Source organism: Spinacia oleracea, chromosome 6 (genome assembly GCF_020520425.1).
Source record: "Spinacia oleracea cultivar Varoflay chromosome 6, BTI_SOV_V1, whole genome shotgun sequence".
NCBI lineage: Eukaryota > Viridiplantae > Streptophyta > Magnoliopsida > Caryophyllales > Amaranthaceae > Spinacia > Spinacia oleracea.
In genome coordinates, this window is record NC_079492.1 from 91,014,729 (window position 1) to 91,086,817 (window position 72,089).

Here is a 72,089-nt window from a genome sequence, read left to right on the forward strand (position 1 = left end):
ATTTTGGAAGCACTCATGCCACGTCACCAGCGCCTAGCGCTGGTTTCGCGTGCTGCGCTGGCAATGGCTGGCGTTTTCCAGCCATTTTTCCTATAAATACCCCCTAATTTCCAGCATTTAGGGAGGCAGATTCAATATACAACATCGGAATACAAAAATTACGCCTCAAATTCAAGTCCAAAAATCCTTCAAAAACACATACAAACTTCAAGTTCAAAGCAATTGGGAGCTCTAAAAGGAATTCTTGCCTAAACCTAAATAGGTAATTCCGAATCCCACCATATTCAATCATGTTTCTTTGATTATCCTATTTCAAAAATGATTAGCAAGTTGGCATTTTTACTACTAAAAATGTCACTTGCAACAATCATACATCTTTTCAAAATCCAAACTTTTCAAAATACAAAAATGCAAACTTTCAAGATTCAAGGACGTTCAAAGTTGTTTGCAATCACTTCTTTGAACTAGAATCACTTTCAAGTATGGAGTAATCAAAGATGATACCTTTTTAGCTTCTAAAGGTTTAATATTTTGAAATTCAAGACTCCATTTTTCAATATACAAGTTCAAGTTTTCAAATTTCAAGATCCCACAATGTTTAGGGTTGCTCATGACTACTTCCCTAAACTAGGATCCTTTCAAAATAAGAGCACATCAAAGATCTAACCTTTTCAACATTAAAAGGCCCGATCTTTGAGATTCAAGTCTCTTAAGTTTCAATATTTCAAGTACAAGTTCAATATTTCAAGTTCAAGTTCAATTATTTCAAGTTCAATATTTCAAGATTCAAACTTTCAAGTTCAAGTTCTATGTGCAAAATCTAGGATACTTTGGGATGAGCAACTTCTCCCAAGTTGAGATTTTTGGCTTTGAATTCGTGTCGGGCGCACTTCTTTTTAAGGAGCCGCTTGGCGTTCGAATCTCATGTGCCCAAGTACAAATTTCAATATCGCAATTTCAATTATGCACCTTTCAATATTGCAATTTCAATTATGCACCTTTCAATACCGCAATTTCAATATCGCACTTTCAATTCCGCAATTTCAATATCGCACTTTCAATTCCGCATTTCAATTCCGCTTCTTTACTTGCCTAGTCCTTCTAGGCAATGTGGACCTACTCCCTAGTCCGTTTCTAGGGGGACTTGTATTTACTAATTCCGCACTTATTTACAATTGTGATGTTGCTTTATTTGCTTTATTGCTTTCATCACCGCACATGCTAAATACAACAAAATGCAAGATTACATCACGCTTAACAAAGATAATTTCTTAGACAAACCGATCTTAGGTTTCCTTAAATTACCTTTAAAGCAAAGTGACCACCATACAATTAGAGATTCTATTTGCTCTAAAATCAAACCCACATAGTCTAAACTATGGTATTTTCGAAAATGCTATGTCACGTACTCGAATAATTTCTAAAGCTCGCGGAATAAGCATCTCGTTGCCGTGCCCGGATCTCACCCATCCGTTTCGAAGATTCAAGTCTTATCCTAATAGAGTCATTATATTTCGAAAATGAGAGCATATTTCGAGCAACCAGCCACTTATCTGCCGAAGTACTGGATGCCAGCATTGGCGCCAGGCGCAACCCCTGCGCCCAACGCCGCTGCCCCTGCGCCCAACGCCGCTGCCTGCATCCAGGACAGTGGCTCACAGTGGCTTGTCGCCCACTTTTGCTCAACTTTTCGTGTTGGGAGTTAGTCTATTTTTGAATCTGGAAGGACGCTCCCAAACCTCGTGAACGAATGTCGAAAAACGAGCTTTACAAATACAAATTCGAGTACGATTTCAAATTTCAATTTCTAGGCATTTCATGCATTTTTCGAAAATCATATTATGCACAATGAATTTCTACCTTGCCCAAACGGATGTGTTCTACATTCGGGCTAGCCCTGGGGGCACCGAAATGGTGACTCTCCATACGGTTCCCGACCAAAGTGTGTGACCATTTCCGCGCCTACCGAAACTTGGCATTTGCTTGACATTCCCGATGTCAAGTATGGAGGCCGTCTGCCGACACACACATCCCTTAGGCGGATGTGCAAGTTGTCGTCGGATCCGTCTCTTAGTCAAGTACCTTTTTGACCCCCTAAGCCGACCACTTGCATCATACAAAACTTAGACCGGCCTTAGGTTGAGAACTTGGCATGTCGCATTCATATTCATGATTAGTGTGACAACGTGCTACTTGTGCATTGTGTGGGCGTCTTTGCACGCGTGAATGGCTAACCTCGAGTTCTAGCTTGCCAAAACCAATTAGCCTCCAACTAGGAAACCAAACCCCTAGGAGCATCATTCAAACCTCATGCATCTAAATCGCCGATTTAAGGTCGTTTAGGAGTGCCACTCCATTTGATTCAAAACCCTCAAACACGCCTCACGCACAAATGCCAAATTCAAAATTCAATCCAACGGCGTCATAATGCCGGATTTTCCATTTCAAACCTCAAATTTCAAATTCAAGTTCAAATCCAACGACGTCATAATGCCGGATTTTCCATTTCAAACCTCAAATTCAAATTCAAGTTCAAATCCAATGGCTCATAATGCCGGATTTTCCATTTCAAACCTCAAAATTCAAATTCAAGTTCAAATCCAACGGCGTCATAATGCCGGATTTTCCATTTCAAACCTCAAAATTCAAATTCAAGTTCAAATCCAACGGCGTCATAATGCCGGATTTTCCATTTCAAACCTCAAGTTTCAAATTCAAACTCAAATCCAACGGCGTCATAATGCCGGATTTTCTAGTCAAATTTCGAGTTTCAAGTCCAAATTTTCTAATCCAAACCTCAATTTTCAAATCCAAATCCAACGGCGTCATAATGCCGGATTTTCCAATTCAAATTTCAAGTTTTGAGTTTCAAGTCAAGATTCAATCCAACGGCGCCATAATGCCGGATTTTCTAGTCAAAACTCCTATTTCAAGTTCAAAACTCAAATCCAACGGCGTCATAATGCCGGATTTTCTAGTCAAAATTTCAAATTCCAAGTTCCAAACTCAAATCCAACGGCGTCATGCCGGATTTTCTAGTTCAAACATTCAAGTCTTCAAACCTCAAACTCAAGTTGCCAATTCCAATTTCGAAACCTTAAGTTCAAATGTCTAAACTCATGACCGGCGTAATCCCAACCTTTTCGACTCAATCTTTCAAACCTCAAATCCCATCTTTCGAGTTTCAAATCCTATACTCCAAGTTTCAAGTTCAAAATTCATACCATCGTAAAGCCAACTTTTCCATTCCATATTTCAAACCTCAAGTTCGAAGTTCAAAATTCCAAACTTTCAAATCTCAAGTCCTATATTCGAAGCTTCCGATTCCAAATCCATGATGGCATAATCTCCCTCATTCAATCTCATTTTCAAACACTTCAAAATTCCAAGTCCACGGCGACATAATGCCGAACTTTCAAATTCTCAAATTCAATGTCTCAAATTCATGGCGGCATAATGCCGGATTTTCCATATTCAAAGCCTCACATTCTATATACAAAAGTGCGTCTTTTCCATTTCAAAGTTCAAACTTCGAATCAAATTCAAACTTCGAACTCATTTTCGAGCTACAAATCCTTGCTTTCCATTACTCTCAAATTCAAAATCCCAAAAATTTCCAATGGGTTGAAAATCCCTTGAAATAATACAAGTCCAATTTTCAAATGGGTTGAAAATCCCTGAAATAATACAAGATCAAAACCCTCTTTTCCAATGGGTTGAAAATCCCCTGAAATAATACAAACCCCATTTCCAAATACTTCCAATGGGTTGAAATTCCCCTGAAATAATACAAGTCCAACTTTGCAATGGGTTGAAAATCCCTTGAAATAGTACAAGTTCAAATTTCGCATCCTATTCTTGGGTTGAAACTCCCCTAAAATATTCCAAGTCCTATCAATGGGTTGAAATTCCCCTAAAATATTGACGGGTTGAAATTCCCTTTAAATAATACAAAATCAATTCCCTTTCAATTGGGTTGAAATTCCCTTCAAATATTCCAAATCCGACAGGTTGAAATTCCCCTAAAATATTGACGGGTTGAAATTCACTTGAAATAATACAAAACTCAATCTCCTAGTACAAGTCCAATTTCGAAATGCTCAATGGGTTGAAATTCCCCTAAAATAGTCCAAGGTCCAATAGGTCGAAATATTCTTTCGATATTCCAAGTTCTAGTACAAAGAGTCAGCTTCCACAAAAGAATGAAGGCTCCTCTCAAACACTTCCAACGGGTTGCAAATCCCGAATACGAGTACAAAAGTTCAAAATCCTGAATCTTCGGAGTGGCACTTAGAGTCAAGTCTAGGTCTCTTTCGTTGCATGCATATCATATCATGTGTCGGGAAGTCCAAGTTCTAAATCATGTGGTGTGTCCTAAATAGGAGTCCGAGGATCCTGTGGGTTCGCCGAAGAGGAAAGAGGTTGAAAAGAACTCCATCAGCCCTAGCCTCCCTCATAGCCGGCATCGAACGAGAAGCCAGTTCATCTCCTGCAAATCAAACTTCCAGTCCCTTTCAAGAATCAGTCGAAATGTCTGCTTCCGATCAACTCACTCAACTCCTAGCAGCTTTCACCAGCCTCACCGCCAATGTGGAAAACATAAGAAACCGACTGGGTGTTGTGGAACAGGGTGCGCCTACTGATGACTTATCCAAGAAGATCGAGAGTCTGGTCAGTAAGGTCACTAATCAAGAGAACTATTTTGACACCTCAATGGAAGACAACCTCAAGGGGAGGGCGAATCTGCCAGACAAATTCTCCGCCAATGATATTCCAAAGTTCAAGTCCACCGACAATCCTAAATACCACCTCAAGAACTTCAGAGCTACAATGGCCATCAAGGGGTCGAACTCGAGCTATACCCTGTGGTATTCCCCATGTCTCTGGAACCAGTCTGCCAGAAATGGTACTATTCACTCAAGGAACATCAAACATGTACATGAGAAGCAGTTGCTCGAGCATTCATGGAGCAGTATCAGCCCAACATTCAACTTCAAACTACTCTAAGGGGGTTCTCAGGCAAGGGCCTCAGGAAGGCTTCACTACTTACCTCAACCGGTGGAGAGAAATGGCATCCCAGATGGTGACTCGACCCTCCGAGAGAGAACTGGTCAAGATCTTTATTGCTGGTCTTCTTCCGAAATACAATACTCACATGAAGTACCTAGGCTTGGAAAGCTTCAAGAGAACCTACGACATCGGGGTCGACATAGAAGATAACCTGATGAAAACACTAGCAGCCCGGCTCCACAAGCTGAAAAGTGGAAGGGCAAGAGACCTGAAGCAACACACAAAGTTCATGAGGTCAACGCCCTAGAGGCTCCTCAAGGTCCAAAGTCAAACAATTTCAAGAACAATGCTAACCAGCGCAACTATCAAGGCAGAGCACAAAGGGTCTTTACAAACCTCGGGATGTCCTACAGCGAGGCATTCGATCGGATGGTTGAAAAACAAGTCATAACACCAATCGGTCCAACACCCGATCCCCCAGTCGACAAAAGGTCCAAGAGTTGGGATCCGGAAGCCCATTGCAAGTACCATAAAGGGAAGGGTCATGACATCGAAGAATGCTACAAGCTACAGCACTTGATCCAGAACATGGTCGACAACAAGACCTTACCCCTACCTCCCGGAGCCAAACAAACTCCCTCGGTCCAAGCCATCTCCTATGACTGTGAGGATGAAGAAGAGGAATTTCCATGCAATTTAATCTCTACAATATACAAGCCAGGTTACGAATTAATGGTCCCAAGCTTTTGCCATCTCCTTCCAAGTGCTCAAAACAGGGTGATCCCCGAACCTAGGGTAACCACCGATATTCAAGAGAACATATGCCCTCTCGCCACCTTGAAGGCTTTGGGGTTCTCCGAGTACGATCTCATGCTGAGTGCTCAACAAACTGTCAAACTCCGGGATGTCACATACAAGGTCCTGGGAGTCCTCGAACTAGTTTTCTCCTTCGACACTTATCATAGCAATGCTGAATTCCTAGTCGTCGATGTGTCTGCCAACTTTGACCTACTATTCGGAGAACCTTGGTTCGAGGAAATATTGGATGGCCCTGCCTGCCTCACCCTCAAAGGTTCCAGCTTCCGAGAAACTTCCATCAAACAAAAGCCGGCTGTACGCCAGGAAAAAGATGAGTGCGTTTAAGAATACTACTACAGATGGGCAACCTCCGCTCGTACAATCAAGCCCGAGCTGCTAGAGGAAAAAATGGTAAGAATGTTCCTTCTCGGGCTCAACACTTCATGCAAGGGCAGCTACGCCTCATTTCCTTACACCACGTGGGACCAGGTCTGGGATCAAGCCTTGAAGATCTGTGCATGTAGCCCCGTCTACGATGATTATGACGATGACGTGGATATCTGGGAATACCCCGAGAACTATCTTTTTTATTAGTGTCTTTGTCTAAGTCCAGAGTATGTCTTTCAATTTTCGAGTCTAGCAATGAGTCTAAGAGTCTAGAGCTAGAGTCTTGCATCAATCAAGAGCCTCTAAAGGCTGAGCTTCAAGTCAAAACAGTCGATGTAATGATTGCTGATTTCAATAACACTTCAATTTCTACTTACTCTTCGAGTTCTAATTCAAAACACAATCCTAATCCAAACAACTTTGCTTCACAAGAAACTGACTTTGAAATTCTAAAAGCTATCGAAAATCATGAAAACAGGACGCCCAGAATTGAGGAAATAGAAAAAATCAACCTTTCTAATAACAGTTATTCAAAGCTAGTTCAGATTGGTTTAACTCTATCTCAAGCAGAGCGGCATGATCTTATCAAACTACTTTCAGAGTACATAGACGTCTTCGCATGGTCCTATCATGATATGCCAGGGGTTGATCCAAACATTGGTCAGCATACAATTCCCCTTATTCCAAGTTCAAAGCCCATCAAGCAGAAACTCCGTCGCATAAAACCGGACGTTTCCCTCAAAATTCAAGAAGAGGTCTCCAAGTAGCTAGAGGCCGGGTTTATTCGAGAAGCAAAGTATCCAGAATGGATTGCAAATGTCATCCCAGTTCCAAAGAAAGATGGCAAAGTACGAATGTGTGTGGACTACAGAGATCTTAACAGGGCCAGCCCTAAAGACGGTTTTCCATTACCCCACATCGACATCCTGGTCGACAACACCGCAAATCATGCCTTACTCTCTTTTATGGACGGGTATGCAGACTACAATCAGATTCCCATGGCAGAGGAGTGTCAGGTTATGATACATATGAATAAACATAAATCATGCGGAAAAACCATAAAGCCAGGAAACATATTATTTACACATAATCATTTAGCATAATTCAGATGCATACACTTTGTAGCGTGCCCTCCCTAGCTGCGCCCGAACCGAACAAGAACAAGTCTTTAAGACTCCAAGTGTCGTCCCTCCGTAGATAGTCCACAGCACGCCCGGATCCGCCTTAAGATTGACCAACTAGAATCGCCCTTAAGGTACTATTTATTTTCGGCTAATAGGGCAAGAATATGGCTGATTTTTCTACTTAAAAATATTAGCTTTTTATTGTTTGAATACTTGAAATTATCTGTATAAATTATGAGCCCCTTAACTCATATTTATAGGCCTTGGAATAAGTAATCGAATCCTACTAGGATACGAATTAATTAAATTAGAATCCTAGTAGAACTCTTATTTAATTAATTTATCTTTTAGGATTAGGAATTTAATCATTAAACAAATCCTATACACTTTAGGTTTCGTATGTGAACACAAACTCTACACGAGCATGACCCGCAAGCGTGCAGTCCATGCCCGCGCACAGCCCACACGGCCGCTCGGCCCACGTGAGCTACAAGCCCACGCGAGCGCAGCAGCACTGCTCGCAGCCCACTGCTCGCAGCTGCGCGCGCTACCACGCCCTGCTGGGCCTGGCCTTGCGCTTGTCCTGGCGTGGCCTTGGCTGTTCGTGTGGCGCGCTGGCTTGCTGGACGTGGGCCTGGCTTTGTGTTGGGCCTTCGTCTAGCAAGCTCGTCTGATGCTAATTCGTACGATGCGCTTCCGATTAATTTCCTGATTCCGGAATTTATTTCCCATACGAACAATATTTAATATTTCCGATTCCGGAATTAATTTCCGTTTCGAACAAATATTTAATATTTCCGTTTCCGGAATTATTTTCCGATTCCGATAATATTTCCGATTCTGACAATATTTCCGTTTCCGGCAATATTTCCGATTCCGGCAATATTTCCATTTCCGATAATATTTTCCGATACATACCATGTTTCCGTTTCCAGCAACATCTACGACTTGCATAATATTTATATTTCCGATACGATCCATATTTCCGTTTCCTGCAATATCATCGTTTTCGGAGTATTCATTTCTTGCCTTTGACGATCTCAGCTCCCACTGGAACCAAGATCCGTCGATTCCGAATATCCATATATGGAGTATTTAATGCCGTTAAATACTTGATCCGTTTACGTACTATTTGTGTGACCCTACGGGTTCAGTCAAGAGTAAGCTGTGGATTAATATAATTAATTCCACTTGAACTGAAGCGGCCTCTAGCTAGGCATTCAGCTCACTTGATCTCACTTGAAATATTAATTCAAAACAAAGTCAAGAGTAAGCTGTGGATTAATATATTTAATTCAGCTCACTTGATCTCACTGAATCATTAACTTGTTAATTAATACTGAACCGCATTTATTAGACTTAATATTATATGCATACTTGGACCAAGGGCATTATTTCCTTCAGTCTCCCACTTGTCCTTAGGGACAAGTGTGCATTTCCTAATTCATTTGTCGCTCGATGCTTTCTCTTGAACATAAGGTAAGAGTTGTCATCGTTATTATGTCCAGAGGTGTTTCTCGGTTTCAGAGTTCAACTGATCAAATAAACAGATAATCATAGCCTATGATTCATCCGAGCACGGCCATGCATTTTACAGTTTCTAGCTCTCCGAGTGGCCTTGTACAACCTTTAAGAATCTCATCCCGATTTATGGGAGGACAATCCCAATCTTGCGATCTTGAGATTAGACTTCGTTTGATAGGTGATTACCTGAGCGTTGCCTTTACAGCCTCCTTTTACGGTGCGACGGTTGGTCAACGTCAAAGTAACCAGTTCTTAAACAAGTAATCTCAAATCACTCAGGTATTGAGGATTTAGTGTCTAATAATTTTAATGAAATTTATTTATGACAGATTATCATCTCTTACAATAAAGTTTCATAGGTCTGTCCGATACTAGTCTTCCTAAAGTAAGTATCTATGCAAATGATTGCGACATTGCCATGTCCACATAGTTCAAGAAACAGAACTACTAGTCATCTTGCATTCTAGTCGTCTAACGTTTTCTATGCGTCCATCTTCATAGAAAACTCCGACCAGGGACCATTTTCAACTTTTGACATTCAAGTTCACTTGATAGACATTTCTTAGTCACAGGACTGGTCCTGACAGTCTATCTTGAATATTTCATCAAATTGAAGGGACTCATCATTTAATAAACCACAAATTAAATGGAAAATGAATTCTATTCATTTATTGTGAATGATTAACCAATAATGTTTTACAAAGTATTAAACTCTAAAACTTTAAAACATTAAACAAGGACATCAAAGCCATTCTCCAATATGCTTGATTCCCATAGCTGCAGTGTGCGAGGAGTGCTTCGCCTGCGGCAGAGGTTTAGTCAATGGATCTGATATGTTGTCATCAGTTCCAATCTTGCTTATCTCGACTTCTTTTCTTTCAACGAACTCTCGTAGAAGGTGAAATCTACGAAGTACATGCTTGACTCTTTGGTGGTGTCTAGGCTCCTTTGCCTGTGCAATAGCTCCGTTATTATCACAATACTGGGCTATTGGTCCTTTAATGGAGGGGACTACACCAAGTTCTCCTATGAACTTCCTTAGCCATATAGCTTCCTTTGCTGCTTCATGTGCAGCAATGTACTCCGCTTCAGTTGTAGAATCCGCAATAGTGCTTTGCTTAGCACTTTTCCAGCTTACTGCTCCTCCGTTGAGGCAAAAGACAAACCCAGACTGTGATCTGAAATCATCTTTGTCGGTTTGGAAACTTGCGTCCGTATAGCCTTTAACAATTAATTCATCATCTCCACCATAGACCAGGAAGTCATCTTTGTGCCTTTTCAGGTACTTCAGAATATTCTTGGCAGCAGTCCAATGTGCCTCTCCTGGGTCTGACTGGTATCTGCTCGTAGCACTGAGTGCGTACGTAACATCCGGGCGTGTACATATCATAGCATACATTATTGAACCAATCAATGATGCATATGGAATCCCATTCATTCGTCTACGCTCATCAAGTGTTTTTGGGCACTGAGTCTTGCTTAGAGTCATTCCATGAGACATGGGTAGGTAGCCTCGCTTGGAGTCTGCCATCTTGAACCTATCAAGCACCTTATTGATATAAGTGCTTTGACTAAGTCCAATCATCCTTTTAGATCTATCTCTGTAAATCTTGATGCCCAATATGTATTGTGCTTCTCCTAGATCCTTCATCGAAAAACATTTCCCAAGTCAAATCTTGACAGAGTTCAACATAGGAATGTCATTTCCGATAAGCAATATGTCGTCGACATATATACTAGAAAAGCAATTTTCCTCCCACTGACCTTCTTGTATACACAAGATTCGTCTGCATTCTTGATGAAACCAAAGTCACCGACTCCTTCATCAAAACGTATATTCCAGCTCCTGGATGCCTGCTTCAATCCGTAGATTGATTTCTTTAGCTTGCATACCTTTTTAGCATTCTTTGGATCCTCAAAACCCTCAGGCTGTGTCATAAACACAGTTTTTGTTAAAACGCCGTTTAAGAAAGCGGTTTTGACATCCATCTGCCATATTTCGTAATCGTAATATGCAGCGATTGCTAACATTATCCGAATAGACTTTAGCATTGCAAATGGTGAAAAGGTTTCATCGTAATCCACACCGTGGACTTGCCTATAACCTTTTGCAACCAATCTAGCTTTGAAAACTTCAAGTTTCCCATCCTTGTCCTTTTTCAGTTTGAAAACCCATTTGCTTCCAATGGCTTGGTAGCCATCTGGCAAATCGACCAAATCCCAAACTTGGTTTTCAGACATGGAGTCTAATTCAGATTGCATGGCTTCTTTCCATTGCTTGGAGCTAGGGCTCGTCATAGCTTATTTGTAAGTCGCAGGTTCATCACTTTCAAGTAATAGAACATCATAGCTCTCGTTTGTCAAAATACCTAAGTACATTTCCGGTTGAGATCTATATCTCTGCGATCTACGCGGGGTTACATCTCTAGATTGTCCATGATTCTCACCAGAAACTTCTAAAGATCTCTGAGTTTCAACCTGAATGTCATCTTGAGCATTCTCTAGAGTTTGTTGTTCGACTCGAATTTCTTCGAGGTCTACTTTTCTCCCACTTGTCATTTTGGAAATGTGATTCTTTTCCAAAAAGATACCATCTTGAGCAACAAACACCTTGTTCTCAGATGTATTGTAGAAGTAATACCCCTTTGTTTCCTTTGGATAGCCCACAAGGATACATTTGTCAGATTTTGGATGAAGTTTGTCTGAAATTAATCGTTTGACGTATACTTCACATCCCCAAATCTTAAGAAAAGACACTTTTGGAGGCTTTCCAAACCATAACTCATATGGAGTCTTTTCAACGGCTTTAGACGGAGCTCTATTTATAGTGAGTGCGGCTGTATTTAGTGCATGTCCCCAAAATTCTATTGGAAGTTCGGCTTGACCCATCATTGATCTAACCATGTCTAGCAAGGTTCTGTTCCTCCGTTCCGACACATCGTTCCATTGTGGTGTTCCAGGAGGGGTCAATTCTGATAGAATTCCACATTCTTTCAGATGGTCATCAAATTCATAGCTCAGATATTCACCACCTCTATCAGACTGCAGTGCCTTAATCTTCTTGCCTAATTGATTCTCTACTTCACTCTGAAATTCCTTGAATTTGTCAAAGGATTCAGACTTATGCTTCATTAGGTAGACATAACCATATCTACTGAAGTCATCAGTGAAAGTGATAAAGTAGCTGAAACCACCCCTAGCATTTGTACTCATTGGTCCACATACATCTGTATGGATTAAACCCAATAGTTCAGTTGCTCTTTCTCCAACTTTAGAGAAAGGTTGCTTTGTCATTTTGCCAAGTAAATATGATTCGCACTTACCATAATCCTCTAAGTCAAATGGTTCTAGAATTCCTTCCTTTTGAAGTCTTTCCATGCGTTTCAAGTTAATATGGCCTAATCGACAATGCCACAAATAGGTGAGATCTGAATCATCCTTTTTGGCCTTTTTGGTATTTATGTTATAAACTTGTTTGTCGTGATCTAATAAAGAAAGTCCATTGACTAATCTAGAAGATCCATAAAACATCTCTTTAAAATAAAACGAACAACTATTGTCTTTTATTAAAAAGGAAAATCCCTTAGCATCTAAGCAAGAAACATAAATGATGTTTTTAGTAAGACTTGGAACATGGAAACACTCTTCCAGTTCCAAAACTAGCCCAGAGGGCAACGACAAATAATAAGTTCCTACAGCTAATGCAGCAATCCGTGCTCCATTTCCCACTCGTAGGTCGACTTCACCCTTACTTAACTTTCTACTTCTTCTTAGTCCCTGTGAATTGGAACATAAGTGTGAGCCACAACCTGTATCTAATACCCAAGAAGTTGAATTAGCAAGTATACAGTCTATAACGAAAATACCTGAAGATGGAACGACTGTTCCGTTCTTCTGAACTTCCTTTAGCTTTGGACATTCTCTTTTGTAATGGCCTATTCCATCACAATAAAGACAGCTTGATGTGGACTTTGAAGGAAATAATGCCCTTGGTCCAAGTATGCATTCTATGTTAAGTCTAATAAATGCGGTTCAGTATTAATTAACAAGTTAATAATTCAGTGAGATCAAGTGAGCTGAATGCCTAGCTAAAGGCCGCTTCAGTTCAAGTGGAATTAATGATATTAATCCACAGCTTACTCTTGACTTAACCCGTAGGGTCACACAAATAGTACGTAAACGGATCAAGTATTTAATGGCATTAAATACTCCATCTATGGATATTCGGAATCGACGGATCTTGGTTTCAGTGGGAGCTGAGATCGTCACAGGCAAGAAATGAATGCTCCGGAAACGATGATATTGCCGGAAACGGAAATATGGATCGTATCGGAAATATAAATATTATCCAAGTCGTAGATGTTGCCGGAAACGGAAACATGGTACATATCGGAAAATATTATCGGAAATGGAAATATTGCCGGAATCGGAAATATTGCCGGAAACGGAAATATTGTCAGAGTCGGAAAAATTATCGGAATCGGAAAATAATTCCGGAAACGGAAATATTAAATATTTGTTCGAAACGGAAATTAATTCCGGAATCGGAAATATTAAATATTGTTCGTATCGGAAATGAATTCCGGAATCGGGAAATTAATCGGAAGCGTATCGTACGAATTAGCATCGGACGAGGCCTGCCAGACGAAGGCCCAGCACGAAGCCAGGCCATCGCCCAGCAAGCCAGCGCGCCACAACGCACCAGCCAAGGCTGCGCCAGGCCCACCACAAGGCAGGCCCAGCGCGCGCCAACGCTGCGGCAGCGTGTGGGCCTCGTGGCAATGGGCTGCGAGCTCGCGTCCTGCGCGCGCGCGTGGCGCCCCTCGTGGGCTGTTGTGCGTACGTGTGTGTGTTTGTGTGCTATACGAATCCTAAAGCTATCAGGTTTCGACATATGATTAAATTCCTAAACCTAAAAGGATGAATTAATTAAATAAGAATTCTATTAGGATTCTAGTTTAATTAATTCGTATTCTAATAGGATTACAATTCCCTTTCCATACCTCTATAAATAAAGGCCTAGGGTCATTATTTTTATATAGAGTATTCAAGTATTCAAAGTGATTTTTGAGAGCAAAAATTCAGTCACATAATTGCCTACAATAGCCGAAAATTCTAAGTACCTTAAGGGCGATCCTAGTTGGTCAAGCTTAAGGCGGATCCGGACGTGCTGTGGACTATCTACGGAGGGACGACACTTGGAGTCCTAAAGACTTGTTCTTGTTCGGTTCGGGCGCAGCTAGGGAGGGCACGCAACAAAGTGTATGCATCTAAACTATGCTTAATAATTATGTGTAAATAATATGCTTTCCTGGCTTTATAGTTTTTCCGCATGATTTATGTTTTGTCATATGAATCATAACCTAACAGTGGTATCACGAGCCTCTTATTAGTTTCATAATCTAAATTGCATGAACATGGTTAAACATTACAAATTTGCAAGAATTAAAAGGGGTGATTAATTTTCGTAATTGTTAATTAATTGCAAATTGCGTTTATTTAATTATACGTACGTAGTTTTTCGACAGTTTCTTCGTTACTCATCCAAATCGAGTGATTTTTGTGTCAATTCCGCATGTAAAAGGCATTCTAAAATTTTGACGAATTCTCAAATTCGAAGCCGTTACTATGACTTTTCGGAGGTTTTAGTTTTTCGAATGCAAAATTTCGTAAATTTAAGATGTTAAATTAAATATTTGCGATTCTTGTTGATAAATCTTGAATTTTTGATTGACCTACTGTATATGTTTAACAAGTTTGAATGCCTAGCCTTGTTAATTATGCAATCTAATTTGTAATTATGATTAATTTGTTGAAAATTGGAATAATTTAGAATTAATTTGATTTTCATAATTAGTTATAATTTAATTAGAAACCTATGATTAAAAACCACCATAAAAATTGTAAATTTATGTTAAATTTTAAATTTTTATGACCTAGACTTGAATCCATGTTAATCGGAAATCAATTAAATAATAAATTTTCGATTTTTCGCCCTAAAATTATGAAATTAATATTATTTATTAATTTGTCATTAATTTTGAATATAAATTTTTAATTTTTTTATGCGACTCGCTCATATAACTTGCACGCACAAAGGAATGGACGCTACGTGTTACCCTTAAGGGGTGTTGTATAGTGCGGGCATGCGACGACGAGCAAGGGAGCTCGTCGCCCAAGCGGTACGAATGCAGCGAGCAAGGGCATGGTGCACGAGCACAAGGCAGCAGCCCTGCCTTGTGTCGTGGGCTGTGAGCAATGGGCGTGTGGGCAGGGGCGAAAGCAAGGCACGAGCAGTCGCGTGTGGGCAGCAAGCGTGCTGCGCCACAGCGCGCACTGCCTCGCGCAAGCATGCGGAGCCTCGCGCACAGCGAGCGCAAGCTCGCGTGCCACGAGCGCTACGCACAGCGTCGATGGCTCGCGCGCAGCGAGCGCCAGCTCGCATACTGCTGCTTCGTGCGATGAGCGCAAGCTCGCGTGCGGGAAAGGCAGGCGCGCAGCGAGCGATGGCTCGCATAAATTGAGCGCTGGAGCGCGCAGCGAGCGATGGCTCGCGTACATCGAGCGCTGGCGCGCGCAGCGAGCACCAGCTCGCGTGTTCGATTGATGCCTTGCGATGGTGAGCAGCAGCGATGCGACGCAGCGCATGGGCTGCGCGCGCATGGCCAGCGATGGTTGTGTGCGTGTGGCCCATGGGCGTGCGTTGCGTGGGGTTTTTGCGTTGCGATTAGATCGTTTTGAAATTTTAATTTGAAATTTTCAGTTTACGTAATTTTAATTAATTTTAAAATTAATGATTTAAATTATTTTCTTGGATTTTAATTTTGAATATTGTAATTATAATAAATTTTATTTATTCTAATTATTTTACTAAAATTAAAATCATGAATTAATTTAAATACGACTGAAATTAAATTAAACTTTTTGGATTCAATTATAAATTTATATGAGCTTTAAATTTTAATTAAATTTGTATGTTTCCGGTTAGACAAGAAATACATTTTTATGTTTAAAATTAGTAAAGCATATGAATTTATTGGTTTAAGTGGGAGCCCTTTTTTAGTCATATACTCTTGCTTAGGTCTACAAATCCTTAAGGTTAAAACAACTTGATTAGAATTAATAAGGACTGAATAATTGGTAGATTATTGGTGCCCTTGATTAATTGCTGCAAATGTTTATGTGATGCATAATGTGTTTTACTAACCAGCTATGTGGGCCATTCATGATAATGAATGGGTGAATCGTATATATTGTATATGTACTGTTTTGCAGGTTATGAAGTGACTAGTATGGCCCAAATAGGATAGAAAGTATGGTCTGCGTACCATTAATTTGAATGTAATTGGTCTAAAGTACCAAAGTTGTTTTTCAATTCAAATATGGTCTGCGTACCATCAAATAGTTGTAATTAGTTTTAATTATAGCTTATCCTATTTGAAGAAAATGGTTCCTCCCATGGAGATTTTCAAGACGGACTTTGAAGTTAAAGCTTCAAGATGAAGTCGGGCCATACTAGATCACATTTATCTTATGCATGTTTTAAGTTATTTATTGCTTTTAACTATGTCTTAAAATGCATGAGATCAAAGCTTGATTATGTTGCATGATTAAGGATTTTAGTTCACTTAAAATCTAACCAACATAGTAAGAGCCTTAAGTTCCAAACTTAAAAATTGAGTTAAAAGGTGCCATGCCAAAATATACACTTGCTTGGATATCCTTTACATCAATCTAGTAATAGTTTTCGCTCAGCGAGGTGTTACTTATTGGTCCTAAAGGGGCAAGGTACTCAAATAATTGTGAGTACATGTTAGTTTTGGTGAAACTCAACGATATAAGTACGGAGTCCTTTTATGTCGTGGCAAAATCGATAGGTTTACCTAATACGTTCTTAGACGTGCCTATCAACCAAGAATAGTTTCTAGACTATTAGCAAAAGGCTTTTGCTTACCTAAGATGTTTTAGGATTAAGTCGACAAACTGTGCTTAGTTCTTCATTGATTTTAGGATCTTGGAATCATTTTATTCGCACCTGCCGGAACAATAAATTCGAATAAAATGCTAATAACTTGTTTTAATTGCATGATTGCTTTAATTTTCAAGTTATTATTCATGATAAATGTTTAGACTTTGCATGCTTCAATGTATGTTTTAATTATTGTTTATAATTAAATATCTTGCACTGCAATAAATCCTTTTAGAAAGGTAACAGTAAATTTCCTCGATTGGTAGTGAATCCAAGAACGATTCACGGAAATGAGAGAAAATGAGCAATTTAAAATGTACGTTTCTTATAGCGACTTTTATGGTTGTTTTCGAACATCAAAGTCGAACGGCAAACCAATTGGTGCTTGTGAATTCAAAATACACTGTAGTTTTGAGATCATAAAGCATTGAGTTTAATACGCTCAGCTTTACCAATGGTTAACAACCTAAAATCTTTTTTCCATTTAATTCTCGAATGAGTCTAGTCCCTAGACATTCGAAAAGATCGATGCTTAGAGAACTTTAGAAGCTTCTGGTAAGATCATCTAGTTGAAACAAAATATTCAACATAAATGGTAAAGAACCTTGTTGGTGACATTGGACATGTCTAACAAAGTATAAAAGTCAACACTAAAGAATTCAATTCTTAAGACTATAAGAAAGGGTACAAGAAATAGGAAAACAAGGAACAAATGAAAGGAGTTTACGATTCCGTTTCTACCTATAAGTTTATGTTTAAAGAAAAGTGACCTAGCAATCAAACTTCCTTGGTATCATATACCGCTTGAGGTTCTTACTTCGGTAATAACTCAAACAATGGAAGCTAGGCTACACTAATGACCTACAAGTGGGAAATGAAGCATGGCACTGCTACCTTAGTTGTAGGGTCATCTAGTTTGTTTTAAGTCCTTTCAAGGCTGGAACTAAATGACTATTTTGTTCCATAATCAGCATACCTAAATTTCTGCTTCAAACACAGAAAGACTCACATTCAGAAGAACAAAAACAATGTTTGTTTGTTTGTTTATTTGAATGAAATGGTCATTTACGGGATGAGTCAATATGCTTGATTAAAACAAACAACTCTTTAACAATAAAACTTTACTAGGTTCAAATCAATCTCTTGATTTGAGTTCCACTAACCTTTAGCATTGTTGCTTAGACCATATCAACAAGTTAACATTCAAAAGCTCTATTTTGATGGACTTTTGAAAGTTGATTGATTTCTAGATCAATTTAAGACAACCAGTCTTACTTGTTGAAAGTAACAAAAGATATGAACTATTGTTAGAACGCCTAGACAATAGAGTTCAAAGCTAAAGAAAGATTTTATGACTTTATTATTTCACATGGATTTAAGTGAATATAGGTTTATTTACTCAAATGTGATATAAGTTGAATCTGTTTGGCTAGTTCAAAGATTCAGAAGTATAAAATCCACTTAGCAAGAAATCATAAAGATCTAGGTTAGATCATGTTGATGATTACTTGAGACCAAATATGATCATCAATGATTGTGTGTTGTAATTTCACAATCTAGCTCCATAAGATATGGCATATCTACGTTGGAATGATCGAAGTCAATTAGTACTTGATTCGATCAATGATGAATCATAAAGACTTTTCCTATAATTTCTAAAACAAAATGCTCAACTACCACCAAACTAAACCAAATTCGTCAAAGCTATTGAAAAGTAATTTCAGAATATCTTTTCATAATACATCTAAAGAGTTCCTAAACTCAGTGGGAGCTTAGTGTTTGTTATTCAACAAACTAAGGCCCAAGTATAGATATATGTTTCATTGTGATTTATTCAAATGAGACACAAGGGTATTGTTTCTACCACGAATTTTTGAGAACATAATGTTTGTTTGCTCGAAATAAAAAATAGACCTCGAAAGTCTTCGAGGCGAACAACAAACATAAACGGACAATCTGGAGGCTTTTCGAAGTTCTTTAGAAAATCCGAACACGTATTCTTTAAGGACTTTAGAAGTGGCTTTTAAAGAATAGACATCTCTTAGAAGACTTTACAAGTGCTTCAAGGAGAACAGAATATTCAAAGGACTTTCAAGTGGCTATTGATATTCTATTTGTTTGATGTTCTATACCCAAAGTAGGCATAGAGTTCAAGTCACTGGAACTATGATATTCTTCTATTGGATAGTGAAGAAACATGGAGTTCAGATCACTGAAGCTATGCGATTCTTCTATTAGATAGTAAAGAAACCTACAACTTGCAGTCAAACTATTATCATGTAGATTAATGAGTTTGTGACCTGTAAGAAAACTATGACGAAACCCAGATTCCCTAAAATGGTTAGAGGCCATATATAGACTCAAATGTTTTAAATGGTTAGAGGCCATAAAACATACTCAATGTTTAGATGACAAAATTGAAATTTTGTTAATTTGCAAGAATAGTTTCACACCTATTGGTTGCAAGTTTGTTTTAAGGATAAAAACCATCAAACATGAAATTATGTTCACACACAAAGCTAGATTAGTTGCTAAAGGTTACCAGCAAATTCACGGCGTTGATTGTGTTGAAACCTCATGCATAATCGTAATGCTCAAGTCTATAAATCAAGCAATGATCGCATATTGGTACATATGGCAATTGGATGACAAAACAATTCCTCAATAAAATGTTGGAATAAACTATGTACATGGTATGTCATAGGATTTGTGGATCCAAATAAATGCTTGAAAAGGAATGCTAACTTATGAAATCTAAGTACAGATTTAAGCAAGCAATTGGGAATTGGAACTGTACTTTAGTGAAGCTAATAAGCATTTTAGTTTCATAAAATATACATGATTCTTATAGATATATAAGAAGTTTAGTGGGAGTATGTAAAACTTATTTGGTCCTATGTGTATCACACATATCTCTCTATTGTGAAATAACATTCAAATGCTAATGACTTAGGTTTGAAATTATTCATCAATGATGGACCAAGGCGAAACTTAGTACATACTGGGTATTAAGATCTATTTACAAAGATCTTATATTATTGTTTTGGATTAAGTAATGGTATTTACTAAATCAAACACGAAATACTCCATTGGAGATATTCGACCCATGTGAATAAATCTAAGTAAAGAATGTTTGAACTATGTATAAGGATTTACTAAGTTAAACATCAAAGGATCTAAGTAAGATTCTTAACCTATATTATATGTCAAAGAATCTAGCTAGATTTAGTATCTACTAAAACTAGATGAGCTAAACTTACATGAATAGAATTCAATTTGGAATTATTCTGCAAAAGAATTTATCATGTATGATATAATATGAGGATCGCCAAAAATGTATCGTATGACTTTAGGCATGACAAACATATACCAATCTCTATTGATCTAAGTAAAGATCAACTAGATTGAGATCAAGAATACTTATGGTACTTGAAAAGGTACATAGGAATAGTTCTTGATTCAAGGAAATAAAGATATGCTAAATATTGATGCTACACGCATAAACACTGGCAAAGGATCAAGCAAAGACCCTTTGGAGTTAACCATTGACAAGGACGAGCTAAAGAGCATCGTGTTTCAAAATGGCAACATGGATTGGAGACCATGAGTTGTTGCGTGGGAAATTAAAATATTAATGTTCTAAGACACATGCAGCTGGAAAGTCTTCCACATATCTGTGAACTGCTTGGATAAGCAAATCCAAACAAAGCATCACTAGCAACCTAAACAGTTGAAGTAAAAGTACTTATTGCCTAAGAAGCAATAAAACAAAGTTGTTTATATTAATGAGTTCTTCATTGAACTTGGGTGAATCACATGTCTGCTAACTTGATGGTTCTTCATTGCAAAATGCGTAGAACCACTATCGAAGTAAGAAAGACTAGATCACATAATAAACAAACTCAAAAGATCTTATCATCATATCTCGAAAAACATTCTATGAAAAGGATATTAAGATTGGCAAAGCATGATAACTAAACATATGCAACAAGTGAGAAGCGACACTTACATTGTAGCACTGGAAATCAAGCATAGCTTTGAAATTCCATGAACTGTTTTAGAAGATGGGTTTGAGGCCCATGGTTGTAAAACAATGGGGTTGAACATTTATCATATATGAAATGTATTTTCATATTCCATTTAATCTTGGTTTAGTATTAAATGATGAGTCCCTTCAATTTGACGATATATTCAAGATAGACTGTCAGGACCAGTCCTGTGACTAAGAAATGTCTATCAAGTGAACTTGAATGTCAAAAGTTGAAAATGGTCCCTGGTCGGAGTTTTCTATAAAATTGGACGCATAGAAAACGTTAGACGATTAGAATGCAAGATGACTAGTAGTTCTGTTTCTTGAACTATGTGGACATGGCAATGTCATAATCATTTGCATAGATACTTACTTTGGGAAGACTAGTATCGGACAAGACCTATGAAACTTTACTGTAAGAGATGAAAATCTGTCATAAGTAAATTTCATTAAAATTATTAGACACTAAATCCTCAATACCTGAGTGATTTGAGATTACTTGTTTGAGAACTGGTTGCTTTGACGTTGACCAACCGTCGCACCGTAAAAGGAGGCTATAAAGGCAACGCTCAGGTAATCACCTATCAAACGAAGTCTAATCTCAAGATCGCAAGATTGGGATTGTCCTCCCATAAATCGGGATGAGATGCTTAAAAGTTGTACAAGGCCACTTGGAGAGCTAGAAACTGTGAAATGCATGGCCGTGCTCGGATGAATCATAGGCTATGATTATCTGTCTATTTAATCAGTTGAACTCTGAAACCGAGGAACACCTCTGGACATAATAAGGATGACATGCAACTCTTACCTTATGTTCAAGAGCAAGCATCGAGCGACAAAGGAATTAGGAAATGCACACTTGTCCCTAAGGACAAGTGGGAGACTGAAGGAAATAATGCCCTTGGTCCAAGTATGCATTCTATGTTAAGTCTAATAAATGCGGTTCAGTATTAATTAACAAGTTAATAATTCAGTGAGATCAAGTGAGCTGAATGCCTAGCTAGAGGCCGCTTCAGTTCAAGTGGAATTAATGATATTAATCCACAGCTTACTCTTGACTGAACCCGTAGGGTCACACAAATAGTACGTAAACGGATCAAGTATTTAATGGCATTAAATACTCCATCTATGGATATTCGGAATCGACGGATCTTGGTTTCAGTGGGAGCTGATATCGTCACAGGCAAGAAATGAATGCTCCGGAAACGATGATATTGCCGGAAACGGAAATATGGATCGTATCGGAAATATAAATATTATCCAAGTCGTAGATGTTGCCGTAAACGGAAACATGGTACATATCGGAAAATATTATCGGAAATGGAAATATTGCCGGAATCGGAAATATTGCCGGAAACGGAAATATTCTCAGAATCGGAAAAATTATCGGAATCGGAAAATAATTCCGGAAACGGAAATATTAAATATTTGTTCGAAACGGAAATTAATTCCGGAATCGGAAATATTAAATATTGTTCGTATCGGAAATGAATTCCGGAATCGGGAAATTAATCGGAAGCGTATCATACGAATTAGCATCGGACGAGGCCTGCCAGACGAAGGCCCAGCACGAAGCCGGGCCATCGCCCAGCAAGCCAGCGCGCCACAACGCACCAGCCAAGGCTGCGCCAGGCCCACCGCAAGGCAGGCCCAGCGCGCGCCAACACTGCGGCAGCGTGTGGGCCTCGTGGCAATGGGCTGCGAGCTCGCGGGCTGCGCGCGCGCGCATGGCGCCCCTCGTGGGCTGCTGTGCGTACGTGTGTGTGTTTGTGTGCTATACGAATCCTAAAGATATCAGGTTTCGACATATGATTAAATTCCTAAACCTAAAAGGATGAATTAATTAAATAAGAATTCTATTAGGATTCTAGTTTAATTAATTCGTATCCTAATAGGATTACAATTCCCTTTCCATACCTCTATAAATAAAGTCCTAGGGTCATTATTTTTATATAGAGTATTCAAGTATTCAAAGTGATTTTTGAGAGCAAAAATTCAGTCACATAATTGCCTACAATAGCCGAAAATTCTAAGTACCTTAAGGGCGATCCTAGTTGGTCAAGCTTAAGGCGGATCCGGACGTGCTGTGGACTATCTACGGAGGGACGACACTTGGAGTCCTAAAGACTTGTTCTTGTTCGGTTTGGGCGCAGCTAGGGAGGGCACGCAACAAAGTGTATGCATCTAAACTATGCTAAATGATTATGTGTAAATAATATGCTTTCCTGGCTTTATGGTTTTTCCGCATGATTTATGTTTTGTCATATGAATCATAACCTAACAGACTTGTCCTGCTTTGATTTAGCATTGCCCTTGGACTTTCCACTTTTCTTGAACGGTCTCCCTTTAGCCTTGAGTAAATCTTTGGCTTCACAGTCCAGTATTATCTCAGCCTTTCTGACAAGGTGAACAAATTCTGCAACTGTTTCTTCTCTTGGTTCACTTAGGTATAGTTGCTTGAAGCGACCAAACCCACTGTGCAGTGAATTGAGCAAGATAGAGACTGCCATCCTTTCGCTTATTGGTGTTCCTAGAAGACTTAGGCGATCGAAATATGAAAGCATAAGATCCACATGGAACCTTAGTGGGACGCCTACCCTTTGTTTAGTGCGAAGGAGCTGAACATGTGTTTCTTGGACCTCCATCCTATAACACCTGTTGGGAGAACTAACCTTTAGACCAGACATTGATTCAATCAACTCATGGACGTTCAGGTCCCTGTCCTCCGTGCTTCCACGACAAATATCCCTCAGATTCTTGATGAGCGTAAAATGTTTATAAGCTACAAACCTTCTAGCCCATTCATCAGGGATATTGTTCAGCATGAGACTCATAACCTTTTTTAGATCTGCATCCCAGGCGGAAAATCTTTCAGGGGTCATGTCTCTGGCATAGTAGCTTGGCATGGGATGTAACAGTACATACTCAAGTCCATTGAGTCTGACTATTTCAACTAGCTTAGCTTCCCATTCAAGAAAATTTGTTAGGTTCAGCTTTACCATAAACTCAGAACCCATGATGATGTTTTGATTGTTGTTTGCCATAGTAAAACTACAATTGAAAATGAATAAACAAATAAATAATCATTCACAGTTTCTCTTAATAAACTTAAATTCTAGCATACATGCATAATTCAATGTTTATTAAGAATTTTATTCAAGTTATGTGTTCCGGCAGGTGTGAATAAAATTATTCCAAGATCCTAAAATCCATTGAAGAATTAAGCACATTATGTATTTAGACTCAATTCTAAAATCTTTTAGGTAAGAAAAAGCCTTTTGCTAATAGTCTAGAAATTACTCTTGGTTGATAGGTACGTCTAAGAACTTATTAGGTAAACCTATCGATTTTGCCACGACATAAAAGGACTCCTTACTTATATCGTTGAGTTTCACCAAAACTAACATGTACTCACAATTATTTGTGTACCTTACCCCTTTAGTATCGATAAGTAACACCTCGCTATGGCGGAAAACTATTACTAAGATCGATGTAAAGGATATCCAAGTAAGTGTTATTTTGGCATGGCACATTTTAACTTAATTTTTAAGTTTGGAACTTAAGGCTCTTACTATGTTGGTTAGATTTTAAGTGAACTAAAATCCTTAATCATGCAACATAATCAAGCTTTGATCTCATGCATATTTAAAACATATTTAAAAGTAATAAATAACTTAAAGCATGCATAAGATAAATGTGATCTAGTATGGCCCGACTTCTTGAAGCTTCAACTTCAAAGTCCGTCTTGAAAATGGATTGGAAACTCCGTCTTGAATTTCACCGTGGGAGGCGCCATTTTCTTCAAATAGGATAAGCTATAATTAAACTAATTACAACTATTTGATGGTACGCAGACCATATTTGAATTGAAAAATAAATTTGGTGCTTTAGACCAATTACATTCAAATTAATAGTACGCAGACCATATTTTCTATCCTATTTGGGCCATACTAGTCACTTCATAACCTGTAAAACAGTACATATAAAATATATACCATTCATCCATTCATTATCATGAATGGCCCACATAATTGGTTAGTTAAAACACATTGTATGCATCACATAAATATTTGCAGCAATTAATTAAGGGCACCAATAATCTACCAATTATTCAGTCCTTATTAATTCTAATCAAGTTGTTTAACCTTAAAGTATTTATAGACCTAATCAAGAGTTTATGACTAAAAATGCTCCCACTTAAACCAATAAATTCATATGCTTTACTAATTTTAAACATAAAAATGTATTTCTAGTCTAACCGGAAACATACAAATTTAATTAAAATTTAAAGCTCATATAAATTTATAATTGAATCCATTTTATTTAATTTATTTTCAGTTCATTTAAATTAATTCAAGGTTTAATTTTAGTAAAATAATTAGTATAAATTAAAATTTATAATAATTATAATATTCAAAATTAAATCCGAGAAAACAATTTAAATTATTAATTTTAAAATTAATTAAAATTATTTCCGAACTGAAATTCCTAAATTAAAATTTAAGACGAACCAATCGGGTCAACACAAGGCCATGGGCTTGCGCTCATACCTCGTCAATTCCAACAAGCAACAAACCCCTTGTCACTCGATTGATCGTACCGCAAAGCCCAAGCAACAACGCACCAATGCGTCAGGCCCAGCGAGCCACGCTTGCGCGCAGCCCACTCGCCCAACGCCTTGGCGCGCTGCTGGGCAACGCTTGCTGGACAGGACAACCAATGCTGCCCGTGTGCACGTTGTGCTGCCCTTGTCGCTGCCTTGGCTACTGCCTTGGCGTGCTGCTGAGCGAGGCAACACATGTGTGGCGCAGCATCCATCGCTGCCCACGCGTGCTTGCCTTGCTCGCTGCACTTGCTTGCCCGTTGCCCCATCGCCCACACGCGTAGCACAAGCCCCTTAGGCGCACAGCCTTTCGCATGCCACGCTCGTTGCTCGCTGCATTCGTACCGCACGGGCGACGAGCTCCCTTGCTCGTCGTCTCGTGCCCGCACTATACAACACCCCTTAAGGGTAACACGTAGCTTCCATTGCTTTGTGCGTGCAACATTTATGGGAGTTTTCATAAACATTTAAAATTTTTAATTTAAAATTAATGACAAATTAATAAAACATATTAATTTCTTAATTTTAGGGCGAAAAATCGAAAATTTATTGATCAATTAATTTCCGATTAACATGGATTCAAATCTAGGTCATAAAAATTAAAAATTTAACATAAATTAACAATTTTTATGGTGGATTTTAATCATGGATACCTAATTAAATTATTAATTAATTATGAAAAACAAATCAATTCTAAATTATTCGAATTTCAACAAATTAATCATAATTACAAATTAGGTTGTATAATTAACAAGTCTAGGCATTCATAATTGTTAAACATATACAGTAGGTCAATCAAAAACTCAAGATTTATCAACAAGAATCGCAAATACTTAATTTAACATCTTAAATTTACAAACTTTTGCGTTCGAAAAACTAAAACCTCCAAAAAGTTATAGTTAGGCTTCGAATTTGGGAATTCTGGATTCGGCCGAAAAATATTGTTTTTGTCAAAATTTTAGAATGCCTTTTACATGCAGAATTGACACAAAAATCACTCGATTTGGATGAGTAACGAAGAAACTGCCGAAAAACTGCGTACATATAATTAAATAAACGCAATTTGCAATTAATTACGAAAATTAATCACCCCTTTAATTCTTTGCAAATTTGTAAAATTTAACCATGTTCATGCAATTTAGATTATGAAAATAATAAGAGGCTCGTGATACCAGTGTTAGGTTATGATACATATGAATAAACATAAATCATGCGGAAAAACCATAAAGCCAGGAAACATATTATTTACACATAATCATTTAGCATAATTCAGATGCATACACTTTGTAGCGTGCCCTCCCTAGCTGCGCCCGAACCGAACAAGAACAAGTCTTTAGGACTCCAAGTGTCGTCCCTCCGTAGATAGTCCACAGCACGTCCGGATCCGCCTTAAGATTGACAAACTAGAATCGCCCTTAAGGTACTATATATTTTCGGCTAATAGGGCAAGAATATGGCTGATTTTTCTACTTAAAAATCTTAGCTTTTTATTGTTTCAATACTTGAAATTATCTGTATAAATTATGAGCCCCTTAACTCATATTTATAGGCCATGGAATAAGTAATCGAATCCTACTAGGATACGAATTAATTAAATTAGAATCCTAGTAGAACTCTTATTTAATTAATTTATCTTTTAGAATTAAGAATTTAATCATTAAACAAATCCTATACACTTTAGGTTTCGTATGTGAACACAAACTCTACACGAGCATGACCCGCAAGCGTGTAGGCTATGCCCGCGCACAGCCCACACGGCCGCTCGGCCCACGTGAGCTACAAGCCCACGCGATCGCAGCAGCACTGCTCGCAGCCCACTGCTCGCAGCTGCGCGCGTTGCTACGACCTGCTGAGCCTGGCCTTGCGCTGGGCCTGGCGTGGCCTTGGCTGTTCGTGTGGCGCGCTGGCTTGCTGGACGTGGGCCTGGCTTCGTGCTGGGCCTTCGTCTAGCATGCTTGTCCGATGCTAATTCGTACGATGCGCTTCCGATTAATTTCCTGATTCCGGAATTTATTTCCGATACGGACAATATTTAATATTTCCGATTCCGGAATTAATTTCCGTTTCGAACAAATATTTAATATTTCCGTTTCCGGAATTATTTTCCGATTCCGATAATATTTCCGATTCTGACAATATTTTCGTTTCCGGCAATATTTCCGATTCCGGCAATATTTCCATTTCCGATAATATTTTCCGATACGTACCATGTTTCCGTTTCCGGCAACATCTACGACTTGGATAATATTTATATTTCCGATACGATCCATATTTCCGTTTCCGGCAATATCATCGTTTCCGGAATATTCATTTCTTGCCTTTGACGATCTCAGCTCCCACTGGAACCAAGATCCGTCGATTCCGAATATCCATAGATGGAGTATTTAATGCCGTTAAATACTTGATCCGTTTACGTACTATTTGTGTGACCCTACGGGTTCAGTCAAGAGTAAGCTGTGGATTAATATAATTAATTCCACTTGAACTGAAGCGGCCTCTAGCTAGGCATTCAGCTCACTTGATCTCACTGAATTATTAACTTGTTAATTAATACTGAACCGCATTTATTAGAGTTAATATTATATGCATACTTGGACCAAGGGCATTATTTCCTTCAAGGAGGACATGGAGAAGACAACCTTCATCACTCAGTGGGGTACATATTGCTATATAATTATGTCGTTCGGACTGAAGAACGCAGGAGCAACCTATCAAAGAACAGCCACAGCCATCATGAGCGACATGATTCACAGAGAAATTGAGGTATATGTCGACGACATGATTGTCAAATCCAAAGAGCGGCACGAGCATACCTCAGTACTTCGAAAGTTTTTCAACAGGCTCAGGCAATACAACATGAGGCTCAATCCGCAAAAGTGTGCATTCTGGGTAACGTCAGGCAAGTTACTCGGATATATTATCAGCTCTCGGGGCATAGAGGCTGATCCTTCGAAAATCAAAGCAATTCTCGAGATGCAACCACCAACGACTGAAAAGGAAATTCGAGGTTTTCTCGGCAGACTACATTATATCAGCAGGTTCATTTCAAGACTCACAATGATCTGTGAACCGGTATCTCGAAAGCTCCGAAAAAGTGAGCCCAAAGCGTGGGATGATGACTGTCAGCATGCGTTTGACACTATCAAGGATTACCTTTCCAACCCACCAGTACTAAAGCCAGCCATGCCAGGGATTCCCCTCAGGCTCTACCTCACAACCACAAATTCAGCAGTAGGGGCTATGCTCGCCCAGGAAGTTGAAGGCAAGGAGAATGCCGTATACTACATAAGAAAAAAGCTGATCGAGTACGAGACCAAGTACACTCAGCTCGAGAAACTAAGCATTGCCTTGGTTTGGGCCACAAAGAAACTACGGCACTACATGCACTCCCATACAGCACATGTGGTCAGCAAAGCGGATCCTCTCAAGTATCTATTCGAAAAACCAGCTCTCAACGGACGGTTGTCCAGGTGGTTGGTCATGTTAGCAGAATTCAGTCTCAAATACATCCCGCAGAAGTCTATCAAGGGTTCAGCAGTCTCAGACTTCCTAGCCGACTGTCATGTCGAGGCAGAAGAGGAAGATTACGACTTACCCGACGAGCAAATCTTAATGACCAGTGATGACAGATGGTCAATGCATTTTGACGGTGCCTTGAATCAGAACGGGTGTGGTGTTGGAGTAATTCTAGTAGCCCCAGACGGCACTCACATACCTATGTCAGCAAAACTGCAATTCAACGTCACAAACAATGCGGCAGAATATGAAGCATGCATTATGGGCCTGGAAGCCGCCTTAGCATTGCGTGTCCAGAAACTTCGAGTATACGGGGATTCTTCCCTAATCATCAATCAAATTTCCGGCAAGTGGAAAGTAAGGAGCGAGAGCTTGGCTCCATACCAGTCCTACCTTGAGCAGCTGTCTGAGCAAATAGAAGAGCTTCGCTATACATACCTCCCGAGAGAGGAAAACCAATTCGCCGATGCACTGGCAAAGCTGGCCTCAATGATCAACATTCCAAATGGCATGGCCAAAATCCCGCTTACAATTGAAACACGTCAAGAAGCAGCATATGTCCATGCTATTGACGACGTCGAGCAAGAAGGAGATGAACCTTGGTTTACAGACATTCAAAGGTATCTACAAAATTCAGAGTATCCCCCGCACTTTTCAAGAAAGAATCAAAGGGCTCTACGACTACAATCATCCAACTTTGTCATAGAAGGCGGCATTCTATACAAAAGGTCCCTTGGTGGTCCTAACCTTCGATGTATTGACAAGCACGAAGCTCAAAGAGTCATGGACAACATACATGCTGGAGTCTGTGGCACCCACATGAACGGGAAGATGCTAGCCCTCAAGATCATCAGGGCTCGATACTAAGGGACTACCCTCGAACGGGATTGCTTCTTCTTTGTCAAGAAATGTCCTACCTGCCAAAAGTGTGCGAATCTGAAGCACATTCCTCCATCATTGCTATACTCTCAATCATCACCGTGGCCATTCTCAGCCTGGGGTATCGACGTCATCGGCAAAGTCACTCCAACGGGCACCGGGGGTCACGAGTTCATACTGGTTGCTATCGACTACTTCACCAAATGGGTCGAGGCCAGATAATTCAAAGTGTTGAGTTCCAAGCAAGTGGCCCAGTTCATACAAGAAAACATTATATGCAGATACGGCGTTCCTCACGAGTTCATCAATGACCAGGGAACCATTTTCAAGGAGAGTGTGAAGATCTATTCACCGAGTACAAGATTCAACATCATCGCTCTTCGCCTTATCGTCCACATACCAATGGGGCAGTCGAAGCAGCCAACAAGAATGTCAAGACCATCATCATGAAAATGATTACCAATTACAAGGACTGGCCCCAGAAGCTGCATTTCGCATTGTGGGGGTATCGAACTTCAATTCGCACTTCAACTGGTGCAACTCCATTTTCATTGGTCTATGGAATGGAGGCAGTACAACCTATCGAGCTGGAGATACCTTCTCTAAGGATAGTCCTCGAAAGCAAAATCCCAGAAGCTGCATGGGTACAAGCAAGATATGACGAGCTAGTCATGCTCGATGAGCGTCGGCTTCAAGCCGCTGACCATGTACAAGTCTATGAGCGCCGAGTGGCCAGACATTTCAACAAAAGGGTCAGAACCCGAAACATCAAAGAAGGAGAGCTTGTCTTGAAAGCCGTTCGCAAAAGCACCATGGACCCAAGGGGAAAATTCAAACACAACTGGGCAGGCCCATATATTGTCAAGAAGATCCTCTCCGGGGGAGCAGTCGAACTAACAGACGTTGATGGAACATAATTCAGATCTCTGACCAACCTCGATCAACTTAAGAAGTTCTATGTCTAAGTTCCATGTTCAAATTCAAGAATCCAATTCAAAGTCCTGTAAGGTAGTCAGAACTACGTCCGGCCTGATTCCCTAACAGGACACGTAGGCAACCTCATTTCGAGGCCCGGCCACTTTAATACAAAAAAAAAAAAAAAATATCAAAATTTCTTCAATTAAGGGCATCCTAAAAATCAAATCAAATTTCAAAACTCAATTGTTGTTGTCTTTATTCCAAATGGGCCAATAAAAATTCTGTAAAGGTCGTCGACCTCCGACGACTAAAAAACCTTAGATAAATATATACCGTTAGATTATGTTGATTAGATCCTAGCCATCCATCATTTTTTTTGTTAAGTCTTGTTTGGTTACAAAGTTAAGGGGTATTTAATTTATTTTTAAATTACCGAAATTATTCTTAACGACATCATCGCCGGCAACCACCGTAACCGCCGGTCACTACCCTCATCGCCGGCCATCATCACCGCCGGCAACCACCACCCGGCAACCACCATCACCGACGGCCACCACTACCGCCGGTCACCACCATAACCGCCGGCCACCAACCACATCGCCGGCCACCATCATTCGCCATAATCCGGCAACCGACCACCATTGTAATCGCCGGCAACCACCAACATCATCCCGGCCACTACCATCACCGCCGGCAACCATCACCGCCGGCCACCATCATCCCCGGCCACCATCACCGCCGGCCACCATCATCCACATCGCCGGCCATCTAATTTTATAATTAATTAAATAATAATCTTTTTCAATTTTATAATTAATTAAATAATAATCATTTTTAATTTTAAGTAAATAACATTTTAGTTTTTAAAAATATTATTGTTATTTATCCGATATTAGCTAATTTTGACATATATTTAAAAAAAAATTATCAAATATAATTTTATAATCTTTACCGAATTTTTTAAAATTAAATTTTATTTTATGTGATACGGTATTAGATAATTATTACCAAATTTTTTTTGAAAAAAACAGAATTTATTTGATACGATATTATATAATTATTACCGAAATTAAAATAGATTCTGATATTATAGAATAATATTTATTTTTTAGATATTCTTTAATTGATTTAGTATCTTAATTTTCCTAAATTGATGCCTTAGATTTCGTTATTGATTTTCCTAATAAAAAAAACAGATTTTATTTGATTACCAAAATAAACATAGATTTGATATTTTTTTTGGGGATAAAATAAATTCTGATATTATAGAAGAATACTTTTTTGTAGATATTCTTTAGTTGATTTAGTATCTTAAGTTTCCTAAATTGATGTCTTAGATTTCGTTATTGACACTAAATCTTAATTACAAGATACCATATATCTAAATTATATTAGTTAATAATTGTTACCAAAATTGTTAACAAATTAAAACTAGAATTATTACCGAATTTTTAAAAAACATTGTCGAAATAAATAAATCAGATTTTATTTTATTACCAAAATAAAATTAGATTTTGATACCATAAATCTAAATTATATTAGTTAATAATTGTAATCTAAATTTAAAAAAAAATTACCGAAATAAAAAATATCAGATTTTATTTGATTATCAAAATAAAAATAGATTTTGATACCGTATATCTGAATTATATTAGTTAATAATTGTTACCGAAATTGTTTACAAATAAAATCTGATTTGTTACCGAAATTTTTAAAAAGAATTACCGACAAATATCAGATTTTATTTGATTACCGAAATAAAAATAGATTTTGATATATTTTTTTAGGGATAAAATAGATTCTGATATTATAGAATAACATTTATTTTTTAGATATTTTTTAATTGATTTAGTATCTTAATTTTCTAAATTGATGCCTTAGATTTCGTTAATAATTATTACCGAAATTTAAAAAAATAACCAGATTTTATTTGATTGTTACCGATTTTTTTTAAAAAAAATATTATCTTATATTATATGATTATATATATTGTTACCGAATTTTTTTAAAATTTTTTTTATCTTATATTGAAAATAAATCCTATCTTATATTGTTACTGGATTTTTTTAAAAAGAATCTAGCTTATCTTATATTAAAAAAAAATCTTATCTCGTCTTTGTCGTGTTGGATAATTTAGGGTGATGTAATGTAACGAACAAATCAAATATTAGCTGGTTCTTTCTTACTTAGTTATGGAATTTCTTATTTATTTTAAGCATTTCCTTATCTAGTGCGACCCTTTCATTATTAATACCCACGGAACAACTAATAATAATCAAATATTTTTACGAGAACGTATTATAAATTGAAAAGGCTGAAAGTTTTACGATTCAATAATCAAATAGTGTATACATTAACCCACTTACTAAAGGTGTGTAGCATTTCAAAAAGGTGAAAAATAGTATAGCCATTAAACCTTTATGTTTAGGCCCCTTGAAACAAATATTAGGCACACCCAACCAATTAGGTTATGTGGAAAAAGTGTTTGAACATCAAAAAAAAATTAGAAGTAAAATTTGTTAGGTTATGATACATATGACAATTCATAAATCATGCGGAAAAACCATAAAGCCAGGAAAACATATTATATTCACATAATCATTTAGCATAGAATTGATGCATACATGTTGTAGCGTGCCTTCCCTAGCTGCGCCCGAACCGAACAAGAACAAGTCTTTAGGACTCCAAATGTCGTCCCTCCGTAGATAGTCCACAGTACGTCCGGATCCGCCTCAAGTTAGACCAACTAGAATCGCCCTTAAGGTTACTAGGAATTTCGGCTAGTGTTTGCAAGTGTATGGTTTTATTTCAAAAACTTACCCTTTGAATACTTCAATCGTCCCTTCAAATAATGACCCTAGGCCCTTATTTATAGAGGTATGGAAAAGGAACTGGAATCTTATTAGGATACTAATTAGTTAAACTAGAATCCTAGTAGGACTCTAATTAATTAATTTTATCCTTTTAGGATTAGGAATTTAATCATCAAACAAATCCTACACAATTTAGGTTTCGTATGTGAACACAAACTCTACACGAGCATGACCCACGAGCGTGCAGGCCATGCCCGCGCACAGCCCACACGGCCGCTCGGCCCACGCGAGCCGCAAGCCCACGCGAGCAGCAGCACAGCTTGCAGCCCATCGCTGCGCGCGCTGCGCGCGCTGCCATGGCCTGCTGGGCCTGGCGTGGCCTTGGCTGTTCGTGTGGCGCGCTGGCTTGCTGGGCGATGGTCTGGCTTCGTGCTGTGCCCTCGTCCGGCAGGCCTCGTCCGATGCTTATTCGTACGATACGCTTCCGATTAAATTCCCGGTTCCGGAATTCATTTCCATACGAACAATATTTAATATTTCCGATTCCGGAATCAATTTCCGGTTCGAACAAATATTTAATATTTCCGTTTCCGGAATTATTTTCCGATTCCGATAATATTTCCGATTCTGACAATATTTCCGTTTCCGGCAATATTTCCGATTCCGGCAATATTTCCATTTCCGATAATATTTTCCGATACGTACCATGTTTCCGTTTCCGGCAACATCTACGACTTGGATAATATTTATATTTCCGATACGATCCATATTTCTGTTTCCGGCAATATCATCGTTTCCGGAGTATTCATTTCTTGCTTGTGACGATCTCAGCTCCCACTGAAACCAAGATCCGTCGATTCCGAATATCCATAGATAGAGTATTTAATGCCATTAAATACTTGATCCGTTTACGTACTATTTGTGTGACTCTACGGGTTCAGTCAAGAGTAAGCTGTGGATTAATATCATTAATTCCACTTGAACTGAAGCGGCCTCTAGCTAGGCATTCAGCTCACTTGATCTCACTGAATTATTAACTTGTTAATTAATACTGAACCGCACTTATTAGACTTAACATAGAATGCATACTTGGACCAAGGGCATTATTTCCTTCAGTCTCCCACTTGTCCTTACGGACAAGTGTGCATTTCCTAATTCCTTTGTCACTCGATGCTTGCTCTTGAACATAAGGTAAGAGTTGTCATCCTTATTATGTCCAGAGGTGTTCCTCGGTTTCAGAGTTCAACTGATCAAATAAACAGATAATCATAGCCTATGATTCATCCGAGCACGGCCATGCATTTCACAGTTTCTAGCTCTCCGAGTGGCCTTGTAGAACTTTTTAGCATCTCATCCCGATTTATGGGAGGACAATCCCAATCTTGCGATCTTGAGATTAGACTTCGTTTGATAGGTGATTACCTGAGCGTTGCCTTTATAGCCTCCTTTTACGGTGCGACGGTTGGTCAACGTCAAAGCAACCAGTTCTCAAACAAGTAATCTCAAATCACTCAGGTATTGAGGATTTAGTGTCTAATAATTTTAATGAAATTTACTTATGAAAGATTTTCATCTCTTACAGTAAAGTTTCATAGGTCTGTCCGATACTAGTCTTCCCAAAGTAAGTATCTATGCAAATGATTATGACATTGCCATGTCCACATAGTTCAAGAAACAGAACTACTAGTCATCTTGCATTCTAGTCGTCTAACGTTTTCTATGCGTCCAATTTTATAGAAAACTCCGACCAGGGACCATTTTCAACTTTTGACATTCAAGTTCACTTGATAGACATTTCTTAGTCACAGGACTGGTCCTGACAGTCTATCTTGAATATTTCGTCAAATTGAAGGGACTCATCATTTAATACTAAACCAAGATTAAATGGAATATGAAAATACATTTCATATATGATAAATGTTCAACCCCAATGTTTTACAACCATGGGCCTCAAACCCATCTTTAAAACAGTTCATGGAATTTCAAAGCTATGCTTGATTTCCAGTGCTACAACGTGAGTGTTGCTTCTCACTTGTTGCATAGGTTTAGTTATCATGCTTTGCCAATCTTAATATCCTTTTTATCGAATGTTCTTTGAGATATGATGATAAGATCTTTTGAGTATGTTTATTTTGTGATCTAGTCTTTCTTGCTACATTAGTGGTACTACGCATTTTGCAATGAAGAACCATTAAGTCAACAGACATGTGATCTTCCCAAGTTCAATGAAGAACTCATTAATATAAACAACTCTGTTTTATTGCTTCTTAGGCAATAAGTACTTTTACTTCAACTGTTTAGGTTGCTAGTGATGCTTTGTTTGGATTTACTTATCCAAGCAATTCACATATATGTGGAAGACTTTCCAGCTGTATCTTTGGAACATAGAAATTAATATTTTAATTTCCCACGCAACAACTCATGGTCTCCAACCCATGTTGCCATTTCAAAACACGATGCTCTATAGCTCGTCCTTATCAATGGTTAACTCCAAGGGAATCTTGCTTGATCCTTTGCCAGTGTTTATGCGTGTAGCATCAATATTTAGAATATCTTTATTTCCTTGAATCAAGAACTATTCCTATGTACCTTTTCAAGTACCATAAGTATTCTTGATCTCAATCTAGTTGATCTTCACTTAGATCAATAGAGATTGGTATATGTTCGTCATGCCTAAAGTCATACGATACGTTTTTGGCGATCCTCATATTATATCATACATGATAAATTCTTTTGCAGAATAATTCCCAATTGAATTCTATTCATGTAACTTTAGCTCATTCAATTTCAGTAGATACTGAATCCAGCTAAATTCTTTGACATATAATATAGGTTAAGAATCTCACTTAGATCCTTTGATGTTTAACTTAGTAAATGCTTCTACATAGTTCAAACATTCTTTACTTAGATTTATTCATATGGGTCGAATATCTCCAATGGAGTATTTCGTGTTTGATTTAGTAAATGACATTACTTAATCCAAAACAATATTATAAGATCTTTGTAAATAGATCTTAAAAGCCAATATGTACTAAGTTTCGCCATGGTCCATCATTGATGAATAATTTCAAATCTAAGTCATTAGCATTTGAATGTTATTTCACAATATAGAGATATGTGTGTGATACACATAGGACCAATTAAGTTTTACGTACTCCCACTAAACTTCTTATATATCTATAAGAATCATGTATATTTTATGAAACTAAAATACTTATTAGCTTCACTAAAATACAATTCCAATTCCCAATTGCTTGCTTAAATCTGTACTTAGATTTCCTAAGCTGGCATTCATTTCAAGCATTATTTGGATCCACAAATCCTATGACATGCCATGTACATAGTTTTCTTCCAACATTTGATTGAGGAATATGTTTTGTCATCCAATTGCCATATGTACCAATATGCAATCATTGCTTGATTTATAGACTTGAGCATTACGATTATGCATGAGGTTTCAACACAATCCATGTCATGAATTTACTTGTAACCTTTAGCAACTAATCTAGCTTTGTGTGTGAACACAATTTCATGTTTGATGGTTTTTATCCTTAAAACAAACTTGCAACCAATAGGTGTGAAACTATTCTTGCAAATCAACAAAATTTTAATTTTGTCATCAAAACATTGAGTATGTTTTATGGCCTCTAACCATTAAAACATTTGAGTCTATATATGGCCTCTAACCATTTTAGGGAATTTGGGTTTCGTCATAGCTTTCTTACAGGTCACAAACTCATTAATCTATATGATAATAGTTTGACTGCAAGTTGTAGGTTTCTTCACTATCTAATAGAATAATCTCATAGTTTTAGTGACTTGAACTCTATGCCTACTTGGGTATAGAACATCAAACAATAGAATATCAATAGCCACTTGAAAGTCCTTTGAATATTCTGTTCTCCTTGAAGCAATTGTAAAGTCTTCTAAGAGATGTCTATTCTTTAAAGCCACTTCTAAAGTCCGTAAAGAATACGTGTTCGGATTTTCTAAAGAACTTCGAAAAGCCTCCGGAATGTCCGTTTATGTTTGTTGTTCGCCTCGAAGACTTTCGAGGTCTATTTTCTCCCACTTGTCATTTTGGAAACGAATCTCCAAAAGGACATTATTTCGAGCAAACAAACATTATCTTCTCAAAAATTCGTGGTAGAAACAATACCCTTGTGTCTCATTTGAATAAATCACAATGAAACATATATCTATACTTGGGCCTTAGTTTGTCGAATGACAAACACTAAACTCCCACTGAGTTTTGCAACTCTCTAGATATATTTTATGAAAAGTTATTCTGAAATTACTTTTCAATAGCTTTGACGAATTTGGTTTAGTTTGGTGGTAGTTGAGCATTTTGTTTTAGAAATTATAGGAAAAGTCCTTATGATTCATCATTAATCGAATCAAGTACTAATTGACTTCGATTATTCCAACTAAGATATGCCATATCTTATGGACCTAGATTGTGAAATTACAACACACAACCATTGATGATCATATTTGGTCTCAAGTAATCATCAACATGATCTAACCTAGATCTTGATGATTTCTTGCCAAGTGGATTTTATACTTCTGAATCTTGGAACTACCCAAACAGATTCAACTTATATCACATTTGAGTCAATAAACCTATATTCACTCAAATCCATGTGAAATAATAAAGTCATAAAATCTTTCTTTAGCTTTGAACTCTATTGTCTAGGCGTTCTAACAATAGTTCATATCTTTTGTTACTTTCAACAAGTAAGACTAGTCGTCTTAAATTGATCTAGAAATCAATGAACTTTCAAAAGTCCATTAAAATAGAGCTTTTGAATGTTAACTTGTTGATATGGTCTAAGCAACAATGCCAAAGATTAGTGGAACTCAAATCAAGGGTTTGATTTGAACCTAGTAAAGTTTTTATTTTTAAAGAGTTGTTTGTTTTAATCAAGCATATTGACTCAACCCGTAAATGACCATTTCATTCAAATAAACAAACAAACATTATTTTTGTTCTTCTGAATGTGAGTCTTTCTGTGTTTGAAACAGAAATTTAGGTATGCTAATTATGGAACAAAATATCCATTAAGTTCCAGCCTTTGAAAGGACTTAAAACAAACTAGATGACCCTACAACTAATGTAGCATTGCCATGCTTCATTTCCCACTTGTAGGTCATTAGTGTAGCCTAGCTTCCATTGTTTGAGTTATTACCGAAGTAAGAACCTCAAGCGGTATATGATACCAAGGAAGTTTGATTGCTAGGTCACTTCTCTTTAAACATAAACTTATAGGTAGAAACGGAATCGTAAATTCCTTTCATTTGTTCCTTGTTTTCCTATTTCTTGTACCCTTTCTTATAGTCTTAAGAATTGAATTCTATAGTGTTGACTTTTATACTTTGTTAGACATGTCCGATGTCATTCCAACAGAGTTCTTACCATTTTATTTATGTTGAATATTCTGTTTCAACAAGATGATCTTACCAGAAGCTTCTAAAGTTCTCTAAGCATCAATCTTATTCGACTGTCTAGGGACTAGACTCATTCGAGAATTAAATGGACAAAGATATTAGGTTGTTAACCATTGGTAAAGCTGAGTGTTTAAACTCAATGCTTTATGATCTCAAAACTACATTGTATTTTGAACTCACAAGCACCAATCGGTTTGCCATTCGACTTTGATACTCGAAAACAACCATAAAAGTCGCTAAAAGAAACGTACATTTTAAATCGCTCATTTTCTCTCATTTCCGTGAATCGTTCTTGAATTCACTACCAATCGAGGAAATTTACTGTTACCTTTCTAAAAGGATTTATTGCAGTGCAAGATATTTAATTATAAACAATAATTAAAACATACATTGAAGCATGCAAAGTCTAAACATTTATCATGAATAATAACTTGAAAATGAAAGCAATCATGCAATTTAAACAAGTCATTAGCATTTTATTCGAATTATGTGTTCCGGCAGGTGTGAATAAAATGATTCCAATACCCTAAAACCATTGAAGAGTTAAGCACAGTTTGTCGACTCAATTCTAAAACATTTTAGGTAAGCAAAAGCCTTTTGCTAATAGTCTAGAAACTATTCTTGGTTGATAGGTACGTCTAAGAACTTATTAGGTAAACCTATCGATTTTGCCACGACATAAAAGGACTCCTTACTTATATCGTTGAGTTTCACCAAAACTAACATGTACTCACAATTATTTGTGTACCTTGCCCCTTTAGGACCAATAAGTAACACCTCGCTGAGCGAAAACTATTACTAGATTGATGTAAAGGATATCCAAGCAAGTGTATATTTTGGCATGGCACCTTATAACTCAATTTTTAAGTTTGGAACTTAAGGCTCTTACTATGTTGGTTAGATTTTAAGTGAACTAAAATCCTTAATCATGCAACATAATCAAGCTTTGATCTCATGCATTTTAAGACATATTTAAAAGCAATAAATAACTTAAAACATGCATAAGATAAATGTGATCTAGTATGGCCCGACTTCATCTTGAAGCTTTAACTTCAAAGTCCGTCTTGAAAATCTCCGTGGGAGGCACCATTTTCTTCAAATAGGATAAGCTATAATTAAAACTAATTACAACTATTTGATGGTACGCAGACCATATTTGAATTGAAAAACAACTTTGGTACTTTAGACCAATTACATTCAAATTAATGGTACGCATACTATATTTTCTATCCTATTTGGGCCATACTAGTCACTTCATAACCTGCAAAACAGTACATATACAATTTATACCATTCACCCATTCATTATCATGAATGGCCCACATAGCTGGTTAGTAAAACACATTATGCATCACATAAACATTTCCAGCAATTAATCAAGGGCACCAATAATCTACAAATTATTCAGTCCTTATTAATTCTAATCAAGTTGTTTTAACCTTAAGGATTTGTAGACCTAATCAAGAGTTTATGACTAAAAAGGGCTCCCACTTAAACCAATAAATTCATATGCTTTACTAATTTTAAACATAAAAATGTATTTCTAGTCTAACCGGAAACATACAAATTTAATTAAAATTTAAAGCTCATATAAATTTATAATTGAATCCATAAATTTAATTTAATTTCAGTCGTATTTAAATTAATTCATGATTTTAATTTTAGTAAAATAATTAGAATAAATAAAATTTATTATAATTACAATATTCAAAATTAAAATCCAAGAAAATAATTTAAATTATTAATTTTAAAATTAATTAAAATTACGTAAACTGTAAATCTCAAATTAAAATTTCAAAACGATCTAATCGCAACGCAACAACCCCACGCAACGCACGCCCATGGGCCACACGCACACAGCCATCGCTGGCCATGTGCGCGCAGCCCATGCGCTGCGTCGCATCGCTGCTCCTCCCCATCGCAAGGCATCAATCGAACACACGCAAGGCACGTCGCAACAAGCAAGCTGCTCGCCATCGCTGGGCGCAGCGCTCGTCGCACGTCGCAACAAGCACGCTGCACGCCATCGCTGGGCGCAGCGCTCGTCGCACGTCGCAACAAGCACGCTGCACGCCATCGCTTGGCGCAGCCCTCGTCGCACGCACACTAGCGCTCGAGGCATGTGCGCGCTGTGGCGCAGCACGCTTGCTGCCCACACGCGACTGCTCGCTCCTTGCTCTCGCCCTTGCCCATGCGCCCATTGCTCACAGCCCACGACACAAGGCATGGCTCCTGCCTTGTGCTCGTGCACCATGCCCTTGCTCGCTGCATTCTTACCGCATGGGCGACGAGCTTGTTCGTCGTCGCATGCCCGCACAATACAACACCCCTTAAGGGTAACACGTAGCGTCCATTGCTTTGTGCGTGGAAGTTATATGAGCGAATCGCATAAAATTAAAAATTTATATTCAAAATTAATGACAAATTAATAAATAATATTAATTTCATAATTTTAGGGCGAAAAATCGAAAATTTATTATTTAATTGATTTCCGATTAACATGGATTCAAGTCTAGGTCATAAAAATTTAAAATTTAACATAAATTTACAATTTTTATGGTGGTTTTTAATCATAGGTATCTAATTAAATTATAACTAATTATGAAAATCAAATTAATTCTAAATTATTCCAATTTTCAACAAATTAATCATAATTACAAATTAGATTGCATAATTAACAAGGCTAGGCATTCAAACTTGTTAAACATATACAGTAGGTCAATCAAAAATTCAAGATTTATCAACAAGAATCGCAAATATTTAATTTAACATCTTAAATTTACGAAATTTTGCATTCGAAAAACTAAAACCTCCAAAAAGTCATAGTTAGGCTTCGAATTTGAGAATTCTGGGTTCGGACGAAAAATACTAATTTTTTCAAAATTTTAGAATGCCTTTTACATGCGGAATTGACACAAAAATCACTCGATTTGGATGAGTAACGAAGAAACTGCCGAAAAACTGCGTACGTACAATTAAATAAACGCAATTTGCAATTAATTAACAATTACGAAAATTAATCACACCTTTTAATTCTTGCAAAATTGTAATATTTAACCATGTTTATGCAATTTAGATTATGAAAATAATTAGAGGCTCGTGATACCACTGTTAATAATATTTCCGATTCTGACAATATTTCCGTTTCCGGCAATATTTCCGATTCCGGCAATATTTCCATTTCCGATAATATTTTCCGATACGTACCATGTTTCCGTTTCCGGCAACATCTACGACTTGGATAATATTTATATTTCCGATACGATCCATATTTCCGTTTCCGGCAATATCATCGTTTCCGGAGTATTCATTTCTTGTTTGTGACGATCTCAGCTCCCACTGAAACCAAGATCCGTCGATTCCGAATATCCATAGATAGAGTATTTAATGCCATTAAATACTTGATCCGTTTACGTACTATTTGTGTGACCCTACGGGTTCAGTCAAGAGTAAGCTGTGGATTAATATCATTAATTCCACTTGAACTGAAGCGGCCTCTAGCTAGGCATTCAGCTCACTTGATCTCACTGAATTATTAACTTGTTAATTAATACTGAACCGCACTTATTAGACTTAACATAGAATGCATACTTGGACCAAGGGCATTATTTCCTTCAAAATTATTTCCAATAATAGTATGTTCTTTTTTGTACAAAAGAGAGGCAAGCCTCATACAACATGAAAGAAACTAAGCATACAATAATGTATGTGGTCACATAATCCATGAATTTCGGAAAACATATTTTTCCAATGATCTAGTCACTCGTATACAAATTTGAATAGACCCAAAGGCCGAAAACGATGTGAATATTCAAATAAAGTGACAAACATGCCATTTTTTTTTGTTAACTGTTACTAATGTGTACATTGTTGTTGGTAAGAAAACAGATATACTTGTAAAATATATTATTTAATGGATTAAAATCTCTATATTGTAAACACAAATTTGTTTCCTAAGATTATTACCATGTACTACTCCGTTTCATAAAGATCTTTATAGTAACTATTTGCACAAATATTAAGACAAAAGTAGTAAAGTTTGATGAATATAATAAAATATGGATAAAGCTAGTAAGGTAAATGGTTAAAAAGAGGGGTGGGTGTAAGAAATAAATGAATAAAGTAAGCGAAGGGTAAGGTAGTAAATTTCATGTCCAAAATAGAATAAAGCAAAGTGTAAAGAACATTATGAAATGAACTAAAACGGAAAATATAAAGATCATTTTGAAACGGAGGTAGTAGGTGATTATTGGCTTGTTTTGTTTGACTTATTTTGACTTAAATAAGATAAAATAAGTTCATATAAGTCAAATAATTCTAGGTAATATAAGATTAGGTCAGTTAATTGATTCTCATAAGTTAAGATAATTTAATCTAGGTTCAGATACGATAAGTTCGAATAAGGCCCTGTTTAGTTCACCTTATTTCTTCTGATCTGATCTGATCTGATCTGGTCTGGTATGATCTGATCTGGTCTAATCTGATCTAAACTTATTTTTTCTGATCTGATCTGACCTTAACTTATTTTTTCTGATCTGATCTGGTCTGATCTGGTCTGATCTGTTCTGATATGATCTGATCTGTTCTGATCTGATCTGATCTGATTCTTCAAAACAAAGTTTAAACAAATATCTATATTTATTAATATTAAACGACTTACGTGTAAAATAAATGTTCCACAAATTTACAATATTGTTATTATTTATTTGACTTTGTTCACGATTTAACTATTCCTTACATTATATAGACCTAGACATGATCTAGATAGATCGGTTATGATATAGACATATAAGTTCTGATCTGGATATGATCTGTACAGATCCGTTTTAATCTGAACAGGATTTGTACGATCAGTTCTGATCTGTACATGATCAGTTCTGAGCTGGACATGATCTGTACAGTTTAGTTCTGATCTGGACATGATCTGTGCAGGCCAATTCTGATCTGGACATGATCTGTACAGATTAGTTCTGATCTGGACATGATATGTACAGATAAGTTTTGATCTGGACATGATTTGTACAGATTAGTTATGATCTGGTCATGATTTGTACAGACCAGTTCTGATCTTGTCATGATATGTAACAATCAATTCTGATATGGACATGATATTTGCAGATCAATTTTGATCTGAACATAATCTATACAGAGTCGATATCTAGACCAGTTATAATCTGGACATTTCGATTCTGATCTGGACATGATCTGTACAAATCGGTTTTGACCTGAACATATTGGTTCTGTAAGGATCGATTCTGATTTAGACAAGATCTTTGCATATTTGAACATGATCTAGATGATCTGTACAGATCAGTTATGATCTGGATATTATCTTATCCTATCAATTTTGGTCTAGATATATAATAGTTCTGATCTATAAAAATCAGTTCTGATATGGACATGACCTGATCATATCGTTTTTGATCTGGACTTAATGGTTTTAATTTGAACATGATGAATTTGAATGTTTTGTTTATGGTTTTTATGCCTTAAGTAATAGATTTTAATTGCACCGATAACAACATTCTTTTTTATTAAAGCAATAATAGTAATAAAATATTAAATATAATAACCATTATATTAATGTATACCAATAATAATAATAATAATAATAATAATAATAATAATAATAATAATAATAATAATAATAATAATGACTAGGGTCGCACATAGTGACACGGCTACTCCTAACATTCGTTCTTTCCTTTTTCATCGTTTGTGTTTTGCTTTGAATAAGGGTGTTGGAGCCCAATTAGTGGCTAGGCTCCCATCCAACTTTGTGTAATCTCTCCTTTTATAATAATAATAATTATTATTAAAAAAAAAAAAAAAAAAAATAATAATAATAATAATAATAATAATAATAATAATAATAATAATAATAATCTGGTCTGATCTGATCTGAACTTATTTTTTCTGATCTGATCTGAACTTATTTTTTCTCATCTGATCTGATCTGATCTAATCTGATCCGATCTAGTCTGATCTGATCTGATCTGATTAAATCTGAAATAAGTAATAAGGTCCTGGAATAAGGTGAACTAAACAAGGCTTAAGTTCAAACAAAAATAAGAGTATTGTAATATAATAATAATAATTATAATAATTCTAATTCTAATAATAGTGATAACTTTGTAAATAATGTATAACATTGAGTGGGGGCCCAGATTGTATCTCAGCTTCCCACTAATTATTTAAAAAATGTATAAATTTGTTAGCATTTGATCATATTAATAATAATAATTATTATTATTATTATTATTATTATTATTATCATTATTATTATTATATCATTGGTATTATTATTATTATTATTATTATTATTATTATTATTATTATTATTATTATTATTATTATTATTATTATTATTATTATTATTATTATTATTATTATTATTATTATTATTATTATTATTATTATTATTATTATTATTATAGGAAAACACCAAAACGTTACAAGCTTAACAAGCTACAAAGAACAAGTGAACTACAAGAAGTTGGAGGGGAGCCGAGATACAATATGGGCCCCCACTCCTCTAGCTATGGCGAACCCGATCCTGCTGAAAATGTGGGCAGCTGCCCGCGCCACAATGTCCTGAGCCCTGGAGTACGTCTGGACCCGCTTCAGCAAAGAAACAGCCCCTTTCTCTAATTCCCCAAAAGAAGAGAAGGAAAAAGGAAAGAAACCGTAACCCAAAGCCCTACAACGCGCCGCATACTTATCCTGCTTCCGTTGCGCTGCAACCGCCACAACCCGACCCGGAACGAAGCCTGACAACCCCGATTGCGTCATAGGGGAAGACCCAGTCAAGTCAACACACACATCTAGACCGCCATCCCATGAGTAAAGCAAAATATCTGCAGGACGAAGAGCTCCATCACTCTCACTAGCCAGCCCAACATCAACCTCCTTGCGAGCAGAAATCCCCGACCGATAGCAAATATCCAAAAGGGTATCACGAACAACATTATGTCGATGTTTGATACCCACAATCCCAGCACAAGACACGACATGATCCCCATAAATGTCCCCGTCGAAAACCCGAGAGCAAGCAGAACACGGCGTCGAATCAGAGAACAACGGAATACCCAACCGATAGCAAAGAACCGAACGATAAGTCTTACCGTTCATAGTCTGGCCTAAACCCGAGATGGGGACTGCCTGCAACCAAGCCGAGGAGTGATCCCCCTGCTGCGATTTCCATAGGGCAACAAGACGTGAAGATAAGGAGTAGATTCCGCATCAGCAGTAACCTTCGTGAAATATATGTCTGCCAATTTCTTCATGAGTGTGGGGGCAGCGATCTCACTACGGCTACGCATAAGGTCGGACTCCACGGTCCTATTGAAAAGACCAAGAGCATCATCAAAGGCCGGTCCCGGTCCATCAACACCTGAAAGCCGAAGAAGCGAATCCTGCAAAGCAGAAGACTGCAAACGGGATGCAAGAAAAGCATAATGTCGAACATCACCAGCTGAATAAACACCCAATCCTCCATAAGAATAAGGCAAGGTGGCAAGGCGCCATTGCCAGTCACCGAACCCAGGCCCCGAAGCAGTCACGATGCGCTCTAAAGAAGGCCGCAGAGCCACATCAAAAGATAATTGAGCCGCTTCGAAAAGATGAGGCGGACAAGTGCGCATAGCAAAGTAGAGTTTAGAAACTCCAGTACACGCACGAAGAAGCAACAACTCACACTGGGGATCATTAAGCTTGGCTACAGCATCCATCAACACAACAGTCTTCGACACACGCTGCGAAACCAACTCCTTGCAAAAAGAGGAATCCGTACTGACTGGGCCACCAAGCAACTTAACACCGAGCGCAGGACGAGCAATATCCGTAGGAAAGACACCCTCCAGACGACTGCGTGGGTCCTCTGAAGGCCAGAAAACCTCCGTCTTCTCAACATTAACATGGAGACCTAAATGAGGACCCTCCTCCAAAATCAACTCCAAAACCTGTCCAACCACCAAAGTGTCACCAACGATAGTGCCATCGTCCAAGTACCAAGCCTGAAGAGATAGATCAAATGAGTCTCTGATGCGACACACCAATGGATGTAGAACCAAAGAAAAAAGCAAAGGGCCGAGAGGATCCCCTTGCTGCACACCCTGACAAGACCACAAGGTATGCTCCCCATAATACAGCCGCGCTGGAGAAGAGTAGCAGAATTCAACCCAACGCGAAAGAGCAGGACAATGAAGCCGAACCTCACGCAACAAAGCCGATCGATCAACTAAATTGAACGCATTCTGAAAGTCCACCAATAACATAGAGAGGCCAGCATCGGCCCCACGAGCCTCAACCAACCGATTGACAGCATGGAGAATGGCCTCACCACCTGCTGGAACCCCAACTCCAAACTGAATACCTCCAAAGTAGGCTCCTAAACGCGGACCAACCAAAGCAGCCCCGACCTTAGAAACAAGGCGCCTCCAAATAGTGCCCACAGCAATAGGCCGAATACCCCCACCAGGCTTAACAAGTGGAGTAAGAGGAGCACTAGCAATGTATCCTCCAAGCACATCAGGGCACTTTCCAGCAAGAAAGAGATTAACTACCTGAGTGATAGCATCCACCAACTCATCAGAAACAGCTACAGCAGCACCACCCAAGCAATCCAAAAGGTGTTGGGCACGCAAGCCATCCCTACCGCACGAAGTACCACGCGGAAAGCCCTTAATCTGCTCCAAAACAACAGCGGAGGAAGCAGTAAGGTGATGATCAACAGGGATATCCGATAAGGTAGGGACCGGAACGGAAGGGTGCTTTGCTCGCAAATCTGCAAGGGTAGCATCATTGTAAGGGGCAAGGCCCGAGGAAGAAAGAACCCTAACTGCAGCAGTGTAGTGACCGCCAGAAATCTTTCTCTTACATTGCTTAATATTACGCTCCGCCAAATCATGGTCTTCGTCAACATCCAATGGAGACACACTAGCCAATGTGTCTATGACTAGTTGCTCGGAACCACCAGGCTCACCCCAAGAACGAATAGCAGAGGTGATACACTCTTCCTGTCGTCGCCGCCGAACACCAGAGGAACACTCACGATTACTTCGCGGCGACAAATTCGTGAGGACACAAAGAGGTAACACAAGCAACTGAACCCAACAAGCGATGTCATCAGGTCTGCAAATCACCTTATCAAGCGCCCCTTTTAGAACTCGCGAAAAACCCAAACGACATCTGGGAGGGATAGATTTCACAGAGCGCAATCGCTTAGACAATAAAGTGTCTAGAAGAGCAACATCAAAAGAAAAATGATGTTCTCGAGGCGCATCAGAAGAAGACAGCTCGGAAGCAGGAGCTTGCGGTTTTTGAATACCATAGAGAATAAAACGAAAAATACCATCCCCAGAATCAGGTGGGTCCACAAAAACCGTACTAGAACCACTGCCATGTCGACACCTAGTACGTTGAGTATGCGTCCTGAAACAATCTCCACATAGCCAAATACCCATACGACGAAAGGTCACCTCAGCCGTAGAAAAAACCTGCAAATTGGTAGTAAGGGAATGACGGGTTACATCCCGCACATCAGAGCAACAATGACAATCCCGTAAGTGAGTGAACAGAGAACTCCTCACCAAACCACGCCCACCCCCATCCTGGCACCCGCTAAGACCCACAAAAGGGCAATGAAACTTCTCCACAGAAGCCGCCATACCAAAGCACTCAAACTGCCAAACTGCTGGAAAGGCTCACTGACCACCACGCAATGACCACCACAGCAAACACCAAACACCTACACCTACAAGGCCTCAAACACAAACAAACACTGCGAAACACTGCCACACACTGCCAAACACTGCTAGCAACCAAACACTGCTAGAAACCAACACTGCCAAGCACAAATAATAACCGCCTGCTGTACCACCGGAAAACAAACATCACGAACGTCACAAACACCTGCTGTGCCACCGGAAAATGCTCGAGATATACCCTACACCAGTCGACCCGCCGCAACCGTCTACACTGCCTGAAAAACCACCTGCAAACACAGCCACAAACCTCCCGAAAAACCTCCTGCAAACCGCCTGCAAACACAACCCGGAGCCTCCTACAAACCGCCGACAGACACCTGCAAACACAGCCTGAAACCGCCGCCACTCGACGACGTTATACCGCCTGAGCAAACCAATCGAACAGTAAACGCCTGAGTTAAACCGTCGAGCACGAACCTGAGCAAAACCAGATCAGAACCGTCGAGAACGAAACCGAATTGCCACGCTGGACACTTGATCACCCCCGCCGGACACTAGACCGCCGACGCCGACGCCGGAGCCCCCGGATAGTCGACGTTGAATGGACCCTAAACGCACATACGTGCCCTAATCGCCTAATTTTGAGAGAAACAAATTATTATTATTATTATTATTATTGAAAATGGGTCGTAAATTAAGGACAAATGGACAATCCCAAATTCCTAATGGGGGGATTATCGCTACCTATCGTAAACAGGCCATAAGTCTTCGATCGGCCAAGACCTCAAGAATTATTATTATTATTATTATTATTATTATTATTATTATTATTATTATTATTATTATTATTATTATTATTATTATTATTATTATTATTATTATTATTATTATTATTATTATTATTATTATTATGGGAAAACACCAAAACGTTACAAGCTTAACAAGCTACAAAGATCAAGTGAACTACAAGAAGTTGGAGGGGAGTCGAGATACAATCTGGGCCCCCACTCCTCTAGCTATGGCGAACACGATCCTGCTGAAAATGTGGGCAGTTGCCCGTGCCCCAATGTCCTGAGCCCTAGAGTACGTCTGGACCCGCTTCAGCAAAGAAACAGCCCCTTTCTCTAATTCCCCAAAAGAAGAGAAGGAAAAAGGAAAGAAACCGTAACCCAAAGCCCTACAACGTGCCGCATACTTATCCTGCTTCCGCTGCGCTGCAACCGCCACAACCCGACCCGGAACGAAGCCTGACAACCCAGATTGCGTCATAGGGGAAGATCCAGTCAAGTCAACACACACATCTAGACCACCATCCCATGAGTAAAGCAATATATCTGCAGGACGAAGAGCTCTATCACTCTCACTAGTCAGCCCAACATCAACCTCCTTGCGATCAGAAATCCCCGACCGATAGCAAATATCCAAAAGGGTATCACGAACAACATTATGTCGATGTTTAATACCCACAATCCCAGCACAAGACACGGCATGATCACCATAAATGTCCCCGTCGAAAACCCGAGAGCAAGCAGAACACGGCGTCGAATCAGAGAACAACGGAATACCCAACCGATAGCAAAGAACCGAACGATAAGTCTTACCGTTCATAGTCTGGCCTAAACCCGAGATGGGGACTGCCCGCAACCAAGCTGAGGAGTGATCCCCCTGCTGTGATTTCCATAGGGCAACAAGGCGTGAAGACAAGGAGTAGGCGGATTCCGCATCAGCAGTAACCTTCGTGAAATATATGTCTGCCAATTTCTTCATGAGTGTGGGGGCAGCGATCTCACTAGGGCTACGCATAAGGTCGGTCTCCACGGTCCTATTGAAAAGACCAAGAGCATCATCAAAGGCCGTTCCCGGACCATCAACACCTGAAAGCCGAAGAAGGGAATCCTGCAAACCAGAAGACTGCAAACGGGATGCAAGAAAAGCATAATGCCGAACATCACCAGCTGAATACACACCCAATCCTCCATAAGAATAAGGCAAGGTGGCAAGGCGCCATTGCCAGTCACCAAACCCAGGTACCGAAGCAGTCACGATGCGCTCTAAAGAAGCCCGCAGAGCCACATCAAAAGATAATTGGGTCGCTTCGAAAAGATGAGGCGGACAAGTGCGCATAGCAAAGTAGAGTTTAGAAACTTCAGTACACGCACGAAAAAGCAACAACTCACACTGGGGATCATTAAGCTTTGCTACAGCATCCATCAACACAACAGTCTTCGACACACGCTGCGAAACCAACTCCTTACAAAAATTGTTATTATTATTATTATTATTGTTATTATTATTATTATGATAACGAAAATTGTTGTTGTCTAGATCTGAACCGATATGTCCAAATCAAAACTAGTGTGTATCTCAGTATCTTTACTTATCATGTATAGTTAAGAAACAATATGTACAGATCAAATGAAGATCATAATCGATATGTCCAGACCAGAACTGGTATGATCAGATCATGTCCAGATCAGAACCGATATATGTCTAGATCTATACAAATCATGTTCAGATCAAAATCGATCTGTGAAAATCATGTTCAGACCAGAACCGATATGTCCAGATCATGTCCAGTTCAAAACCATCATGTCCAGATCAGAACCTTCATGTCCAAATCAGTACCATTATGTCCTGATCAGAGCCGGTATGTACAGCTCATGTCTAAATCAGAATCGAACTGTACGTATCATGTTTAGATCAAAACTAGTTTGATCAGTATGTGCATTTCATGTCTAGATCAGAACCATCATGCCGGATCAGAACCGGTATGTGCAGATCATATCCGGTTTAGAATCGATCTATGTCCAGATATATGCACCTCATGTACAAATCACAATCGATATGTACAAATCATGTCCAGATCGAAATTAGTTTGATAAGTATGTGAAGATCATGTCTAGATCAGAACCATAATGCTAGATTATAACCGGTACGTGCAGATCATATCCGCATCAGAATCGATCTGTACAACTCATGTCCAGATTAGAACCGATCTGTATAGTTTATGACCAGATCAGAAGCAATCGGTCCAACTCAGAACATATACGTCAAGATCAGAACCAGTATGTCCGAATAATGTCCAAGTCTGAACCATTATGCCCATATCATAATTGGTATATCCAGATCATGTCTAAATTAGAACCGATCTATCCAAATATGCACCAAATCTTTTTAATATATGGAATAGTTAAATAATGACTAACTAAAGTCAAATAAAAAATTTAATATGTAACAATATTATAAATTTGAATAAAATTTATTAAAATTATTTAATATTAATTGTAGTTTTTATTTTTGAAATATTAATTATGAAAAATCAGATCATATCAGATAAAGAAATATAAGTTTAGATTAGTTTCGTTAAATTAATTAACTTGGTTCTCATTTATTTAGCTTTTATGGTTTTGTAAATTTTAAAATATGGTAATTTTCTGAATTTCGTTAATATTGTAAGAAACAAATCTATAAAGTTAGAATAATAAACATCAAAATTTAAAAGAAGTACACTGCCAAAAAAAAGGAACTATCCACAATACATTTTATCTAACACGACCAAAAGGGGTTTGGTTATTTAATTTCATGTGAACGGCAACGCAAATAAGTAAATAGAGTGTCCGAAATTATCGATATTTTTCTACACTCACTCTCTTGATTCTCTTACATCCAAAGTTAATTAAATCATTATGATTCCCAATTCAGTAACTCCTAATTCATAAACTGTAATTCCAAAAGTATTTGGTAACTCCAAAAAATAATTAAGAGGTGCTAACCCATATATATATATATAGATTTATTTATAATTAAAGGGTCGCATTAGATAAGGAAATGCTAAGAATAATAAATAAGCAATGCCATGACGAACCACCCGATATTTGATCCATTCGATACATTAAACCCTGTTAAATTATCTTACACGACACAAAGGGGCCGGGTTTGCTTATTTAATTTCATGAAAACGGTAACGCAAGTAAGTAAATAGAGTGTACGACATTACCGATCTTTTGCAACAATCAATTTCTTGATTCTATTACTTACAAAGTTATTTAAATCTTTATTATTCCATATTTATTAACTCCTAGTGAATAAACTGGACGAGATTGCTTATGTCATGTAAAGAGTAACGTAAGAAAGTTAATAGGTTATCCAACACGTGCGCAATATATTTTTTCCTTTTTTTTTTAATTTTTATTTTCGGTAACAATTACCAAATATAGGATTATATTAAATTTGATTTTTTATTATTTCCTTAAAAGTTACAGAATTATATAGGATTAAATTAAATTAAATTTATTTTTAAAAATTCCGGTCCATATTACAGAATATCGATCAAATTAAATTTGCAATTTTTTTCATTTCGGTAAAATTTACAGAATATAGGATTAAATTAAATTAGAATTTTTTTAAAAAACATTTCGGTCTAATTTAAGTACAGAATTAGTTGTTCGTAAAAAAATTAAAAAATTATAATATTATTCAAATTGATTTAGTCTCAATATATAAAGATATCAGATAAACGTTATCTTGTCAATGATTTAGTATCTATTTAGGAAAATTAGGAGACTCAATAGGAGAATAAATCTTAGAGAATATCTAAATAAATAAATATCATTCTCCATTAAATAAGGGAAAATATCCGATGGAGCAAATCAGATATATTGTATACCATCATCAATATCTGTAACAAATAAAATCTGATTTTTATAAAAAAAATTCAGGAAAACTTATTGAATTAAATTTGATAATTTTTTTTAATATATGTAAACATTAGATAATATCGGATAAATAACAATAATATTTTAAAAACTGACCGGTTATTTACTTATAATAATTTAATTAATTATAAAAGTAAAAAAGATTATTATTTAATTAAATCGGTTTAGGGTTTATATGAACTTATTTTTTCTAATCTAACCTAATCTAATAAACGAAAAGACTTAGCTAGTACCAATAATGGTAAAGGTCGTCAGCTAGTACCAGCTAGTACCAATTGTAGAATACCCGATTTTTTTTTTAATAATAACGTAATTGATTTAGTATAAATCAAATAAACGATATCTTGTAAATGATGTAGTATCAATAACGTAATCTAAGACATCAATTTAGGAAAATTAGGAGACTAAATAGGAGACAAAATCAATTAGAGAATATATATTTTTATTTCGGTAATAAAATAAAATCTGATTTTTAAAAAAAAATATCGGTAACAATCAAATAAAATCTCGGTAACATATAAGATAAGATTTTTTTTTAACATAAGATAAGATTTTTTTTTAACATAAGATAAGATTCCTTTTTAAAAAATTTCGGTAACAATATAAGATAAGATTTGTTTTTAATACAAGATAATATATTTTTTTTAAAAAATCGGTAACAATATATAGAATCAAATAATATAAGATAAGATTTTTTTTAAAAAAATTCGGTAACAATCAAATAAAATCTTATTTTTTTTTTTTAGAATTTCGGTAACAATTATAAACGAAATCTAAGGCATCAATTTAGGAAAATTACCATACTAAATCAATTAAAGAATATCTAAAAAATAAATATTATTATATAATATCAGAATCTATTTTATCCCTAAAAAAATATCAAAATCTATTTTTATTTCGGTAATGAAATAAAATCTGATTTTTTTTTATTTCAGTAATATTTTGTAAAATTTCGGTAACAAATCAGATTTTATATGTAAACAATTTCGGTAACAATTATTAAATAATATAATTCAGATTTTGGTAACTCCAAAAAATAATTAAGAGGTCCTAACATATATATATATAATTAGAGTGTCCGAAATTACCGATATTTGGCAGCACTCGCTCTCTTCATTCTCTTACTTCCAAAGTTAATTAAATCTTTATGATTCCCAATTCAGTAACTCCTAATTCATAAACTGGAATTCCAAAAGTATTTGGTAACTCCAAAAAATAATTAGGAGGTCCTAACATAAATATTTAGATTTATTAATAATTAAAGGGTCGCATTAGATATGGAAATGCTTAATATAATAAATAAGCAATGTCGTGACGAACTAGCAGGTATTTGATACGGTCGGTACATTAAACCATGTTAATTTATTTAACACGACCCAAAAGTATTTGCTTATTTAATTTCATGTGAACGGAAAAGCAAATTAGTAAACAGAGTGTCCGAAATTACCGATCTTTTGCAACAATCAATCTCTTGATTCTCTTACTTCCAAAGTTATTAAAATCTTTATGATTCCCAATTCAGTAACTCCTAATTCATAAACTGGAATTCTAAAAGTATTTGGTAACTCCAAGAAATAATTAGGAGGTCCTAACATAAATATATAGATTTATTAATAAATAAAGGGTCACACTAGATAAGAAAATGTCAAGAATAATAAATAAGTAATGCCAAGACGAACCAGCCGATATTTAATTAGTTGGATAAATTAAACCCTGTTAATTTATCTAACACGGCCCAAAGGGGTTTGTTTGCTTAAATAATTTCATGAAAACGGTAACGCAAATAAGTAAATAGAGTGTCCTAAATTACCGATATTTAGCAACACTCACTCTTATGATTCTTTTACTTCCAAAGTTATTTAAATCTTTATGATTCCCAATTCAGTAACTCTTAATTAATAAACTTGAATTCCCAAAGTATTTGGTAACTCAAAAACATAATTAGGAGGTCCTAACATGTATAGATATATAGATTTATTTATAATCAAAGGGTCTCACTAGATAAGAAAATGTTAAGAATAATAAATAAGTAATGCCGTGATGAACTAGCCGATATTTGATTCCCAATTTCGATAAATTAAACCCTGTTAAATTATCTAACACGACCCAAAGGGGCTTTCTTATTTAATTTCATGTGAATGTTAACGCAAATAAGTAAATAGAGTGTCCAAAATTACTGAAATTTGGCAACACTCACTCTATTGATTCTCTTACTTCCAAAGTTAATTAAATCTTTATGATTCCCAATTAAGTAACTCCTAATCAATAAACTAGAATTTCCAAAGTATTTGGTAACTCCAAAAAATAATTACGAGGTCCTAACATAAATATATAGATTTATTAATAAATAAAAGGTCGCATTAGATAAGGAAATGCTTAAAATAATATATAAGCAATTCCATGACGAACTAGCCGATATGTGATTCGTTCGATACATTAAACCCTGTTAAATTATCTAACACGACCCAAAGGGCTTTGCTTATTTAATTTAATGTTAACGGTAACGCAACTATGTAAATAGAGTGTCCAAAATTACCGATCTTTTTCAACAATCAATCCCTTGATTCTCCTACATCCAAAGTTAATTAAATCTTTATGATTCCCAATTCAGTAACTCCTAATTCATAAACTGGAATTCCAAAAGTGTTTGGTAACTCCAAAAAATAATTAGGAGGTCCTAATATAAATATTTAGATTTATTAATAATTAAAAGGTCGTATTAGATAAGGAAATGCTTAAAATAATAAATAAGCAATGTCGTGACGAACTAGCCGGTATTTGATACGGTCGATACATTAAACCCTGTTAATTTATCTAACACGACCCAAAGGGGTTTGTTTGCTTATATAATTTCATGAAAACGATAACGCAAATAAGTAAATAGAGTGTCCGAAATTACCGATCATTTGCAACAACCAATCCCTTGATTATCTTACATCCAAAGTTAATTAAATCTTTATGATTCATGTAGACACCTAATTTGTGTCTCCCCTTTGGGATGATGACGATACCATTTTCCTTGTTAGGCGATTGGAGTAACTCCAGGCGGGAATCCCAATTGCTAAGAATACCTCCGAAATCCGAAGTCCAAAATCCAATCCCCGAGGCCGTTCCCCTCCCGGAACTCGGTACAAAATACAACTTCCAAAATCCAAGTTCAATCTCAAGAAGTGGACCATGCCATTGGTCTTACTAGGCCTTTTCCACTCAAAATCATATAAGGCAAGTCAAATTCGGGCGCCGACCCACAAAACTGAGCATGCCGGGCCCCGCCCCGTAAAACCGGAATTCAAAAACCCGAGAAATGTTTTTTTTAGACGCAAATTCAAGCCTTAACCTCCAAGCAAACACTACGTGCCAAACATCGTACTATTCGTACGAAGGTACACCCATACAAGACAAATCAAGGACGACATCTTTCCGTCCTTTATGGCGGCATTCAGGCCACGTCAGCAGCGCCCAGCGCTGGCCTGGTGCCAGGCGCTGGCGTGTGTTGGCGTTTTGCACCATTTCCCTCCTATAAATACCCCTCATTTCCTTCGAAAAGAGGGAGCACAACACATACAACGTCGTAATTTCGACATTACTCCTCACAATACAAACTTCAAAACTCTTCAAAACACATACAAAAAGTCCTAAATTCAAGAGCAATTGGGAGCTCGAGCCTAAGCTTAACTAGGTAAATCCGAATCCCATTTCAATCAATCATGATATTTTGATTTCAAATAATTAGCAAGTTGGTGTTTTTTTCCATAAAAAAACACCACTTGCAATAATCATACATGCTTTTTCAAAAATACAAACTTTTTCAAAATACAAAATACAAATTGTCAAGGTTCAAGGATGTTCAAAGTTGTTTGCATTCTTCTCTTTGAACTAGAATCACCTTCAAGTGTGGAGTAATCAAAGATGACACCTTTTAGCATTTAAAGATTTAGTCTTTTGAGATTCAAGACTCCATTTTTTAATATACAAGTTCAAGTTTTCAAATTTCAAAGATCCCACCATGTTTAGGGTTGTTCATAACTACCTCTCTAAACTAGGATCATTTCAAGTTCAAATTTCAATCATTTCAAGTTCAAGTTTCAATATTTTCAAGTTCAAACCTTTCAATATTCAAGCTTTCAATTTCAAGTTCAATATGCAAAATCTAGGACATTTGGGTTGAGCAACCTCTCCCAAGTTGAGATTTTTGGCTTTGAATTCGTGTCGGGTGCACTTATTTTTAAGGAGCCGCTTAGCGTTCGAATCTCATGTGCCCAAGTACAAATTTCAATTATGTACCTTTCAATATCGCAATTTCAATATCGCACTTTCAATATCGCACTTTCAATACCGCAATTTCAATACCGCAATTTCAATACCGCAATTTCAATATCGCACTTTCAATTTCGCACCTTTACTTGCCTAGTCCATTTCTAGGCAATGTGGACCTACTCCCTAGTCCTTTTCTAGGGGGTCTTGTATTTACTAATTCCGCACTTTATTTAGTATTGTGATGTTGCTTTATGTGCTTTATCGCTTTCATCACCAACATGCTAAATACAACAAAGTACAAAGGTTACATCACGCTTAACGAAGATATTTTTGGACAAACCGGCCTTAGGTTCCTTAAATCAATCTTTAAAGCAAAGTGACCACCGTACAATTAGAAATTCTATTTTGTTCTTATTTTCAAACCCACATAGTCTAATCTTAGGGTTTATTTTCGAAACAATGTTGTGCCAACGTACTTGAATATTTCTAAAGCACGCCGAATAAGCATTTTCGTTCCCGAGCCCGGATCTCACCCATCCGTTTCAAGGATTCAAGGCCTTATCCAAAAATAGAGTCATTGTGCGATCTTCCCAAACGAGACCTATAATAAGTTTGGTGGCGACTCCTTCGAGGTGCAAAAACAATTCAACGATTCTCTAAACGAACCGCCGCGTGCCAAACCCCCCATTGTAGGAAACGGGAAAAAGATCAAAAAACCCCCTACACTTCTTGGCGACTCCGCTGGGGAATTTTCTAATTTCAAATTCGAAAATGAGAGCATATTTCGAGCAACCAGCCACTTATCTGCCGAAGTACTGGATGCCAGCATTGGCGCCAGGCGCAACCCCTGCGCCCAACGCCGCTGCCCCTGCGCCCAACGCCGCTGCCTGCATCCAGGACAGTGGCTCACAGTGGCTTGTTGCCCACTTTTGCTCAACTTTTCGTGTTGGGAGTTAGTATGTTTTTGCATCTGGAAGGACGCTCCCAAGCCTCGTGAACGAGTGCCGAAAAATGGGCTTTACAAATACAAATTCAAGTACGATTTCAATTTCAATTTCTAGGCATTTCATGCATTTTTCAAAAACCATATTGTGCAAAATGAATTTCTACCTTTGCCCAAACGGATGTGTTCTACATTCGGGCTAGCCCCGGGGGCAACGAAATGGTGACTCTCCATACGGTTCCCGACCAAAGTGTGTGACCATTTCCGCGCCTACCGAAACTTGGCATTTGCTTGACATTCCCGATGTCAAGTATGGAGGTCGTCTGCCGACACACACTTCCCTTAGGCGGAACGTGAAAGCTTGTCGCCGGATCCGTCTCTTAGCCGAGTACCTTTTTGACACCCAAAGCCGACCACTTGCATCATACAAAAACTTAGACCGGCCTTAGGTTGAGAACTTTGCATGTCGCATTCATATTCATGATTAGTGTGACAACGTGCTACTTGTGCATTGTTTGGGCGTCTTTGCACGCGTGAATGTCTAACCTCGAGATCTAGCTTGCCAAAACCAATTAGCCTCCAACTAGGAAACCAAACCCCTAGGAGCATCATTCAAACCTCATGCATCTAAATCGCCGATTTTAGGGTCTTTAGGAGTGTCACTCCATTTGATTCAAAACCCTTAAACACGCCTCACGCACAAATGCCAAATTCAAGTTCAATCCAACGGTGTCATAATGCCGGATTTTTAAATCCAAATTCCAAGCTACAAATTCAAAATCAATCCAACGGCGTCATAATGCCGGATTTTCGAGTCCAAGCTACAAATTCAAAATTCAATCCAACGGCGTCATAATGCCGAATTTCTATTTCAAAATTCCAACTTTCAAATTCAAAACTCAATCCAACGGCGTCATAATGCCGGATTTTCGAGTCAAGATTCCAAGTTTCAAGTTCAAAATGCAATCCAACAGCGTCATAATGCCGGATTTTCGAGTCAAGATTCCAAGTTTCAAGTTCAAAATGCAATCCAACGACGTCATAATGCCGGATTTTCTATTTTCAAAACCTCAAATCTCCAAGTCAAGACCAAATCCAACTGCGTCATAATGCCGGATTTTCTAGTTCAAATTCTAAGTTTCAAAGTGCAATCCAAATCTTCTAGTCCAAAATCTCAATTTTCAAGTCCAAATCCAACGGTGTCATAATGCCGGATTTCTTAGTCCTCAAGCTTCAAGTTCAAATTCAAACTTTCTAGTCCAAAACTTCAATTTTCAAACGCAACCCAAAGGCGCCATAATGCCGGATCTTCTAGTCCAAATTTCGAGTTTCAAGTTCCAAGTCAAGACCTAATCCAACGGCGCCTTAATGCCGGATTTTCTAGTCCAAATTTCAAGCTTCAAACTTCAAAGTCAAAAACCACAAATCCAACGGCGTCATGCCGGATTTTCTATTTCAAACATTCAAGTCTTCAAGCATCAAAGTCAAGTTGCCAATTCCAAGTATTAAAACCTCAAAGTTCAAATAACAAAGTTCATGACCGGCGTAACGCCAACTTTTTAACTCCAATTTTCAAACCTCAAATTCCATGTCAATCTTTCGAATTTCAAGTCCTATGCTCAAAACTTCAAATTCCAAATACATGCCGTCGTAATGCCGATTTTCCATTCCGCATTTCAAACCTCAAGCTCGAAGTTCAAAAATTCCAAAATTCCAAACCTTCAAATTTCAAATCCTACACTCCAAGTCCAAGGCGGCATAATGCCGGACTTTCAAGATCCCAAATTCAAATATCTCAAATCCACGGCGACATAATGCCGGATTTCCCAAATACGAAGCTTCATGTTCTACATACAAAAGGCGTCCTTTTCCATTTCAAAATTCAAACTTCGAGTCAAACTCAAAATTCAATCGGGTTGAAAATCCCCTGAAATAATACAAGTTCAAATCCACGGGTTGAAACTCCACAGAAATAACACAAGCTCAAGATTCCATCTAAGGGTTGAAAATCCCCTGAAATAATATAAATTCCAATGGGTTGAAATTCCCTTCAAATACTCCAAGTCCAATGGGTTGAAACTCCCCCAAAATATTGACGGGTTGAGATTCCTTTCAAATAATACAAAATCAATCTCTTTCAATCGGGTTGAAATTCCTTTCAAATATTCCAAGTCCAATGGGTCAAAATTCCCTTGAAAATTCAATTTCCTAGTACAAGTCCAATTTCCATATCCTAGAGCGGGTTGAAATCCCCTTCAAATAAGTCCAATTTCCAATAGATCGAAATACTCTTTTTCGACATTTCAAGTTCTAGTACAAGAGCCAACTTTCACAAAAGAATGAACATTTCCAACGGGTTGCAAATCCCGAATACAAGTACAAAATCCAAAATCCCGAATCTTCGGAGTGACACTTAGAGTCAAGTCTAGGTCTCATTCATTGCATGCATATCATATCATGTGTTGGGAAGTCCAAGTTCTAAGATTGTCTGGTGTGTCCTAACTAGGAGTCCAAAGATCCTGTTGGTTCGCCGAAGAGGGGAGAGGTTGAAAAGAACTCCAGCAGCCCTAGCCTCCCGCATAACCGGTGTCGAGCAAGCAGCCAGATCATCTCCTACAAATCAGACTCCCAGCCCCATTCAAGGAACAATCCAAATGTCTGCCTCTGAACAACTCGCTCAACTCCTAGCGGCTTTCGCCAACCTCAGTGCCAATGTGGAGAGCATAAGCAACCGATTGGGTGTCGTGGAACAGGGTGCGCCCACTGATGACTTAACCAAGAAGATCGAGAGTCTTGTCAGCAAGGTTACCAATCAAGAGAACTACTTTGACACCTCAATGGAGGACAACCTCAAGGGGAAGGCTAATTTGCCAGACAAATTCTCCGCCAATGACATTCCAAAGTTCAAATCAACTGACAATCCCAAGTACCATCTCAAGAACTTCAGAGCTACAATGGCCATCAAGGTGGTCGAACTTGAGCTATACCCAGTGGTATTCCCTATGTCTCTGGAACCTGTCTGCCAGAAATGGTACTATTCACTCAAGGAACATCAAACGAGTACCTAGGAAGCGGTTGCTCGAGCATTTATGGAGCAATATCAACCCAACATTCAGCTGCAAACTACTCTAAGGGAACTAGAAGTTCTCAGGCAAGGGCCTCAGGAAGCCATTAATACTTACCTCAACCGGTGGAGGGAAATGGCATCCCAAATGGTAACCCGGCCATCCGAGAGAGAGTTAGTCAAGATTTTCATCGCCGGTCTCCTTCCAAAGTACAATGCTCACATGAAGTACCTAGGTCTGGAAAGCTTCAAGAGAACCTACGACATCGGGGTCGACATAGAGGATGACCTAATGAAAGCACCCGCAGCCCCAGCTCCGCAAACTGAAAAATGGAAAGGGAAGAGACCTGAGACGACCCACCAAGTTCATGAGGTCAACGCCCTAGAGGCTCCTCAAGGTCCAAAAACGAACAACTTCAAAAGCAACGCTAACCAGCGCAACTATCAAGGCAGGCCCCAAAGAGTCTTCACAAACCTCGGGATGTCTTACAGTGAGGCATTTGATCGGCTGGTCGAGAAACAAGTCATAGCATCAATCGGTCCAACACCCGATCCTCCAGTCGACAAAAGATCCAAGAGTTGGGATCCCACAGCTCATTGCAAATACCATCAAGGGAAGGGTCATGACATCGAGGGCAGCTACAAACTCAAACACTTGATCCAGAACATGGTCGACCACAAGACTTTACCCTTACCCCAGGGGCTAAGCAAACCCCCTCTGTACAAGCCATCTCCTATGACTGCGAAGATGAAGAAGAGGAGTTTCCGTGCAATCTGATCTCCACAATATGCAAGCCAGGTTACGAGCTTATGGTTCCAAGCTTTTGGCATCTACTTCCAAGTGTTCAAAACTGGGTGATCCCCGAACCTAGGGTAACCACCGACATTCAAGAGAACATCTGTCCGCTCGCCACCGTGAAGGCTTTAGGGTTCTCCGAGTACGATCTCATGCTGAGTGCCCAACAAATTGTCAAACTCCAGGGTGTCACATACAAAGGCTTGGGAGTCCTTGAGCTGGTTTTCTCCTTTGACACCTATTACGACAATGCTGAGTTCCTGGTAATCGATGTGCCTACTAACTTCGACCAACTATTCGGAGAGCCTTGGTTCGAAGAAATACTAGATGGCCCTGCCTGCCTCACCCTGAAAGGTTCAAGCTTCCGAGACACTCTCATCAAGCAAAAGCCGGTTGTACGCCAAGAAAAGGATGAGTGCATTCAAGAATACTACCACCGATGGGCAATCTCCGCTCGTACAATTCAACCTGAGCTACCAGAGGCCAAAATGGTGAGAATGTTTCTCTTAGGGCTCAACACTTCATGCAAGGGCAGCTTCGCCGCATTTCCTTACAGCACATGGAACCAAGTCTGGGATCAAGCCCTGAAAATCTGTGCATGTAGCCCCGTCTTCGAGGATTATGACGATTACAATGCAGATGTCTGGGAGTACCCTGAGAACTATCTTTTCGATTAGTGTCTTTGTCCAGGTCCAGAGTCTGTCTTTCAATTTCCGAGTCTAGCAATGAGTCTAAGTGTCTAGAACTAGAGTCTTGCATCAATCAAGTGCCTGTAAAGGCCGAGCTTCAACTCAAAACAGTCGATGTAATGATTGCTGATTTCAATAGCACTTCAATTTCTACTTACTCCTTGAGTCCTAATTCAAAATCAAATCCTAATCCACACAACTTTGCTTCACCGAAAACTGACTTTGAATTTCTAAAAGCTATTGAAAATCATGAAAACAGGACGCCCATAATTGAGGAAACAGAAAAAATCAACCTTTCTAACAGCAGTGATTCAAAACTAGTTCAGATTGGTTTAACTCTTTCCCCATCAGAGCGGGACGACCTTATCAAGCTACTTTCAGAGTATGTAGACGTCTTTGCATGGTCCTATCATGATATGCCAGGGGTTGATCCAAGCATCGGTCAGCATACAATTCCCCTTATTCCAGGGTCAAAGCCCATCAAGTAGAAGCCCCATCGCATGAAACCGGATGTTTCCCTCAAAATTCAAGAAGAGGTCTCCAAGCAGTTAGAGGCCGGGTTTATTCGAGAAGCAAAATATCCAGAATGGATCGCAAATGTCGTCCCAGTTCCAAAGAAAGACGGCAAAGTACGAATGTGTGTGGACTACATGGATCTTAACAGGGCCAGCCCTAAAGACGGTTTTCCATTGCCTCACATCGACGTCCTGGTCGACAACACCGCAAATCATGCCTAACTCTCTTTTATGGACGGGTACGCATGCTACTATCAGATTCCCACGGCAGAGGAAGACATGGAGAAAACAACCTTCATCACTCAGTGGGGTACATATTGCTATACAGTTATGCCGTTCGAACTAAAGAACACAGGAGCAACTTATCAAAGAACAGCAACAACTATCATGAGCGATATGATTCACAGGGAAATCGAGGTATATGTCGACGACATGATTGTCAAATCCAAAGAACGACACGAGCATACCTCAGTACTTCGAAAGTTTTTTACCCGGCTTAGACAATACAATATGAGGCTCAATCCTCAAAAGTGCGCATTCAGGGTAACGTCAGGCAAGTTGCTCGGATATGTCATCAGCTCTCGAGGCATAGAGGATGACCCTTCAAAAATCAAGGCAATTCTCGAGATGCAACCACCAACGAATGAAAAGGAAATTCGGGGTTTTCTCGGCAGACTACAATACATCAGCAGGTTCATTTCAAGACTCACAATGATCTGTGAACCAGTATTTCGAAAGCTCCGAAAAAGCGAGCCCAAAGTGTGGGATGACGATTGTCAGCATGCATTCGAAACAATCAAAAGCTATCTTTCCAACCCACCAGTACTAAAACCAACAATGCCAGGCATTCCCCCCAGGCTCTACCTCACAATAACAGATTCAGCATTGGGGGCTATGCTTGCTCAAGAAATTGAAGGCAAGGAGAACGCCATAAACTACATAAGCAAAAAGCTGATCGAGTACGAGACCAAATACACTTAGCTCGAGAAACTCCGCATCGCCTTGGTTTGGGCCACAAAGAAACTACGGCACTACATGCTCTCCCATACAGTACATGTGATCAGCAAAGCCGATCCTCTCAAATACCTATTCGAGAAACCAGCACTCAACGGACGTTTGTCCAGATGGTTGGTCATGCTAGAAGAATTCGACCTCAAATACATTCCACATAAGTCTATCAAGGGTTCGGCAGTCTCAGATTTCCTAGTCGACTGTCCTGTCGAGGCAGAAGAGGAAGATTATGACTTACCCGACGAGAAAATCTTAATGACCAGTGATGACAGTTGGTCAATGCATTTTGATGGTGCCTCCAATCAGAACGGATGTGGTGTTGGAGTAATTCTAGTAGCCCCAGACGGCACGCACATTCCTATATCAGCAAAAATGCAATTCAACGTCACAAACAATGCGGCAGAATATGAAGCATGCATTATGGACCTGGAAGCCGCCTTAGCCCTAGGTGTCCAGAGACTTCCAGTGTACGGGGATTCCTCCCTAATCATCAATCAAATTTCCGGCAAATGGAAAGTAAAGAGCGATAGCCTGGCTCCATACCAGTCTTATCTTGAGCAGTTGTCTGGACAAATAGAAGAGCTCCACCATACATATCTCCCTAGAGAGGATAATCAATTCGCCGATGCAATGGCAAAACTGGCCTCAATGATCAACATTCCAAGCGGCATGGCTGAAATGCCACTTACAATTGAAACCCATCAAAAAGCAGCATATGTCCATGCTATTGACCACGTCGAGCAAGACGAAGATGAACCTTGGTTTACAGACATCCAAAGGTATCTATAAAGTTCGGAATATCCCCCACACTTTTCAAGCAAGAATCGAAGGGCTCTACCACTACAATCAGCCAATTTCGTCACAGAAGGCGGTATCCTATACAAAAGGTCCCTTAATGGTCCTAACCTCTGATGTGTTGACAAGCACGAAGCTCAAAGAGTCATGGACAAAATACATGCAGGAGTCTATGGCACCCACATGAATGGAAAAATGCTAGCTCTCAAGATCGTCAGGGCACGATACTACTGGACTACCCTCGAACGGGACTGCTATTTCTTTGTCAAGAAATTTCCCACATGCCAAAAATGTACGAATCTGAAGCACATTCTTCCATCACTGCTATACTCTCAATCATCACCGTGGCCATTCTCATCCTGGGGTATCGACGTCATCGGCAAAGTCACTCCAACAGGCACCGGGGGTTATGAGTTCATACTGGTCGCCATCGACTATTTCACCAAATGGGTCGAGGCCAGATCATTCAAAGTATTGGGTTCCAAGCAAGTGGCCCAGTACATACAAGAAAAAATTATATGCAGATATGGCGTTCCTCACGAGTTCATCCGTGACCAGGGAACCCATTTTCAAGGGGAGTGTGAAGATCTATTCACCGAGTACAAGATTCAACATCATCGCTCTTCATCTTATCGCCCACAAACCAATGGGGCAGTTGAAGCTGCCAACAAGAATGTCAAGACCATCATCATGAAATGACTACCAATTACAAGGACTGGCCCCAAAAGCTGCATTTCGCATTGTGGGGATATCGAACTTCAATTCGCACTTCAACTGGTGGAACTCTGTTCTCATTGGTCTATGGAATGGAAGCAGTACAACCTATCGAACTGGAGATACCATCTCTAAGGATAGTCCTAGAAAGCAAAATCCCAGAAGCTGCATGGGTACAAGCAAGATATGACGAGCTGGTCATGCTCGATGAGCGACAGCTTCAGGCTGCTCACCATGTACAAGTCTATCAGCGCCGAGGGGCCAGACATTTCAACAAAAGGGTCAGAACCCGAAACATCAAGGAAGGCGAGCTTGTCCTGAAAGCCGTTCACAAAAGCATCATGGACCCAAGGGGAAAATTCAAACCCAACTGGGCAGGCCCATACATCGTCAAGAAGATCCTCTCCGGGGGAGCAGTTGAACTAACAGACATCGACGGAACAGAATTCAGATCTCTTACCAACCTCGATCAACTCAAGAAGTTCTATGTCTAAGTTCCATGTTCAAATTCAAGAATTCAAATTCAGGTCTTGTAAGGTAGTCAGAACTACGTCCGGCCTGATTCCCTAACGGGACACGTAGGCAACTTCATTTCGAGGCCCGACCATTTTAATATAAAAAAAATCAAAATTTCCTCAATTAGGGGCATCCTAAAAATCAAATCAAATCAAATTTCAAAACTCAAATTTTTCACTAGTGGAAAAGGCTTATTTGCATCCCCGCATTTGCCACGCCATTCTGAACATGTGACGTAAATGACAAATTTTAGCATAAAATTTGGTCATTTGCGTCGCAGCTTTGTTAAACTGCGAGGCAAATGACTCTAGGATGCCCCCCAGAGTCATTTGCGTCGCAGATTAGTAAACCTGAGACGCAATTTACTCAATCCAGTGCGTCGCAGATTTACTAATCTGCGACGCAAATGACTCTAGGATGCTCCTAGAGTCATTTGCCACGCATATTTGTAAATATGCGACGCACTGGGTTTTTAAATTTTTTTTTTTTCGAATTCGCGCTCTACCTTAATTGCTTAGGAATTCATTCTGACTTAGGTTACTGCTCGACAAACACTGCGCCCTCCCAAACGAAACCACCACCAACACCAACACTAGCTGCTTCGTTCTCACCGGCGGCACTGTCGTCGTTGCTTCGCCGCCTTCCGTCGCGCCGGCCGTTCCTTCGCGACGGTCGTTCCTTCGCTACTTAATTCACTGCTTCGCCTCACTGCGCGCTTCACGTACTGCTTGCTCCCTTTTTAGAGCCGCCGCCCACGGCCAAGGAATTCGTCCACGGCACGGCAGCCGCCCACGCCGCCACCCACTCAGCCGCCCTTGTTCATTGTCATCTCTCCTCTCTTAGGTATTGGATTTTAATTTTGATATTTATTGAATTTTAATTGTGCATTTTAATTTTAATTGTGGACATTATAATTGAATTTTAATTGTGGACATTATAATTGAATTTTAATTATGCATTATAATTGAATTTTATTGGTTGATATTTTTTGTTGAATTTTAATTGGGTACATTTTAGGATTTAGGTTTTGATGAATTTTAGTTGTAGGTTTTGTTGAATTTTAGTTTAATTATATTTTAATTGGGTACATTTTAGGATTTAGGTTTTGTTGAATTTTAGTTGTTTATTACATTAAGGTTTTGTTGAATTAAAAGTTATGAAATGAAGTTTTGGGTTTGTGTAGTTTTATGAGATGGTTTGTGTAGGTTATGAAATGAATTTAGGCTATGAAATGAATTTAGGTGATATATGAAATCATGTTTTGGGTTTGCAACAAAATTTTGGATTTATAATGATATGAATAGCCTAGTTTATATTCTAACCTTTGACAAAATTTGGTCATATTATTTTATCTTTAGTGGCTGAAAATGGATCGGAGTTGGATGTATGGTAGTAAATGATTTTCTACAAGGTTCTTACAAGGGATTCAAGAGTTCATTAAGGTTGCCTTGAAACATCAATCAGAACATGAATCAAGTTTAATTCTGTGTCCTTGTTGTGATTGCAATAATTCAAGGGGGTATCGGGATATTGATGATATTGTTGATCACATAGTTCGTCGCGGTTTTAAGGGTAACTACACGACGTGGACATGGCATGGTGAGAGCATAGATCATGGGGCAAGTTCTAGTATGCCGAGCTCGAGTCAGCATAATCATTGTGATAATGGTGATGATAATGAAATTGAGGATGATATTGGTGTTGAAAGTGAGGAAGAAGAGGAGAAAGATAGGATAGATGATATGATGCATGATGTGGAAGACCATCATTTCGTTGAGCGTCCCCATATGTATGATAGTATAATCAAAGCTTCCGCAACACCGTTATATCCTGGTTCTACACAAACTGTACTTGGTGCCGTCATCGAATATTTGAACTTAAAGGTGGAAAACGGTTGGACCAACAAGAGTTTTTCACAGTTTTTGGAGGCCACGTCTGGTAATCTTCCTGAAGGAAACAAACTTCCAAGGTCTAACTATGAGGCCCAGAAGCTACATTATGAGAAGATACACGCGTGTCCTTTGGGTATGGATTATGAGAAGATACACGCGTGTCCAAATGATTGCGTGTTGTATCGAAAGCAGTATGCAAATCTGCATGAGTGTCCAAGATGCGGATTGTCCCGTTACAAGATCGTGGAGAATGATGCAACATTAACTAAGAAGAAACCTTCTCCAGCTAAGGTGCTTTGGTATCTTCCAATTATACCAAGATTTAAGCGCCGTTTCTCAGAAGAGAAAACTGCAAAACTCTTGAGGTGGCATGCCGAAGGGAGGAAGAAAGATGGGTTAATGAGGCATCCTGCTGATTCTCCACAATGGAGGAACATTGATCGAAAGTACAAGGTCTTTAGGGAAGAAGTTCGGAATCTCAGGCTTGGTCTTTGCACGGATGGAATGAACCCATTTGGGACACTTAGTACCCAATATATCACTTGGCCGGTTCTTCTCACCATATACAATTTGCCTCCTTGGTTATGCATGAAGCGTAGATACATCATGTTGTCGCTCTTAATCTCTGGGCCTAAACAACCCGGAAATGACATAGATGTGTATCTAGAGCCACTCATTGAAGATTTGAAATTGTTGTGGGATGAAGGGGTGTTGATGTTTGATGCATACACCAAAACCAATTTCACTTTACGTGCCATGATTTTTTGTATGATAAATGATTTCCCGGCTTATGGAAATTTGTCAGAGTATTCTGTAAAGGGAAAGAAGGCATGTCCAGTTTGTCATGATGATTTGGTCTCGAGGCGCCTAAAATTTTGTGGGAAAGATGTGTACATGGATTACCGGATGTATCTTCCTGAAGATCACCCATTTCGAAAAGAGAAGGAAGCTTTTAATGGAGAATTGGAGATGAGAGAAGCTCCTGCCCCCTTATGTGCGTGTGAGGTTTATGAACGGGTTAAAGACATTAAGACAGAGTTTGGTAAGCCTTATAAAGGTCAGCCAAGTGGTGGTTACAAGAAGAGGTCTATCTTTTGGGATCTCCCATATTGGAGAGATTTGGAAGTTAGGCATTGTTTGGATGTAATGCATATTGAGAAAAATGTTTGTGATGCCATTGTTGGGACATTGTTGAATATGCAAGGGAAAACGAAAGATGGGCCTAAAGTTAGACAAGATATGGCTGCTGTGGGTCACTCCGAGTTGGCACCTCAAGAAAGGGGAAAACGCTGGTACCTTCCCCCAGCTTGTTTCACCTTGTCTAAAAAGGAGAAAGTTAGCTTTTGTGAGTCTTTGCATGGATTAAAGGTCCCTGCCGGTTACTCTTCAAATTTTCGTAGACTTGTGTCCATGTCTGACTTGAAATTAGTTGGAATGAAATCTCATGATTCTCACGTGTTGATGCAACAATGTGAAATAATAGATTGTAAAGAGCCTTAGAAAGTTGTAAATAAGCATATTAAACGTAGAATAAGTTTGAAAACATTCCTTAGGTTCTTTGGTTCAAAGTTGGGTTCGACTAGAACGACTCAATTAGCCTTAAATGTGAAATAATAGATTGTAAAGAGCCTTAGAAAGTTGTAAATAAGCATATTAAACGTAGAATAAGTTTGAAAACATTCCTTAGGTTCTTTGGTTCAAAGTTGGGTTCGAAAACATCATTTTTGCCTAAAAATGACCTAGAACGACCCAATTAGCCTTAAATGTGAAATAATATATTGTAAAGAGCCTTAGAAAGTTGTAAATAAGCATATTAAACGTAGAATAAGTTTGAAAAAATTCCTTAGGTTCTTTAGTTCAAAGTTGGGTTCGAAAACATCATTTTTGCCTAAAAATGACCTAGAACGACCCAATTAGCCTTAAATGTGAAATAATAGATTGTAAAGAGCCTTAGAAAGTTATAACTATGCATATGAGACGTGTAATAAGTTTGAAAACATTCCTTAGGTTCTTTGGTTCAAAGTTGGGTTCGAAAACATCATTTTTGCCTAAAAATGACCTAGAACGACCCAATTAGCCTTAAATGTGAAATAATAGATTGTAAAGAGCCTTAGAAAGTTATAACTATGCATATGAGACGTGTAATAAGTTTAAAAACATTCCTTAGGTTCTTTAGTTCAAAGTTGGGTTCGAAAACATCATTTTTGCCTAAAAATGACCTAGAACGACTCAATTAGCCTTAAATGTGGCTACTACGTATATAATTGCATTTACATGTGTAAACAAAGTATATAATTGCACTTACATGTAAAATATTATTATTTGCATTTACATGTGTAAACAAAGTATATATAATTGCATATTTTATCGAATGTGTAGTGCTTTTCGGAGTTACAAGAGACTAGATGGACAATCTAAGGGAACTAAATTAACATGGATTCCAGCACAGGTATAATTAGTTTATTATTTACCTAAGAAGCAAGTTTTTCAAAATTATAACATACAATGTGATAGAAATTTTACTTGTGTTATTTATTTTAATGCATTTAGTGTGCTCAACAACCGGGATCACTAGATTGTGGCTACTACGTCATGCGTTTTATGTACGACATAATAATGAATCATGGTAATAGTCAAGATCTTACTAAGGTATGTTCTCATAAACTACGTACTTTATATAATAAATTGAAGTACACAAAACTATTATATTGATCAATCGTTGATAAATTGAATTATTTACACTTTTTTAGGATTTTTCAAGAACATTGCCTTATTCACCGGAGGAGATTAATGAGGTGAAAGATTTTTGGGCAGATTACTTCATGAACAATGTCGAATTTTTAGCTTAATTTGTAATATGAACTTGATCTCTAGCTAGCTACGTACCTTTGTTGTAATAATTTTATGTTTGTTGTAACATGTTGGTTGATCGATCTATGACGAATTTAATTGCCTTTTATTGGGAACGTTAATTACGTTGTAAACTTTTGTGACAGGTATTATTTATAAATGTATTCCCGGTATTGGGAATGAAGCGTCTAATTTCAAAGACGATCATGTCGGAATTTCCAACTAAAATATTAAAAAACGAATTTTTTTTAAAAAAAAATAAGTCATTTGCAACGCACGTTAGCTCAATGTGCGAGGCAAATGACTTAATTTTTTGGCGCTAAAATTGTCATTTGCGTCGCACATTAAGCTAATGTGCGTGGCAAATGACTTTTTTTTTTGGCGCCTAAAAGTCATTTGCGTCGCACATTTAGCTAATGTGCGTGGCAAATGACTTTTCAACATGGTGCCTGAAAAGTCATTTGCCACGCACATTAGCTAAATGTGCGACGCAAATGACTCTTATTTGCGTCACACATTTAGCTAATGTGCGTGGCAAATGACTTTTCAACATGGTGCCTGAAAAGTTATTTGCCACGCACATTTGCTAATTGTGCGACGCAAATAA